General features: G+C 49.7%; 1 long non-coding RNA gene across 4 annotated transcripts; it reads left to right on the top strand.

The window, feature by feature from the left end:
* The first annotated feature begins 6,047 nt into the window (after window positions 1-6,047).
* On the top strand, window positions 6,048-30,699 carry LOC107400156 (uncharacterized). Of its 4 annotated transcripts, XR_013050595.1 has the most exons (4): window positions 8,254-12,260; window positions 12,356-13,732; window positions 15,275-18,009; window positions 28,553-30,699. It is a non-coding gene; the product is annotated as an uncharacterized LOC107400156 (long non-coding RNA). The 4 variants fall into 4 exon arrangements; XR_006071264.2 differs by lacking the exons at window positions 8,254-12,260; window positions 12,356-13,732 and adding an exon at window positions 6,048-7,394; XR_013050594.1 differs by lacking the exon at window positions 28,553-30,699 and having other exon boundaries at window positions 8,241-12,260; window positions 15,275-19,009.
* Window positions 30,700-71,575: the final 40,876 nt, after the last annotated feature.

Here is a 71,575-nt window from a genome sequence, read left to right on the forward strand (position 1 = left end):
CTGCCAGGAAGGACTGTGTGACTCCAAGGACGTAGGGAAGTAAGGAGGAGCTTATCCATTTGATGTGTACCCATTATACAGGTGAGGAAATGTGTTGCCACCAGTAGCTCTCTGATGCCCTGGTTATGGTAATTTGAGGTCTGTAGGCTTCCTTGAAGAAGTGAGAATGTCATTCTCCTGGAATCTGGGCTCCTGAGGAGTCCATTAAGGATTCAGAGATTGGAATATGAGCACTCTGCCATTGAGGTTCTAAATGTGTTCAATGATAGACTCTCTTTAAGGGTAATATTTGCTCAAAACAGAAGAGGAGGGCAGAAAAGGTCATGTAGGCATCTTTTAGAACCATGAGCATAAAAGCTTGGAGGAGGCGGCATGCCTGCAGAGAACCAAACATAGGGAATAGAAGGGAGAAGCCCAAACAGTACAGGACCCAGATTACTGAGGGTCTCATGAGTCAGATCACTGTGACTTGGAGCAAGATGGAAGCCACTATGATGATTTCTAACAAACAGGTTGGAAGATGCAAAGAATGGTTCCCACTCAGAGCCCAGTGAGGAAGCAATACCACAGTCCCTACAGGCGATCTAGCTTGGATCAGTGGCAGCAGTAGGTATGGGGATAACTGGTGAGAGTCAAGATTTCCAGGTGCCTGTAGGTGTGAGAAAAAGGAAGGACTTCCAGGTAACTGTGGGTATATTGGTCTGTACAACCAGAAGGACAAAGCTGTGTTGGGCTGAGCTGAAGAAAGCTCTGAGTGGAGCTGAATGATGGGGAAAGGCCAAGAATTGAATTTGAGACCTGTTGAGGTTGAGATGCCAGTTAAGAAGAGATGGTAGTTAGATGGGTCAATATTGAGTTTGGAGGCTGGAGCAAGGAAGGCCTGAGCTGCCCATATAAACTTGAGAATTGTTGTCAGCACAGAGACAATATTTCAAGCTGTGAGAATGGATAGAGTCACAGTGGGAATGAATGCAGATAAAGAACAGGTTCAATGGTTAACTTTTGCAAAGGACACCTCAACTATTATGAAGAGGGCCCTAACAGAGGAGGCTGAAGATTGTGACCAGCAAGGTGTGAAGAAAGCCAGGAAGTGCGGTACCTTGGGGACCCAGTGGAAAGTAATTTCATAGAAAGGTGAGGTCAAATATGCCAAATTTGCTGCTAGACCAAGTTAGGAGAGCATTAAGGAGTGATTCTTTGTGTTCTTGAGGTCATTGGTTGTTATGTAGCAATTTCCTCGCTATTGAAACATTCTATCCTGAAAGGAAGCTTGTAAAGACTCAGGAAGTTCTAAAGGAAATTCATTAAGACTCAGGAAGTAAACAACTCACAAATTTCAGGTAGTCCCTGAACCCAACCAGATGCACAAGGCCCTTTGCTCTCCACGGTTATTTAAGCAATAAGGACTGCTGGGGAGACTCAGACCAACTGAGCTGCTTGGAAGAGACTCTCTGACACGTGGAGCTGCCTGTAAGTCATGCAGAGAGTCCTAGGGTTCCAGCAAGAGTTGCTACTCATTTGGACAATGAAGCTGTCTTTGACTTGCCATGATTCTGGAAGTAACCCCAATAAACAGGTTCTAAGCAAGTACTAAGTTGTACTTTGGTGGTATCTCACTTTGGTCTGTCTTCTGTTTCTTATCTGGTGTGAATACACATTAGTGTTGTGTGTTCCCCAGGAAAGTGACATATCACATTGGTGTCCTTAGCAAGAGCAGGTTCTGTGGAGTGGTGGATGCAAGCTAGTTGGATGGAACCAAAAGAAAGAGATAAAAGAACTGGCAGACAGCCCCAGATACAGCCCTGGGACTCCCTGATAGAGAATGTCCTGGCAGGTGTTTGGTTGGAAAAGAGCTGAAAAACTAGGAAAGGTCTTAAAGACACGGTAGGGTCCAGAAACATCCTATCACTTTCTTCAAAGGAGAAACGACGGCATGTGTATTGGTGGGAATGATGCAGTAGAAAAGGAAATTGCACACACAAGTCTCAGCCATCCTCCTGTCTCCACACCCCCATAGCACTGAGATTACAGATGCCAGTGACCATGCTTTTCACATGGGTTCTAGGGATTTGAACTCAGGTCCTCGTGCTGGGAACTCAGGTGCACTATCATTGGCTGTGTTGTCTTCCCAGTCCCGAATTCCCTTTACTTTTCAAGGAAACCAAGATGAGGACTTGAGCTGAGGGTGGAGGAGGAAGAGCTGGAGTCTGAGGTGAGAGAAGGGAGATGTTGGAGGTGCCCAGGAAAATGCACTAGAAAAAATAAACAGAGAACTGGCTGAAGAGTCATGAACTTGGACTGGATTTGAAGAGCTCAAGATGTTATCTCAGTAAGGACAAGGAGTCTCTTTCTTTCTCTTTGGGTTGTCCTTAGCTGTCCCTTACCCCCAGCAAAGACACCAGCAGTTAGCACACTGGATGACTGAGTGAATGCATTAAATGGGGCATGCAGCAGGAAGCGGTTGTCCCTGGAGCCTGAGGGTGCTTCTCTTGGGGCACTATAATCTCCACCAGGAGAACTGAATGAGCCCCCCAGCTGTGGTCACCCTGGAGCTGGCCACAGGGCTGAAAGTTAATTAACTTGGAGGTGTTTTTCCTTTTCTTCTCAGCTGTAGAAAGCCAGACTTCATTCTTAAGGACCTCAATTAAGTGCTTCTCCGGCGCTCCCATCCCGCTTGAGAAGGCTTTAGTTTAGCTGGCCAGGTTCTGAGCCGGGAGCCTGGTTGGGCCTCCACCTCCTGCCTTCTAAGGCCTAATAGTTGCTTTATGCACTGGGTGTGCTCAGAAGTAGTAGCGAGGGACATAACTAGCCTTCCCCAACTACCTACCCGTCCTGACCAGAGGTCCTGATAGTGGGGGCTGACCCTAAGCACCGTCCTGAGCCCAGGCGGGGTTCTGCTCCTCTCCACTCCTGCTAAAGTCCCTCCCCTAGGCTCCTCTCCAAGCCAAGTGGTCCTGAGGGGCTTCTGCATCATTAACCCTTGTGCCTTACTTCCTGTTCTGTCCCGTCAGGGAGACTTGACCTCCAGGAGAGGCCTGGGAGTGGAGCCCATCATTATAGTTTTTAAAGTCCCCTGACTGTAAAGCAGCCAAGGCTGACATCCACTCTGTTCTCCATAAAACCAAATGGATCTTCCCTTGCTCGCTCTAGATTAAGCAGCAGAGCTGAGTAGCCAGCATTGCCAAGCAGCTATGCTCAGAGCTGAGGTTCTTCTCCCATCTCTACAGCAACTCCATCACAGCTCCCCATCATAGGTAGGGAAGCGAACTTGAGGAGACATAGCCCTGGGCACTTGGTAAAAAATGAATAAGGTGAGGGCTTGACACCTGGTACACCTCATGGACCTTGCCTCGTAGGGACAGTTTACAAACACAAACAATGCTGGCTGTTACTTGGCGGGAAGGGTGAAGAGGGCTTTTTTTGACAGGACTATGGCTGCAGTGGAGGAGGTCAGAGCCTTGTATTCTAATCTCTTCTGCCTAGAGGGTGCTGGAGGATTTGTGACCCCCGGAGGGCAATTTGGGAGGCACCCCTTGACCTTCCAGGGAGAACTAATGTCACCAAAGCTTGGAGGAAGCAGACAGACCAGTCAGGAGTCAATCACATTAATCCAGTCAAAGCAGGAAGCAGGGAACACATGGGGGACCGGCTGTGACCAGGCCCGCACAGGCAGCCATGCACCATGCACCAGCTCCCCTTTGCTGGAAACCTGGGCTGCTACCCGAGGCTGCTGGAAGCACTGTGGGGCCATCTCTCTCATGGCAGCAGAGACATTTCATTATAATTTAAATCGTTCTTGGGTTTCATCAGAGGCTATGAAGCGTCTTGAAAGAGAGAAGTGCTCAGTCCTCAGGTGAGGGGAAAACATGCCAGAACTTTCTTTTCTAATATAAATGAGACGAAGAGATGCAGCGGAACCTGGCAGAGCCTGCCGGAGCACGCTAATAGACTAGATGAAAAGAGAATTATAGAAGGAGACAGGTCCAGAGGGTGGTGGGGCAAGGAGAGAAAAAGGCTTCCCCCGCCAGCCCCAGGTGGCTAACAGGGGCCTTGTCCCCCTCAGCAGAAGCATCCCCAGGGGCTGGGTGGGCTGGGATCATCACCTGGCAGGAAGCGTCTCAGCCTGGAGCGCAGAGAACTAAGACCCCTGCCCGCCTCCAGCATGTTTCCCTCCCAGGCGTTCTCCTACAGCGTCCAGTGATCCCATTAATTATGGAAGGCTGGGGACTGGGATGGAATCCACAGCATTTCCTGCATGGGAGCTCTTAGTGGGGGAGGGCACAGTGACCTAGAAAGAAGAGGGTGAGGTAGGGGGTGGAGGGCAAAGGAACAACCCCCACAGATTCACGCTCCTCCCAGGGCTGGCAAGGGTTAGGGGCTGTCCTGTGCATATGCAGGGTTTAAAATATTATCTTAGCAGTTAGAGGTCCTGAGGATCACTCACTTGGCTTCTAACTGGGTGTTTTGCTTTCATAAAATCAGATTATTTTTCTTTTGCCTTTAATAAAAACCAGCGCTGGTTTCTGACTCACAGGCTCAGAACAGCCTTCTCCGGGCTCAGAGGCCTGGATCTGTAGTGGCGCAGGCTGGAACTGCTGGCAAATAGGAAATCAATGGAAGACCAGGAGACAAAGCCGGAGAGGGAAGGGGGAAGGGAGGGGAAGAGCAGAAAAAGCCAGGGCTTCATGGCTGCGCAGTCCCCAGAGGGAGGGAGGCAGGGGCCCTGGTTCCACAGCACCACTGACCCTCCCAAACCCATGCAAGCGCATGCCAGCCTTTTGGGGAAGGCTCCACTGTGGCAGGAGCCCTGAAATCTTAGGCAGATGCCCTGTCACCCTGAGCAAGAAGCTGTCGCCTCCCTCAGGAGGCTGAGATGGCTCAGAGCTGCTAAGGTGTAAGCTGCAGAGGCAGAGCTGGAGGTAGGCAGAGGTGACCCTGGAGAGAGGTCCCTGCTCTGGCTGCGCTGCTCCACCCCCACCCCACCCCCATCTCCCACCTGTCTCTGGCTCATTTTATCTCATTGCTCTCTAGTCCTTTGTCTCCATCCCTCTTTCTCTTAAGAAAAAAATGGCTGAGCTTGTTAGGCTGGAAATCAAACGTCCCCACCAGCTGAACACATCAGAAGGGACCTTTGCTTTCACATCTGGCTCTTTTTATCCTATAACACAGGCTTCCTACAGAGAGGAAGGGCCAGGAGGGGAGCCGGTGGGTGTGGGTGATAAAAATCAATGCAAGCCCTGTCGTTATCTGGCCTGGTAAGGGGACTGGAGGGGTGACTAGGGCAACGACAGGGACACGAGGGTGCTCTGATGAGGGTCAGGCAGGGCCCTCCCAACAGGCACCACCGCGCAGGAGGCGAACCTTCTGTTAAAAGCCAGGTGTCCGGAGATGGGGGCGGGAATGGAGTCTGCCGACGACGGGGGATGCTTTCCTGTGGTCAGGAAGGGGCGCCAAGCCTCTGGGGCGTGAAGGATGGGCATAGACCCAAACTAGACTCGTGCCGTTTCACCCGGTTCTCCAGCAGCCCCCAGAGGGTGTCGCCCCTCTGATAACTAACTTAGGAGGTTCCCCACAGTCATGCAGGCCAGCACTGGCTACACCGTGCTGAAAAGAGCTAGGCTGCCCTGCCCTGCTCTCTCTGGTGTCTTCCAGAGTCGGGGAAGTCGGCTTGTGAGTCGGAGATAAGATGACCATAGTCTGTGAGGGTGCAGCCTGGTCAGACCCAGAATGGGAACCCTATGGGGAGGGGAGCAGGGGGCGTGGGCCCATTGAAGGACCCCACCTCCCCAGCGGGCCTTTCCCGTGCTGTGTGCACAAGGAGGGAGACAAGGCAGAGTGCTGGTGAACCTGGGTCTCCCCTCCCCTGCCAGACACTCCCTCTGCACTCCCGCCTCTGCATGCTGCCTGCGGGTGGCAAGGGAAGAGGCCAAGACACGGGCATCTTCCGAGCTTTCCCGAGTGCGCATGCCAGGTGAGCCCCATGAACTCTCTGCTACGTAACAGAACAACCCATCCCCACTCACAGGCTCTCAGAGGCAACTGCCGAGGATCATGTAGCTCAGAAGTCTCGGAGCAGCCTGGTCCCTTTCACAGAGCCCCCAGGAGCTAACTCATTAGTTCTCTCCCTTCCCGCCCGCCCTCTCTCACCTCTCTTCCTCATGCCCCCCTTCCAGGGTGAGAGGGTTCATCACCCACCCACTCACCCACTCAGCTCTAAGAATGACTGGGAGCAGCTAAGAGTGAGTCAGAGCTCTGCTGGGCACTGCTGCGGAGGGAGGCAACAGATGGCAGCGGGGGGCCATATTGCTGCCCAAGCCACCCCCTCAGCACCCCACAGCCCCCAGAGGTGGCATTTGTGATGTTAGCAGCGGGTCCGTTTCGGGGCCCCTCTGCCAGTCTCAGGCTTGCGGACAGCATCAGGCTCAGGCAGCAAGCTGTGAATGGGGAAGGTGGGGCAGTCTGAGCACGGGGTAAACCAGGAGTTCAGGTCTTCGGGACAAATGCTGACCTCCCAGTCTTCCAGCAGGCAGCGGCCAGCAGGGCGCCCCACCCCATGACCTCTGCCCCTGTCACTTCTCTAATTCCCACTGCCCACCTGAAAGCTCTGAAAACCTTGGGAATTGGAGATCCGGGTCTGGCATGGACCTGTGCCCCCTGGCTGTTTTCATTCCATCTGTATGGAGAGTTTGGACCACCGTCCAGCTCAGAGGTAGGCAGAGGCCTGCTCCAAGTGGGGGAGCCTCATCCAGGAGCACTGTCGCTACTCATCTGAGGATGATAGATAACATGTCTCTAAGAGACTTTCAGAGTGGGCACAGAGCAGGCCAGGGTGACAAATGGAATCCCCAGCTCCTGAACTCAAGGGAAACCTCCCCACTGTCCATCATGCTCAGGGAGTCAGGTCAGGTCCCTCTGGGGTTAGGGCTGGGGGGAGGAGAGGTACTAGCTGACCTGCCACAGTGGTTGCCATGGGAACCACTTCCCAGTTCTTGCTCCATGTGACTGGCTATTGTGATGAGCCAGGCCTGAGTGAGAACCGAGAAGGGGCTGAGGCGGTCTTTTGCCCTAAGAAAGATGATACCCAGGAAAGAGATGGGAAAAGACATTTTCAGACTCTGCATCCTGGCTGCCTTGCAAATTCAAGGTCAGGGAGGGTCGGTCCCGCCCTAGCACTGAGAACTCAGCACTCCACTTAGGATGGAATTGGGAGGGTCCTGTGGAGAATGTGACTTTAAACGTGTCAGTCAGAAGAGGGAGGTCAGGGAAGGGGTGCTGGCACTATGGGAGACAGAAGCAAAGGGCAAGGATGGGGTTGCCTGTGGCTACATGAAAGGAGCATTCAAAAGTGGCTTCTCTGAGGGGCGTTCGTTTGCTTGGCGGTGTCTTGTTCTCAGGTAAGCTCGGTGGATTGGGTGGGCTGAACAGATTTCCCTACAGGATTTCACAGTTCTCTCTGCGTGCATGTGTGCATGTATGTGTATAGTGTACAACCTCATGGGTCATCTTGAAGGTGCTCTTTTAATTTTAATTAATTATTTATTTATTGGTTTTTCAAGACAGGGTTTCTCTGTGTAGTTTTGGAGCCTGTCCTGGATCTCGCTCTGTAGACCAGGCTGGCCTCAAACTCACAAAGATCCACCTGGCTCTGCCTCTCAAGTACTGGGATTAAAGGCGTGTCCCACCGCCACCTGGCTTAATTTATTCTTTAATTAATGAATGAATGATTTTTTTCTGACAGGTCTGTTCACTGGCCTGAGACTCATCAAGGGAGCTAGGCTGGCTAAGCCCTGGGGATCTCTTTACACCTTTTTCGACACTTGGATTATAGGTGCTCCACCATGGCCTGCGCTTTTTAACAAGAAAGTTTATTTTATTTTTAGCTCTGTGTGTGTGTGTGTGTGTGTGTGTGTGTGTGTGTGTGTGTATAGGTGCCATGGAGCTCAGAAGAGGGCAGATCCCCTGGAGTTGGAGTTACAGGTGACGTGAGCTGTCTGGTGTCAGTGCCGGGAGCAGGACGCGTCTTAACCCCCGGAGTCATCTCTCCAGCCCCTACACTTTTTAAAATGTGGATCCTGGGATTGGACGCAAGTCCTTACACTTACAGGGTGAACACTTAACTGACCGGGCCATCTTCCCAGTTCTTTCGAACCCTTTGTTAACAGCCATGTGGGTTTCCAAGGAGGTAGAGAGTACTCAGACACGACACAGACGTTCTCCCCAGGCTATCACTCCTGTTTTTTTTTTTTGTTTTTTTTTTTTTTTTTTTTTTGTCGTCACTGGAGGAGCGCCTGTTGGGTTGAGGATGATGTGATGATCCAGAGCCAGTGACGGAGGCCATGCCAGGTCCTTCCAGAAGGCAGTGGCTTGGCTCTGCAGTCAATGGATCTCTAGGTAGAAGGGGACATTGTTGCTTTACTGGCACTTGGAAAGATCAGGGGGCGACAGGAGCTGATGGCAGGAAGAGCCAGAAGGGTCAGCCCTGGCAAGTGAGAGAAGGTGTGGAGGGGGCAGAGAAAGAGATGTGAATGATCGCCAGGCCCTGCTGGCTTTTGTCACCGAGGACAGTGATGGGAGGTGCCTTTGCCAGCAGTGTGGAGGCAGCCCACCTGTGTGAGAAAGCTGTCTTTCCTGAGTGGCAATGGTCCCTGTTCTCCATAGGTGCTCAAGACCAACATATGACCCCCCCTCCCCCTCCCCCGCCAAGCCCTCCCCCTCCCCCAAGTAGAGTGCTCTTTGTCTACTGTGCCTCCCCTTCCGATGGGGGGAGATATGAGCCTGGGATGTGGAGACCACAACAGAAGCGTGACTCAGGTGCAGCCTACTCTGGAGGCTCTGTTAGGAAGGAAGGTTCCAGATGCAGGTAGAATGAGGCCAGATCCTGGCTGTGCTGTGGCCTCAGCCAAGTCAGACATAGTCTTGGAACCACAGCTTCCTCATCTGTCTGTGGGGCTGCTGGAGTATTGGGAAATCAGCTCCTGACCGCGACCACAGAAGTGCTCGATAAATATTAGCTGTCATTCATTTTAATACGAGTAAGATTTTTATCCTCTTTGTAATAAAAGTCCAATTAAAGTTAACTTCAGATCACAGCTTTTTTTTTTTCCTTTTAAACACACTTTTATTACTTTCAAGAACACACAGTGACACCTATTGGGTGATTCCAGTACTGACCAGAACTTTGGGATGCCTGTGACAGTCACAGGATGACAATGATTTATCCTTGAAGGCTTCTTTCTTCATCTTCAAAGGCGCTTCTCAAGTACTGGGCAGAGTTTGTCTGGCTACCCAGTTGCTATGAGGCACTGAGACTTCACTGCTGGGGCTCTGAACTGAGCTCCAGTGGTCATGTCTGGATCTGATTATCACTGACAGAACAGGGAAGAGAGGTCTGAGAGGAGGCCCGGCGGCACAGGCCTGGTCAGAGAACAGGGAGACGGAGGTCCAGCACTATCCTCCCTAGTACCTGGCAGCAGAGAATTAGCCCATGGCTCATGGCCTGGATGATGAAAGCCTGGGGGTTCTGGAGTCACCCCTCCCAAGCCCTGTGTTACCTGCCCCTCCTAGGGGACACAACAGAGGGTTCCTCCATGTCCACTGAATTCCATGCTTACCTGCCCCACTGGGAAGTGCAGTTGCCAGTGGACACCTGGCTGCCCAGACGGACCACACTTCCCAGCCTTGTTTATAGCAGGTGAGATTCTCAGCAATGGGACTTGAGCAGAAGGCATGTGTGCCCCCTCCAAGCCAGCACCTCTAGGGCAGCCAGCCTGCTTCTGCTTTGATCTGTTTTCCCCTCCCCCTGCCTATAGCCCAAACATGGCTGAGACCCGAGACTTAACCTGTGGAGACCCTGGCAACCTCCTAGGGGATGGTGAAGGATCCTGAGTCTCCAGATGACTATGGGAGGCAGGGCTCTCCATCCCAAGCTGCAACATGAAGGAAGAAAATTTTATCTTTAAGGCGCTGGGTCTAGTGAGTGGATCTCTGTCTCAGCACCTGAACTCCATAAGCAGAGAGAGAAGTGCTGAGGCGGCTCCCGCGTGTAGGTGCCCCAGCTTCCCCTCTACAAAGCAAGGTAGCATCCCAGACTATGCGTTTATAGCTAGTGTTTCTGTGGAACGTCCCCCTCATGCCCAGGACCAAGAGAGAGGCAGGGGATTCAAAGACATAGAGTCGACAGGAGCATGGCCCATGTTCACCTGTCGATACACAATCTCTCGGGGAACTCAGTCCATCTCATATAAGTCTGTGTTCCAGCTGTCCCAAGTTTCACTCTCCAAACGCAGAGCAGACTTGCATGTCCCTCACAGGAGGGCCCAACTGGGACATAACATATCATCTACTGCACAACTGAGTTACCAAAAAAAGAAGTCTTGTACTGTTTTAAATAAGTTTACAGACCTTCATAGCTATCGCTGCTGTTTGGGGCTGCATGTGGCTTGTGGGGTGCAGGTTGGACACACCTAGGCTTTAACACGCTGGCACTCACCGTCGGTGCTTCTTCTTCCTTCTCTGTCACTGTCAAAAGCCTTCTCCTCCTAGACTCTCTGGTAGAAAGACTCTACTTCCTGCTCCATATTTCTAGAAAGGTACGTGTCCCCTGTTGCCCAGTTCCAGACACAAGACCTAGCTAGGAACAAGGACTCAGACATCACCATTCATACAGCAAACAGCAATCAGTCCCACAGAGGACAAGAGGCAAAACAGACAGTGAGGTGCACAGCTTGGCCCTTCAGCATCAACAGTCCAGTGGAGAGGGTGGCCATCACAGAGACACAGGAGCAGATATCTAACTAGCTAGTGTGGCGACTGAGTTAAGGGATGGATAAGGCATAGTGACAGAGTCCCTGAGATGAATGGCCTCTTGAGGACAGCAGAATGCTTGGGGAAATACCATTTTAATGTTGGGACTTCAAGGAAGTTGGAGTTAGGAAGGTAAAGCAGGGCATCTGAGTCTGGATGGTACCCCGGGCAGAAGGTATAGAAGAGATAACATGAAAGCTTGCTGGGAGGTTATAGAGTAACAAGTGGGCAGAGCATGATGGGAGTGGGACAGGGCAGGAATGGGGATTCGAGAGTTCTCTCCTGTGTGGACCTTGTCTGGTGTTCCATTATAAGAAAGAAAGCTCCTGCAATGGTCCAAGTCATGGTGAACCCTTGGACCCAGGAAGTGGTGATGGAGAAGGAGGACCCAATAGGTGCACACAGGGGTGTTGCAGAACTCAAAATGATGCACTGGGTTTGGGGATGCAGAGGACTGTGAAAGATGGCCCCTGGAGGTTTCTGTAACTGGAAGGAGAGATGAAAGAAACTTACTTGGAAATGAGCTAGAGCTGAAGCAGATGCTGCATTGGGGAGATGGATGGATGACAGATGCAGAGGCTGCCGGGTAACATCAATTGCCCCTTCAGATAAGCTCTGCTGGTCATGGGCCACGCAAGATGAGGACTTGTAGATGACTGCCTCTGTGAAACAGAATAACCTGGCCAGGCAGTGGTGGCGCACACCTTTGATCCCAGCACTCAGAAGGCAGAGGCAGGTGAATCTCTGTGAGTTCAAGGTCAGCCTGATCTACAAAGTGAATTTCAGGACAGCCAAAGCTGTTACACAGAGAACTATCTTGAAAATAAAAAAAAGGAAATTAAAAAAAAAAAGAATAATCTGTATGTCCATTGAGAGAGGACCAACTAAATAAAGCGAGTCCTTTGATGACAGGCACCAGGTAACTGTGATGCTCTGCAAGTTAGTGGGAACCCACCTCCAAAACACAGCACAAAGCAAAGAAGCATGGTGCAGGATGGCAGGCACTAGCTGCAGCCATGGCATGCAAGTGGAGGAAATACACAGAGATCGAGCTTAAAGGTTTTTATACACACAAACACAAAGCATAAATATTTTCCCTCCAGTGTAAACACACTATCTCTGGAAGAACACACAAGGAATGGTAGCCCTGGCTGCCTCCAGGAAGGGGAACTGGGAGAGAGGGTGACTTTTAACTCTGGATCCTTTTGGTGCCTTTTGGATTTTTCAGCGGCAAGGGTGCATTAGCTGTTCGGCAATGAATAATTGTCGTTAATAACAACTTCCAACTGAGAGACGAAGAAGCTACGGTCTAGAATGCAGAGCCGAGGGCAGCTGTCAGGGGCAACCTGTACTGATGGAGCCTCTTCACGCTTCCCCTCCCTGCAGCCCCATCTCTCCCCACCCCCGGTGCTCGGTGCTGACTCCAGCTCTCTGCCCTCCTGACCTGAAACCCTGAGGTAAAGCCAAGCTAGGCCAGTTGAATGGTTTTCATTGTTGCTATTAACATGGATTTTTTTCCTTGAAGGTAACTAATAGACATAAATATGATCAGTTCCACAGAAGCTGATGGCCTCAGTCAACTCACAGGAAGGTCGGGATCCCAAGCCTGGACATGTGTCCTGAACATGGCTGTACCTGTCATTTGTCACCCCCTCCATGGTGCCTTTGGGTAAACAAGCTACCACTAGCAGAGGCCTAGGCAGAGCCAGAAGGGGAGTCTGCATACACTATCTGAGTGACCCCAGAGAGCTGTTCTTGGGGCCCTGTGTGCAGACCCAGCCTCTGAGGAATAGACAGGAGACAAGCACGGGGCCTGGGACTCTGAGGGCTTCAACCTCCTGATGGGGGAGCACCCCAGGGAGGGGGATGAGGCACAGGTGTCCCACTGAGAACAGAGACACTGGGTGAGGGCTGTGGACAAGCAGATGTTAAGCTTAGAGGAGGCCCAGAGGGGAAAGGAATGGGCATCACTGCCTCCTGCCCCTGGCCTCCGTGGCTACTGAGTCTAAGAGATTCAAGGAGATAGCCACGGTCACAGGCAGCCCAGATTTGAGCCAGGTTAAGCCTGTGCTTCTCACACACGGCATACCCTAATAAGAGCGAGTAGCAGTGTGTCTCCCTCCAAGCCAGGTGTGGATCTCAGGGGGACCCATGCAATCATTTCGAGTGCAGGCAGGCATGCCTGGCAGGTCATTGCTGTTTTATAAGAAGGAGATAACATGGGGAAGGTCGGGTACCCTCCAGGTCGCACAGCTATGGCGGAAGTATGACCCAAATCTAAGCATTGTGGCCTCTGAAGTCTGCTCCTCATTGTGTTCTCCCAAGTGGGTTGGGTTCCGTGTTGGATGGGCTGCCTGTGAGGTGTGTTCAGATGGTCAAAACCAGCTCAGCCAGAGTTGATGAGTTAAGCTTGGGGACAGAGAAAGAAGGGGTAGAAAGGTGTGTGTGTGTGTGTGTGTGTGTGTGTGTGTGTGTGTGTGTACATGTGTATGTACAGGTGTGTATTAGTATACATGTGTGCAGGTGTGTATCTACATGTGTACAGGTATGTGTGTGTGTAAGTATACATGTGTGCAGGTGTGTATTAGTATATACATGTGCAGGTGTGTATAAGCATACATGTGTACAGGTGTGTAAGTGTGCTCATATGCAGGGGTGTGTGTGTGTGTGTGTAAGTATACATGTGTGAAGGGGTGTGTGAAGGTCATACAGTAACCTCAGATGTTCTTCCTCAGCTGCCTTCCACTTGTCTGAGACAGAGCGCTGTAGAACACGATCCTCTAGGAGAAAACCAACACCTTTTCTTCAGATTAGCTGTGTCTGCTTGCAAGAGTCCATTTCCACAGGGCTTGCTGACTGCTGACACCCCCTCCCAGAAGATGGGGGTCGGGAGGGGCTGTTGGACCCGAACTCGAGACTCCAGCCATTTGTATGTAATTCCACCCTGGTTAGCAGAAGGGGCTCCACCTTTGTGGCTATGGCAGAGCCATCGGTTATGCTGGGGGAAGGCTTTTCCATGTGGCTGCTTTGGGGGCCCCATGCTCTTATAAGGAGCCCTTCACCCATGCGCTGTGATCCAGCTAAATAAACTCCTGGTTCACAGGGTGAACTTGGGCGGAACGGGACTTTGGTTTGTTGTTTGGACCTTATAAGGAGGGGACAGATGTTGTTTATGTCTCCCGGGGGAAGGAATTCTGGAAACACAGTGTCTCTCATTGGCTTGGCCAGCGAGCTCCAGGGATCCGCTAGTCTGTTTCACATCTTGACATCTCTGGGATTGCAGATTACAAGTGTGAGCCCATACACCAAGCTTTCTCATGAGGGTGTTGGGGTTCGAACTCAGGCCCTCCTGTTTGTGAGACGAGTGCTTTACTGGCTGAGCCATCTTCCAGGGCCCAGAAAGTTCTTTATGTGATCAGTTTCTAGGCTGGTCGGGACAACCTGGAAGTCACTGCTGCAGGTCTCTGTGAGACATGCTTCTGAGGGCTCCGAGTGTGGGTCCTACACACTCCAGCTATTTGTGGGAACAGGAGTATCTCCATCTTTGTTGACCTCAGGCAGATGGGATAGGAAGAAAATACTGGAGAATGCTCAGAGGCATCTAGCATTTCTCACATGAGGACAAACAATGTCAGCAACAGAAAAAGCTCTCCAGCCTGGTGCTCCTCACATGAAATCATTGTGATGTGGACACCTGAGCCCTCCCAGGCCCCCACTGCCTGTGTGTCCCTGCTTGGTGGGAGTGGAAGCTGGCAGGCTAGGCTATAGAACAGACTCACAGCAGCACACTTCAATGGGTGACCAGTCCATCAGCCAGAGGCGTGACCATTAGGCTGGCTTTACCCCTGGCTTTCTCTGCTTCCCATGTGTTGGTACCGTGTGCCTTGAGCACACAGCTACACCTTATCTTCTAAAACATGAGTTTTAGACCTAAGCCTGTTATTATTTTCATTCTGTTGACAGGGGGGGATTGAAGCTCCATGCATAGTGAATACCTTGTCCAAGAACACCCAGGTAGCAAAGCCAGAGCTGGGCTCCAAAGCCCGAGTCAACCACAAATGTATTCTACCATATGGCATCACCTGTACCAGTTTCCATTTCTAACTTAGACAATAAAGACCCCATTGCTACGACGCCACACAGGCTTGAGTTACTGCTGATACCTTGCCCTCGAGGAGTTCCTAGTACAGCAGCTGACTCATAATAAATGCCCAAGAAACAAGCTTCATGAAGGAGGCAGCCCTTCCAGAAGGCAGTTCTGAGCCTCATGGAGCTTCAGTGCCTGCAAGGACCTCCATATCCAGTATAAACTAGCTCTAGAAGGTTGTATGATTTTATTTTATCTCTGATTTTGGCCCTTCAAGATTCAGCCTACAAATGGATGTAAATGAGATGCAAATCAAGTTGTCCCTGCATTAAACAGGAAACCGAATATGTCTGGTTAACCATCCTCTCCTCTCTCCCCCGGCAGGTCAAGGAGACCCACACACTCTGAAGACCATCCAAGTCTCATGACTGTCTTCTTATTGGTCAGCACCGAGTCAGCCAGAGATAAGGCCGTGTCCTTCCTGGGACCCTTTCCTCTCTGTTCTCTTTAAAGAGTTAAGTCTCCCAGGCCTTGATCTTCAGGTCGGAAGCTAGGATGAAATCTGTCTACAGTGGCCCCGCCCGCCATGAGCATCTGCAGGACCACACAATTGCGACTGGGATGTTGTAATCTGATGAGAAATAGGAATTGTGTCTTTGGCTCCTGAGACTGTTGCCATTTCCCGTGCAGCTTCAGAGCTGGGGGCATCTTTTGTCCTGGTGGTGGCTTTCCACTTCCAGCTCTGCACACGGGATTCTGATCCCCTCCCCCGAGTTCCCTGGATAATGGAAGTTAAGAAGTGACTCGTGGTGGGCTCCTGTACAGCTTCAGTAGAAGCTGGTTACCAGCAGGACCGAGCCATGTTTGGAAGCTTGGGACTTTTCCAGAAAAGGGAGTAGCCAGACATGAAGTTAGCGGTCCCTCTTGCCCGTGTGGAACAGCTTCTAGACAGATTCTTGGGCAGCAGGGCTTGAAAGCTCCTGGACTGATGAATACATAGAGGGCCTAGAAAGGGGGTACATGGGGGGGTTCATGCCCTTCTTCGCCATGCCCTGAGTATCCTTTCCATCAGCTTCTTCATCTACAACTTTTCAAATGTGTGCACTATACCAGTGGGCACAGGGGCAATGATTCCCCTGGGAGCAATCTAACAAATGAATTCAACTCGAGGTGAGTCCTTTGATGACCTCAAGTAAAGCCACTGGGCCAGGAGCACAGGGAAGGGCCAGGGGCTTCCTGGGGGGGGGCACCTGAGTCTGGGGGAGGCAGCCTTGGGAGGCTGAGCCCTTAACTTTCAAGAGCAAGCCCTTTCTTTAGAGAGATGTGTCAGAAATGGACTGGGTTAAAGACACACCCTTGGTGGTGTGGTTGGAATACAACTGGCAGTCATTGACTTGAGTGCTAAATGTTTGGTCCCATCTGGTAGTGCTGTTTGGAGAAGTTGTGGAAACTTCAGGAGGTAAGACCTGCCCAGAGGAATGAGCTTTCCTCCCTCTCTTCTGTTTGTCCACTGTGAGGTGAGAACCCTCTCTCTACATGCTCCTCCTACCACGACGACCTGGCCAAGTGAACAGAGCCAAGCAGCCACTGTGGACTATGAGCCTGGAACTTTGAGCCAAGATGGATCTCTTCGTATGTTGTTTCTGTCCAGGATTTGCTCTCAAAGATGCAAAAGTGATAAAGTTGGCGTCTCTTGGAGTCCTGGCTGTTACTGCGAAGAAGGATCTACGGTTAGCTCTGCCAGTGAAGAGCAAAAGCTATTGGTCTTTCTGTCTCTTACAACAGTCATTGCAGAGATGAAGACATGCCGGAGTACAAGTGGCTGGGTACCTGAGGGTGCTTTGTACAACCGGACCAGGGTGTGAAAGCAAATCCCCTAGAACAGCCCAAGGTGGCAGAGTGGCATTGGACCCTCAGTGTGATGTTTAGTGTTCATTGTCAATGTGACAGGACCTAAAACCACCTGGGACCTGGGCCTCTGGGCACGCCTGTGGCAGGTTGTCTCGACTATGTTGACTGACGTGGGAGTCCCATCTTAACCGTGGGCAGGTCCTGGCTGGGGACCTGGACTGTAGGATGGGGAAAGGCAGCCTGTGTTTATCTCGCTCCTCCCTGGGCGGATAGGATGGGACTGGCTTTCAAGCTCCTGCTGCCTCGATTTCCCTGTCTTGATGGACTGTACCCTGAACTACGATCTAAAAGAAATGATTTCTCCCTTAATGCTTTTGCCGGGGTGTTTAATGACAGCAGCAAGAAAAGACACAAAGACACTGGGTGTCTGGGGTCACAAAGCACCTAAGGGCTGCAGGCCCGGAAGTCTGAAATTTCAAGAGAAGCTAAGCATCTTGACTTTGGACGTGACACTGGTTTTCTGAGACAGGGTCTGTTTCCAAGCCTGGCTCAAATGCACTCTATATTCAGGATAGCCTTTAATGTCTGATCTTCCTGCCTTCCCCTCCTAAGAGCTGGGACCATAGGTGTGTGCCATCGTACCCACTTTATGCAGTGTTGGGGGTGGAACCCAGGGCTTACGCATGTCAAGCAAGTTTTCTCCCACATGTGCAGCCTGTGTGTGAGACACGCCCTTGGTTTCTGCCTCTAATGCCGGTGAGCTTAATGAAAGTCTGAGGTTTCTGGCCCACAGGCCTCCTGTTTACACAACCTATAATATAAATTAAATGAGCCTGTAATATAATATAAATGAAAAGTTCTCAGACTGCCCTGGAGCCATGGATGCTTTGAAAATGCAATGAAGGCATCCACGAAGTGTGAGAAGATATTCGCAATTCATAGAATTGTGGACAATTGATTTCTAGAACATACTTTTGAGAAACAACAACAAAAACACAATATGAATCAACAAACTTTAAAAACCACCCAACAACTTGGCAGAATAGCAAGTAGTTGACTTGTCCCTCTACAGAAAGGAGGCCCCCTAGGCCAAGAAACAGACAAAGGGCTCTGTCTCACTAGTCACAGAAAACAGGCAGAGTGACGATGCCATTGCTGATCCTCATCACATCACAGTGGCCAAAAGGAAGACCCCTAACCAGAGTGACGCAGCTGAGAGGATGTGGGCACTCCCCAGTTCTCGTGCTGTCCTGGGGTTCTGCACATAGGTAAGAACATTCTGGGGAAAAATGGTTTGATTGTTAATAGTATCTTTACTATTTAAGCCTTAAGGGATAACGAGTTGGCATGGAGGCACTAAAACTTTGTTGTTTACGTTTATCTGGTAAAACTGGGTGTGCACGTGCCCTGTGATCTCAGGACCCAGGCTGGATGTGCATGTGTTCTATGATCTCAGGACGCAGGCTGGATGTGCATGTGCCCTGTGATCTCAGGACCCAGGCTGGATGTGTATGTGCCCTGTGATCTGAGGTCCCAGGCTGAATGTGCATGTGTCCTATGATCTCAGGACCCAGGCTGGATGTGCATGTGTCCTATGATCTCAGGACCCAGGCTGGATGTGCATGTGCCCTGTGATCTCAGGACCCAGGCTGGATGTGCATGTGCCCTGTGATCTCAGGACCCAGGCTGGATGAGCATGTGCTCTGTGATCGCAGGTCCCACACTCAGTCATCTTCCTTAGAGAACTCTTGTTCGGACAGCCAAGCAGTGTGAATGCACAGAGGCCAGGCGCTATGGCTGTATAAACTTTATACGTATAGTTATAGTTATATATAGCCTCATGATGGAAGGCTTGTGAGCCAAGAAAAAGAAGAGCCCCAGGCTCCGCTGTCTCCCCCGAAGGAGCTGTGTTTGGAGTGCAAAGCCACGGGGTGGGGAGAGGGCAGGGTGGTTCAGAAGCAAGTGAGACTGAGCAGTGTGTTGTTTTGGAAGAGATTGATAGGTGGGAGAATCATCTAGAAAGCAATAAAGGAGCTAGAAGGGTTGGCTCAGCTGCTAAAGGCACTTGCTCTTCCAGGAGACCAGAGTTAAGTTCCCAGCACCATGTTGGGAGGCTCACTATAGCCTGTAACTCCAGCTCTAGGGACTCCTGTGTTCTTCTGGTCTCCATGGGCACCCACATGCTCGTGACCTTTAAGGCATATCTTTCACTCCTCAGCTGTTAGCCACCCACCTTGTCTTTTGAGACGCTGGCCTGTAAATTACCAACTCAGCTTGACTGTCTAGCCAGAAAGCCTTATGGATCTCCCACCTCCATCTCCCAGCACTGGATTGCATGCCACCACATCCAGCTTTTTAATGTATGCTCTGTGGATGGAACTCAGGTCTTCATGCATGCCAGGTAAATATTTCATAGATGAGCCAATCCTCCATTCCATTTCATTATTCTTTACACAACCCACAGGCCTTAGGTATGAGCCTCTGTCTGTATTTACAACAAAGGAAACACAAAACAATCTAATCCCAGGCTGGAGAGATGGCTCTGAGGGGAAGAGCACTGGCTGCTCTTCCAGACAACCTAGTAGTTTAATAGTGGCTGACCTTTTCTAACTCCGTCTCCAGTTCCAGGGGATCTGAAGCCCTCTTCTGGCCTCTTTGGGTACTTCATGCATGTGCAGACAAAACATCTACACACAAGATTAAAAAAAAGAAAAATAAAATCAAAAAGCAAACTATTTTTCCTTTGATCGTTAGAAAAATATGATGAAATCTATAGACTTCACTTCTAGAACAATTAAAAACTTCCTAGACATTGGAATGTAGAAGGTTCACAGACCCTTCAAAGATCCTCTCTGGGTCCATGGCGTGTATGTTGTCAATTTACTCATAGCTATAGAGATTCAGATAACCTTAAGCTGCCAAGCAAGCTCCAGTGAAGAGTAACTCTCCAAAATGGTACAAACACCAATACCACCCTCAGCCTGCATCCCCTCCCTACTGCAGTATTCCCAGCTGGTAAATCCCCAGCATCCTCTCCTGCCCCAGCTGTGGCCACAACCTCCTGTGGTCCAGATCTCTCCTTTCTAACACAAAGCAGAGCCTGATGGGAAAAGGAAAGTCAGGGAATTTCAGAAAGTAGCTAACTACTTATGTTTCAGATAGTAATCTTGTCTTGAAACCTTGGGAAGATAATGATCTGGTTTTGGTATTTTAAATCTTAATTGTTTAAGTGGAGAATGAAGCCAGCTCCCAGCAGGTGGAGCCTAGAAACATAGCCAGTGCCCCTAGGGAGCAACATGGAGAGGTAGCAGGCAGACAGACAGACATGTGCCTCTGGGGAACCACTTCTCTACAAGCCTTGGTGGCACATCTGGTCAATAAGTTGTCATTCCAGATGTCCAAATGAGCTTTAGTCCTCACTTCCATGGTGTGTATATGTGTGGGAGGTCATCTCATCTGGGATTCCTCCCCACACAGACTCAGGGGACACTTGTCCCCTTGGACATTTGTTCACAGTCCTGGGTCACTGAGTGGAGCTACAGAGTCCACTGTATTTCTCCAAGATCTTCAGGAATCTGGGTGTCTGCTACTTACAAGTGGGGTGTCCCCATGAGCTCGTGTTTAATGGAAGGTGTTGTGAATTGAGAATGTACCAAGCCACCTCGTATACAGAAATCCCCCTTGTGGTGGCTCCAGGATTCACTTGAAATAATTTATAATTAGTTTTAATTTATAATTATTATAATTGCACATCAGTTCTGCTTCTGGATGATTCTATCTCCAGAAAAGGAAACTGTGGTACAGACGGTCAGAGGTGGGGAACAAATCACATGGGGCTTCATATCTGGGGCAGGTGGAGGTGGGTCTAGAACTCTCTTCTGCTGAGTCACTGCATTAATATGTTTAATCAATATGTTTAATACTGCATTAATAGAGATGCTGGGGTCAGCAATGGTGGAATGTGCCATTCAGAAGGGCTTCTAGACCTATAAGGCCTAGATGTCCTCAAAGGAACCCTTACTGCCACCTGCTTCCCCTCAAGCTGGAACACAGAGGCAGTCAGGACCTGCCTTCCTCTACCCCCTCAGTCATGATGCTTAAAAGCCATGTCAAACATAGAAGAATGCAAATAAATCCATATCTATCACCTTGCACAAAACTCAAGTCCAAATGGATCAAAGACCTTAACATAAATCCAGTTGTATTGAACCTGATAGAAGAGAGAGTAAAAAGTAGCCTTGAACGCTTTGGCACAGGAGACCACTTCCTGAATGTAACAGCAGTAGCACAGACACTGAGATCGACAATTAAAAGTGGGACCTCCTGAAACTGGAAAGCCTCTGTAAGGCCAAGGACATGGTCAATAAGACAAAATGGCAGCCTACAGGATGGAAAAAAGATTTTCACCAACCCCACAACTGTCAGAGGGCTGATATCCAGAACATATAAAGAACTCAAGAAACTAGAGATCAAAATAGCAAATAATCTAATTAAAAAACGGGGTATAGATCTAAACAGAGAATTCTCAACAGAATGGCTGAAAGACATTTAAGGAATTGCTCAACATCCTTATTCATCAGGGAAATGCAAATCAAAACAACTCTGAGATTCCATCTTACACCTGTCAGAATGGAAAAGATCAAAAACACTGATGACAGCTTATGTTGGAGAGGATGTGGAGTAAGCGAAACATTCCTCCACTGCTGGTAGGAGTGCAAACTTGTACAGCCATGTTGGAAATCAGTTTGGCAGTTTCTCAAAAATTGGGAATCAATCTACCTCAAGACCCAGAAATACCACTCTTGGGCATATACCCAAAGGAATGCTCAATCCAAGGATGCTTGCTCAACTATGTTCATAGCAGCTTTATTCATAGTAGCAAGAACCTGGAAACAACCTAGATGCCCCTCAACTGAAGAATAGATAAAGAAAATGTGGTACACTTACATAATCAAGTATTACTCAGCAGTTAAAAAAAAAAACCAAGACATTGAAGACAAATGGATGGAACTAGAAAAAATCATCCTGAGTGAGGTAACCCAGGTCCAGAAAGACAAACCAGTGTGTACTCACTCATAAGTGGATATTAGATATAAAGCTAAGGATAATCAGGCCCAGAGAAGCTAGGTAACAAGGAGGACCCTAAGAAGAATGCATGGATCATTCTGGGAAGAGGAAATATGAGATATCCTGGATAAACTGGGGCCAGAAAGGGAAGGGGAGAGAATGGGGGATGGAGGGGAACATGAGGGATCCAGATGGCCAAGTTGGAGGAGGGACGGAGAGGGAGAGCAGTGAAAGAGATACCTTGATAGAGAGAGTCATTATGGGGTTGGGGAGAAACATGGTACCAGGGAAACTCCCAGGAATGCACAAGGATGACCCTAACTAAGACTCCTAACAGTAGTGGAGAGGGTACCTGAACCGGCCTTCTCCTGTAATCAGATTGGTGACTGCCCTAATTGTCATCAAAGAACCTTCATCCAGTAACTGATGGAAGCAGATGCAGAGAGCCACAGCCAAGCACTGGGCTGAGCTCCTTGAGTCAAGGTGAAGACAGGGAGTGGGGATTGTATGAGCAAGGGAGGCAGCTTAAGATCATGACAGGAAACCCATAGAGACTACTGACCTGGGTTGTGAGAGTTCACGCACTCTATATCGACAGCTAGGGAACCTGCATGGGACCGACCTAAGCCCTCTGCATGTGGGTGATAGTTGTATAGCTTGGTCTGCTTGTGGCCCCTAGCAGTGGGACCAAGATCTGTCCCTGGTGCATGAGCAGGCATTTTAGAACCTACTGTCCACGAAGGGATGCCTCTCTCAGCCTTGATGCAGGGCAAGGAGCTTGGTCTTGCCTCAACTTAGTACGCCATGCTTTGTTGACTCCCTTGGGAGGTCTTACACTTTCTGAGTAGTGAATGGGAGGTTGGGGTAGAAAGGAGGTGGGGGAGGGAACAGAAGGAGAGGAGGGAGGGGAAAATGTGGTTGGTATGTAAAATAAAATTTTTTAAAAAAGCCCTGTCAAGCCTGTCCCTAGAAACGTCCACATCAAACCTTTCCTCTGCCCTCTGTCCCCTTGGCCAGGGTATTGGGTCAGATCCTGTGTCTTTTCCCTCATCATGGCTACCACAAAGCCTCCTGTAGCCGAACCTATTGCACTGGAGAGGATGTTTCTAGAACATCCACTTTATTCTCATACTCTCCTTTCCTGTAATCTGTGTCTGCCTCCACATTAGCTGTGGGAAAAACAAAAACAAAAAATGAAAACAAACAAAATCTCAGGCGTTGGACCTTCTTCAGCTGACCTCTGCTGACCTCCCCGCGGCCTCATCCTCACAGCTGCAGGTTGCTGTTGAGCATGGCAATCGCCATGTTACTTCCCGCCTCAGGGCCTTTGCATGGACTCCTCTGTCCCTGGACTGCCGTTCTGAGTCCCAACACCCTGACATTGCCTACCTTTCTTCCAACATCAAGCCCAAGTATAGGAAGGTCTCCATAGGCCCCTTCCAGCCATCTCCCTGCCCCAATACACAAGGTCAACCTCCTGTGGTTGGTCCCCCCCACCCCATAATCTTTGCTCTTGCCTTGGCATGACATTTTTCCCTGTAGCATCTCAAATCCCACAGGGAATGAACCAGAACGAGTGGAGAAGTCTCCATGGCTGCTCTTACCCGATGTCATAACGGCATGTTATGTTCTCTCGGCTTGCCATCCTGTGAGTATCTGAAAGGATGAGGTATATCCTCATGGCTAGGCATGGTCCCCAGAAAGTCTCATACTATCTTCCCCTAGAATGAATGCCCCCCCCCCACACACACAGATGTAAGGAATCTGCTCAGGTCTGCCATGAAGCTGTGGTCAAGCCACTCAAGGAAGGAGAAGTGAGCACAGGCTGGAGATCTGCCCCTTGCTCATAAATGTTTAGCCATCTCTTTTCCTTTCCCTCAGAACCTAGGCCTCTCTCCAGTTCTCCATCACTTGGTTTCTGTTCATTGTGAGCCTGTCAACCACCCTTTAGATTTGCCCATGTCCTTCTGCTGCTGACTGGCTGGCCCAGAGTGAGTTGGATCTCAGAGGCATGGCTGAGTCCCCAGAGCATGCTCTTGGGAGCTCCCAGGCATGCACGATGGGCCGTGGGAACTCACTGTGAGGCAACCTGGCCGAGGGCTCTGGAGCCCAGCTGGGGTGTGGGCAGTAATCCACCCTGTCATAGAAACATCTGCTTTTCCTTGTGGCCCCCACCTATCTCCCTCAGCCTCCTGACACATGCTCCCTCCTCCCTGGGGTGGAAGCCATCAGAGCAGAGCTCTACAACAGGCCGGGTGCATGGAGGACGCCCCCTCGGGGGAGACCTGGCCTCCCTGGTGGCCTCCTTACTTCCAGCTTTCCCACACTCCCCCTCCCAGTCACAGATTCCAGTGAGCCAGGATACCACCCACTCTCAATAAGGACACTCGGGATTTAAGATGATGATTACAAGTTTTTTTTCCTTCACTTTTCCTTTTCTTTTCTGCAAAACATCTGATTTAACTAGAGAAACACATTCACAGGAACCACAGACTGTAAAAATGCAATCCCAGGAAAAAATGCTACTAATGGCCTCTTAGAAACACTGCAAATGGGTCTCTGGGGTCACTTCCTGGGACCTGGACAGAGAGAGGCCCGGGCTCATTAACAGACCAAGAAAGTGACCCCCAAAGTCTGCCTCCACCTTCTAATAAAAAATTGTCCTAAAGACAATTTTTACTCATGCTGATCTCTAGTGCCTTCGGGACCTATTGGGCCCCTATACCAATGCCAAGGCCAGCAGCTTTGTGCCAGGCTCATGGGGGCAGAGACCCCCCCCACAGAGACTGACAGAGCCCCAAGGTCCTCTGGGCACTCACTACTTCTGCTTTCTACCACAGGGTCCACAGTCTGACACAAAAGTGTCCCTACACACGTTGACTTCCTAGAGTCACCTCTGGCGATGGAGTTCCACCAGGAAGAGTGAGTCCTGAGTGCAGGCACTTGCCGTGAGACCCTGGGCCAGTCCTTTCCCTCTGCAGCTTTCCTCTTCCCTAAACGAAGGGATCTGGGTGATATGGTTGTCTTAGTCAGCAGGCCAGCAGCGTGGTGCCTGTGTCTTCTCCACCTACCAAGTAAAAGCTTCCAAAGGGCAGATTCCAGTTCCTACCATGCTCCCCGCCCTTAGAGAGTCCCAGCCACCTGGAATTGCTCCAAAAATATCTAATGCCTGAATTCGGCAAATCTGTCAACTGATGGTGGCCTGCAGGGACACGACTCTGAGGAGCCTGCCTGGACTCCTGCTTCCCTGCAACCGCAAGCAGGCTCATCCCTGCTCTTGTGACAGGAGGTATCTGCAGCTGTCTCCGTCCTGACCATAAGGACAGGAGTCCAGGATCCCACCTCCCTCATGCTGCCGAGAGAAGCAAATTCAGCCCATAGGTCAGGATCTTGAGTCTTAGGAGCGGCCTTGCTTTCTCTGCCATGATAGGGTGGGCTCTAAAGCTCCTGGGAGCTGTGGCCTCCAGCCAGGGAAGCTCAGTCCTCAGGCTCAGGGCCTGGTTGCTCAAGCTCACATCTGGATGGACCACTTTAAGCTCTGCCTACCCCAGGAAGCAGAAAAGCAAACAGACCATTTCCAAACACTAAATATTTTGCCTTTGATGGGTGGGAGGGAGGGATGGGTAAACAGCGCATATCTCTGGCTGGGAGGCTGAGAGGTGAGGGTCTGGGACTTCTGCACTGGGTGATGAGTTTCAGCATCCAGCAGGAGCCACCTGAAGGGGACTCAGGCTGTACTCCAGCCCCACTGTCTGGTCTTCCCCTCTTGAAACCAGGTCCTTCCCATCACTACTACTGCCAAGGTTTGCAGGGTCAGAGCTGGCTCTCCGGTCTCCCCTTCTGCCTGCCAGCCTGTGCCTCCTGTGCCTGCCTCCCTGCTGCATGAGGGAAATTCAAAGCACCGTCTCCACTCAGACCCATTCTTCGTGGGCTCAGGACTCGAGCATGGGGGTCCTCACAAGCTCTTTTCCCCTCCCTCACTTTCTGCTCTGTGGATTCTGTCTCCTCAGCAGCCCAGGCTGTCCCCTCTCTCCCTCTCCAGCACACCTTTCTCCTCCCCCAGACATATCATCTCCCTCCTGAGTACTGCCCAGGGCTCCTCAAGGGTCACCTCATCTAGTCTGGTTCTCCTGGTGAGGATGGCAGAGGGTCCGCACTCTGCAGACAGCCTGTTTGGGCTGGGGACTGAAATGGGTGCAGAAGCCACAGAACTGGGGGGAGGGCAGTACCCAGAAGGGCACACGGCAGGACTAGGTTAAAGCCGGAGGAGAGGAGCTGGAGGATGCAGGTGGAACCCGCGGAGGTGTGTCCTGGCAGGAGTGCCCATCCAGTCCAAGTTGCCCTGGAGTGACTCAGCTGTACCCCACCCCCACCCCAGCAGCTTCTGCTTAGCAGCATATTTACTCTTGGAGGGAGCAACCATCCGAGCCCACAGGCGCTGTGGGCCGGCGCTGTGGGCCGACTCTGTGAAGTGATGGGCCCCAGAGCAGCTGCACATCCAGCCAATGTGAGATCCACAGTAGGAGGCAGAGGTGGGATGCAGAGATGGGGATGTCTCTCATTCATACCATTCTGTGCTTGTTTCTTCAGCTTCAAAGTCGAGGCCATGATGGTAATTCCACTGTCTCAAGGCAGTAATGAGGCTCCAGTGAGGTGACAGATGTGTAAGTCAGGGTCAAGGCCAAAAGCAAACAGGCAGTGTGGGACCTGGGACTTTAACATGACACCAGGCTTCCCCTCTCACCTCCTCCCTGACCACCACTGTCCCCACCTTTCATGCAAACACTGTGGGAGGAAAAGGGAGGGGTCTAGGAATAGGCTTGCTTCCCTCAAGGCCCTTATGGTCCAGTGAAGAGACATCTCAGAAATAAAAACAGGGACCTACACAGACCCTGCACACAGCACAAGGAAAGAGTCCTCACAGGGGCCTTTGCAGCAAGGGGGCAGGGCACACAAGGCCCTGGCTGAGCCTCTCTGCATCTGGGGCCCCTTTTGGAACATCTGCACCCTCCACTGCCCTCACATAGGGAGCCGGGAGGCCACTAGGGGCCAGCAAGCCAGTGTGCAGCTTCTCAGACCACAGAGCAAGAAAGACATCATCTCACCAGGACGGTTCATTCCAGGAAACAATCTGGTCCTTGTAGTAACCGTGTTTTCCATGACTGCCTGAGAGGACCAAGACACACACCATCAATGAGTTTGCTGCAATAGGGCAGGGACCTATGAGGGGACAATGAGGGGACAGACAGGCAGGAAAATAACCCATTATTATAACATCTATTATTAGTCTGCCTGCTGTGGAGAGAACCAGCCAGATGAAAGCTGTTTACAGAGTAGCTCTTTCCCATAATGCTCTTTAATATTGTTGCACTATGGTGTGTGTGTGTGTGTGTGTGTGTGTGTGTGTGTGTGTGTGTGTGTGTGTGTGTGTACGTGTGGAAGCCAGAAGTCAATGTGGAGTCTTCCTCAATCGATAATCATTTTGCTTGTTTAGACAGGGTCTCTCACTGACCTGGAACTGGCCAAATAGACGAAGCTAGGTAGCTTCTGATCCTCCTGTCTTACCCAGCAGGCTCTGGGATTGTAATCATGCACCACCTCACTTGGAGGTTCACGTGCGTGCTGGGGATCCGAACTCGGGTCCTCATGCAGGCACAGAAAGCACCAGGCACCCCCTAGCCCCAGCTTTGCTTTGGGAGCTGTGTTTTGGACCTTCGGAATGCCACAACAGCCTTCCAGCCTCCTCTGCAAACGACCAGCTGCTTCCAGGAGGATGAAGTGAAGAGGTTCGGAGTTCACTGAGCTGGCCTGCAGTGCAGAAGTGGGTAGCGACGGAATGAATATGTTCATAAACGCAGAGACTCTCACTGGCTCGCACCTTGCAGGCTGTGGAGGAGGTGGGGGTTCTGAAGGACAGGGTCAGCAGCCTGAGATCTGATGACCTCACTCTTGTAGGTCAGAGGCTCTCTCTGAGCTTCAGAGCCATCCTCTAAAATGGGGCTATGAGTGCCAACCCTACCCCCTTCTCAAAATCCCTCTGAGCCTCTTAGATGGGAGCGTGGACAAGGGCATGCTGGGGGAGCTCAGCCAGGTATTTTCAGGAGGGCTTGTTGCTGTGCCGCTGGCAGGCTTGACTCGCTCCCCAAATCCCAGCGTACAGGAAGTCTGCACCAGTCAAAATCAGCAGCTTTGTGTCCTTTGGCGGCCTGTGTCCCTGTTGTGGGCTAGGCCTGCTATTGTGTAAGCTGAGGGTCATCAACAACTGGCACAAATAAACAGCGGTAAAATGTGTCACCGGAGCCAATTCTCCTGTGTCCTTTACAGCCACTGTCATTTCCAACCTCACTACAGCCCTGTGGTACAACAGTAACCTTTTGCAGATGGGAACACTGAGGCACAGAGTAGTGATTCCTTAAAAGCCACACAGATGAAATGGGATTCCAGGACTGACTCTGCAGGTTACGCTCCCTACCATGGGGCCAGTCGCTCTGCTTGGCCAGCAGTCCTGGTGCCCACTAGGAAAAGATACTAGGGTTACTTTTTCTCTTCATTGAGAACACTCAATTCAGGCAGACTGTAAGGGGAACATACATACTGCATCAGTCGGCTGTTGCTGTGAAACAAACCATCCTCCATGAGATTCCAACAAGGTTGATGGGCTGGTACTCAAGTGAGGTGTGTGGGGTATGACTCCTCTGATCTTGGCTGTAGACCAGTCTAAGATGCCTTTACTTTTCTCCACAGGCTCTGGAGTTCTGGCAAGTTAGTCATGTTTCATGACCAACACAGAGGAACAAGGACAGGAAAACCTTCAAGTGCTTTCTCAAGCTCTGTTTGCATCTTGTTGGTTGCTGCCCCAGTGGCCGGATCCAGACCAGAGTCAGTGGGAGAAGGGCAGAGGCACAGGGAGCTGTGAAAATCCAGGCCCGTCACTACATTGAGAAGCCTCAGCCTTGTCCTGAAAACCTGTCAATAGTGGCTAAAGGATGACCTCCAGAGGAATGTGCCTTGTGCAGGGTACCCCTCAGGAGAGAGGGAGCCCGTGTCCTGACATGTCCTTTGCATGAGCCTGAGAGGCTGGTGTAGGAGAAGCTTGTAGTCAGAGCTGGTCTAAGCTAGAGTGGAGAGTTCACTCAACCAGGCTGTGGCTGCCCGTCTGCTGTAGTTTCTGGCCTCCCTAGGCCCTTGTCCCTGAGTGCTGTCCTCCCACGCTACTTCCAACCTGGACCTGCTCCAGCCAATGAAGATCAGGAAACAGGAAACATAAGATCAGTGCTCATGGGGAAGCAGGCAGTGCCAGGTGCTGAGGCCATAGGAAAGACTGATTCTCACTCTAGCTCATGTGCTCCTCTTTGGGGACCCGTACCCATTTGTGAAAACCTTCCAATTTGATCAACGTTGAACCCTTTCCAAAGCTCTTCCTGTCCCCTCTGACAATTCCGTTCCCTGGGAGGTGGGCATGATGGGGGTTATCTCTAGCCTTGAATGTATAAGGACCCAGTACCAAGATGGGTCAATCAACACACTTGCTTGGGATCACACAGAAAATATATTAGTCTTGTCTAAAACCCCCATCTTCTGAAACCCACAAGGGGCCCTTCTAGAACACCTACCACCTGACTCGTCTCATGAAACAGGTGACAGGTTCTGTCTATCCCCAAGATCTTCAAGAAGATACCGTCTCCCCAACCTCCTCACAGGCTTCTCAGACTCACCCCCTCTTCTGTGCCCTGCTGCTCTCTACCACTTCTCTGTCCTCTCCCTGGCTGGTTCTTGCTCTGCTGGTGAGGGGAGCTTGGCACCAAACAGTTAAAGTTCCTAGAATCACTTATAAATATTTCATGAAAAAATCTGCTGTGATAATGCCAGCCTGTTGATGTCAACATTACCACACCTGTACATTTTAATTGGCCCAAGCGAGCCGGCCCATAATTGGTGCCTGGAAATTCGAACAAAGCTGGCTTGGCAATTAAACAGACAAATGGAGAGTGGGATATTATTTTAGCTCTGCCATGTCTCAGGGATCAGAGAGAGTGGGCACAGTACAGAAAGGGGAGAGGGACATGAGCTACCCACATGTGGGGCATCCTGAGCTTATAAGGCTGCCTGGATCAGGAGGCGTTATAGAGGCTTCCAGAGGCTCAGCTTCTGGGAGCAGGGGAGCCTTGTAGGCAGGATGTAGGCTTGAGAGGTGGGGCCCTTGATGTTTTCTGCCCTGTGAGCCCTGTGGCCTCTTGGTAGATGCCATGGATTCATTCCCATAACATTGTTTAAAATACATTAAAGTGAGCGCAGTTAATTCAGAAACCTGTAACTGGTCCAAGTGCTGAGAATAAGTGGCAATGGATGCTCAGCCCTAAGTAGGACAGCTGTGTCAACCCCCGCTCTCTAAGGCACAGAGAGCATTGCTAAAGAAGAGGCAGAGGAGCGTAAGAGCCCAATGCCGAGGAAGAACACTATGAAACGGCAGCCTCTGGATATGACATGTCTGTTGCGCTCCTGAGCTCTCGGCAGCTGTGTTTGCCTGCACAGGACCTGCCCAAGATCAAGCCAACTGAATTTCCAGAATGGATCAGGGAGGGGCCTAAGAAGTCCCATCTATGAGGAGCTATTGGCAGTTGATGGCTGCTGGGGGAGGTGTGACCACCGGTAGATCGGCCATGCTCCAGTAGATGACCCTGCAGCCATGCCCACACCATCAGCTCTAATTGGTGGGATGCTCAAAAACATAAAAAGAGGACTTGAAGCTGGAAGGTGGGTATGTCAGAGGCATGGGGGGTTTGAAAGGTACAAGGGCTGGAGAGGGAAGGAGAAGGTGAATATGATCATAATACATTGTCACATGAACGGAATTCTCAAAGAATAAATTGTAAAATGTTTTAAAAACAAAATAAAACACACCAAGTATGTGTGACTAAAGCTGGTCACAATGGTCCGTGCCTATAATTCCAACACTCTAAGACTGAGGTGGGAGGATCATGAGTCTGGGACCAGACTGAGTTACCTATCAAGTAGGAGGCAAACCTGGGCTGCAGAATGAGACTCCATATCAAAAGAGTGGAGGGGGAAGAGGACACTGGAGAGATGCTCGGTGCTATCTCTAAAGCACTTGTTACGTAAGCCTGAGGATTAAAGGTCCAGTTTCCCGAACCTGTGTAAAGGCGGACACAGCAGCGCAGCATCACATGGCGAGATGGGAGATGATGGCAGGAGATCTTTGGGGGCCCGTGGGTTAGCTCATCTGTAGTGCTCAGCAGCAAACAACAGAAGAGATCCTGTTCAAGTAAGGTGGAAGGTGAGGATGGATAGCCAAGGTCAGCCTCTGACTTCCACATGCACATAGTGGCATGTACACACACACACACACACACACACACACACACACACACACACACACACACAGCCAAACATGGGCTAGGTGGCACCTGGCACATCTCCACCACGAGCAGAAATGGCGCCTTGAAGTTTATAAACAAGTTTCCAGCTCTCACTCAGGTGTGCAGAGGTACCGCCTCCCCTCCCACCGTTTATGTCTGTTAAGGGCCTGGTGTGCAGGCTCCAGAGGACTCAGAGGGTGAGTGGAGGGCTGGGACAGACCCAGGGCAATCCTCAAAAGCAACAGTATAGTCAAGAAGCTAAGCTGGAACCTGCCTTGGTCCTGATGCTCAGGAAAGGTTGCCATGGCTACTTCCTCTTTGACTTCCCATCTTCCCAGATCAACCTGTCCTGGGTGGGTCTGAGCTACCAACAGGGCAGCAGAAGCCACTAACATCCTCTGCCCAGTGACCCCTGTGGAAGACAGAAGCTACCCAATCCTAATGGAGGCCCTCTACTTCCTAGGAGAAGACTCTTTGTCTAGGCCTTGGGGGTGGGCATCATTTCACCCCTTCATCCCAGAGGTGTGCAAAGCCCATTAGTGACAAAGTGAGCAGAGATAGGAGCCAGGCTGGGGGGGTGAGGGAGGGGCTGGTGTGAAAGGAGATGGGAACCTCAGGGAGCAAGTGCCAGAGGTTCCGGTTGGGTTACTACAGGAGGAGGGGCTGAGGGCAGCGGGGAAAGGATGCCACCCTGCCCCAGGCCTTTAGACCTTCACAGACCCTGGCCCTGCTCCTCAGAGCCCCTCAGGAGGGAGAGGAGGAGCCAGCACCCTGGATGCCTACTCCTGTAGTCACTGTTGCCTAATGTATGGATAGCTCCTTATAGCTTGACCTATGGAGTGAAATCCAGAGCTTTCCCTTTTATTTTATCTTAGTTGTTTGTTTGTTTTTACTTCTTGAGACAGGGTCTTAGGTATCCCAGGCTGGTCTTGAACTTGCTATGTAGCTGAGAATGACCTTTAATGACCTTTCATGATGCTACTGCCTCCACCTCCCAAATGCAGGGATTTCAGATACGCAGCACCACACCTGCTTTATACAGTGCTGAGGGTTGAGCCGAGGGCTTCCTGCATGTTAGGCAAGCCTTCTGGCAACTGAGTTACATTTCTGGCCTCAGAGGCCTTGGTGCTAAGGTAGCATGCAGGAGGTGAAGGAGTGAGCAGGTGAGCAAGAAAGTGGCTATCTTTATTAAGGATACCACTGCTGTGATGAAACACCATGACCAAAGCAACTTGGAGAGGAAAGGGTTTATTCCATTCAAGCGTCCACATCACAGCTCATCACCGAAGGACGTCAGAACAGGAACTCAAACAGGACAGGAACCTGGCGGCAGGAGCTGATGCAGAGGCCATGGAGGAGTGCTGCTTACTGGCTTGCTCCTCATAGTTTGCTCAGCCCGCTTTCTTATAGAACCCAGGACCGCCAGCCCAGGGATGGCACCACCCATAATGGGCTGGGCCCTCCCCCATCCATCACTAATTACTAAATTGTCCTACAGGCTTGCCTATAGCCTGATTTTATGGGGACATCTTCTCAATTGGGATTCCCTCCTCTCTAAGGACTCTAGCTCGTGTCAAATTGACATAAAACTAGTCAGTACGGTGGCACGTCACACATATTGTAGGAGCTGAACAAGTGCTTGTGAGAGAATGGGCCTGAACAGGACCTATCTGGTAGCCGTTAACAACGGCCTCACTTAGCAGCACGTCCCGCGTGCCAGGGGCCCTGTTGGCACATCAGGAACTTTCCTCCAGTTCTTTTCTCTTCCCTCACAGTGGGTGTGGATGAGACCTTCCACACTGTGGGTTATGGACTTCCACGCTGGCTCCTCCCAGAGGACAGCTGCGATCTGCTTCTTCTGAAGTTGCTGACTCTTCTGCAAGAGAGGAAGCCAAGGGCGACTGGTGCAGGGTGGGCCAGACAGTCTGGGGGTGTGTGTGGCTTTGATGTTGGGGGGTAATCAAGGGATTGGGCCTCCAGCACTAAAAGGAAACTCTGTGGCCGAGGCCCTCCCGAACCTGCTCATGACACTGCTGACCGCTGTTTGCTGAGCGAGGGCATCTTGGGGGTAAACGCCCAGAAAGAGCAAGGGTGGTCAGTTTGCAACAGTGTCTGCACAGCCTGCTTGCCCAGGAAATCCTGCTAGGGCGGCAAAAGTAAATCGGGTGTGTCTACAATTAGAAACAGATTTATTGTAAAAGGTTATAATTTCCTACTAATTTGCTGCTTGGTGAATACTGAGTTTATTATTATGATGATTTCTCTAAACTGCAGCTCAGGAAAAACAAATCCAGGTCTGGGCATGAGCAGGGGTGCAGAAGATGCTGAGAGATGGCTGTTTTCTTCCAAACCTCACCGAGAGGCCCTGAGGAGTCCTGGTCAGCTAAGCCCATTCGGTGAGTTCCAGGTTCCCTGAGAGGCCCTGAGAGGTTGGAAAGCTCCTAAAAAATGTCACCCAACGTTGACCTCTGGCCTCTCCACACCATATACCTGAACTCATACAACACACAGAATACACCTGGGCTGGGGGGTCTCTAGAGAAACCATGTGATGACTGATGGAAGCCGAGGATGGACTGAGGCAATTCAAGCTAGGGACCAACAAGGAGGCCGAGGTGTCACCAGAGGATGCTGGGAGTCCAGTGGCTCTCCAGGAGCATCTCCTGCCACCTTCTCCACTGATCTCGCGGTCCAGACTGAGAGGGAGCAGACTACTGTTGTGCTAGCCCCCAGGTCAGGGTGCACTCTTACAGCAGCCCTGGGAGAGAACACGGTACGCAGGCCCTTGATCTCTCTTCAGAGCGCTCGCTCCCTCCCTGCTTCGGCTGGGCCCAGCACAAACGATGCCTGACAAACATTTACTTGTGAGTGAATGTTGGCCTGATAGCTCGTCCTTGGAGAAAAGGAAGCATGGCTGTCTGTGCTGCCATATTGTCCCCAAGGACCAGGGCACTGTCCCCACTTGCCTCCTTTGGCTCCCATCCTAGACCCCCACAGCAGGTTCCCAGTGGGTCTCCCTGCCTCCACCACCATCTCCCAGTCACATTCTCCAGCTCTGTTAACTCAGTCACTCAGAATGTCTGAGCTGCAGCCCTGGCCTATCACATCCCTCCCTGCGGCCCCCCTCCCTTCTCTCTGCTCCCCCACATTGTCCTGCAGAGACCACACGGTGCTCTGGATTATGATAATCTCTGGTCTTGCCCGAGGGCTCTCCCAGCTGTTGGTATTCTGAGATGAGGCCCTTCATTTCCTTCCCTAGGTTGAGTGAGGCACCCCTGGGTGACTGAGGCACAAAGGAAGAGCTGAGGGGAGGAGGGATGTCCCGGTCTCATCTCAGGGAGCTTGGAAGGTGGTTTCATACCTACCTCAGTCCCTTCCAGGGCCCAGGGTCCCTAAGGCCTAGGAGGAGGTCCCTACAAAGATGAGAGAAGCCGAGCTTATAGGAACACTGGGGTGATTTCTGACCCGTCCTTCTCCCATCAGAGTTGAGGACCCATGTCAGAGGAAAGAGGTCATGCGGCCTGTGGGGACATGCTCTCCCAGGGCCCTGAGATTTTGCCAGAGCCTCGATACATTTGCTGCAGACAGCTCTTCAGCATTAGGGGCTGGGCTTGGGTGGTCTGATGGGAAAGAAGGTGGGAGCAATGTTCCAGTTTCCCACTCGGGGAGACGAGGACCCAGTCTTATAGTACACCTGCTATGCACAGGCTCATGTGGTGGGTACCTGTTTTCTGGATGGTGATGCTATTTGGGGGTGATAGAAACTTTCTGAAGTGAGGCCTAGCTAGAGGGGGTAGTTAGTCACTGGGTCCTGTCCTTTGGACATATCTTGCCCTGATGTCTTCCTCTGTTGTTCCAGGAAGTGAGCAGTCCCTACCACACCACGCACTCCCATCCAGGATGTTCTGTCCAAATTCCTGGGGCCAGGCAACTGTGGAATGAACCCCTGACACTAGGAAGCAGCATAAAATCTTTCCCTCCTTAGATTCTTCCCATCAGGTCTTTGGTCACAGCCGTGATAAGTGAATACATGCTGTGACATTTGAAACAGAGACTCAGCTCAGCCCTGAGACAGGGTACTATGGGCAGATGAAAGCCCTGAAGCTCAGTTGCCCCAAGATCCATGGGTAGAGATGGGATTTGAACCCAACTCTGCCTTGCTCAGAGACTCTGGGCTATCCATGCATTAAAGAGGGTCTGCCTGGGAAGAGCAGCAGAGTCCAGGTTGGATGTAACAGGATCTGGCCTCAGAGGCAGCTGGTCCAAAGCAGCACCAACTTGTACGATTTCTCAGTGCCAAAGGAACCCTGTAGCCAGTTTCTTACCTGGAGCAGTAGTGCTCCCGTGGTACATAGAAGGCCCCCAGTTCGATCCCTGGCACTGCACTATGTAAATGATCAAGTGAGGCTGGGGAGATGCTCGGTGACCAAATCCTTTGCCTTACACACAGGAGGACCTGAGTCTGAATTCCAGGAACCTACACAAAAGCCAGATGAGTTAGCATAAGTTTGTAATCACGGTGATCCTACAGGGAGAGGGGATGCGGAGAATTACACACAAATAAGAGCTCCTGTCTCAGCAAATATGGAAGGAGAGGCCTAACATCTGAGGTAGTAGTCCTCTGACCTCCACACACACAACACAGCATTCACACACACACACACACACACACACACACACACAGAGAGAGAGAGAGAGAGAGAGAGAGAGAGAGAGAGAGAGAGAGAGAGAGAGAGAGAGACATGAAAAGAAGAGGTGAGGTTAACATGAAGCAAATTCCCCTCTCCTCCGGTGAAGCCTAAGGCAAGGTTGAGGGGGATGAGACTCCAGGCTACAGCTCTGTCCTAGGGGCTCCATTTCCAGAAAGTTCTTGCTAAGACAAGAGGCTGTGTGACCTTTGGCCAAATTAATGGGAGTGTAATGCCCAGATGGAAGGAGGTGATTCCTTTGCCAGGCCTCGCAGGAGGCACACAAACTGAGCAAGTCCACCTTGGGGCTCCTCACTCAGAGAGATGCATTGCCTCATGTGGGGGTTGGGAAGCTTTACCCGGGGAAGCCAGGCAGGAAATGAAGACTGTCATCAGTCTCTCAAGGGCTCTTCCGTGGATGAGCAATTACACAGACTCCTCCTCTTCGAAGAGCTCGGTGAGGACCAACAGCCAGAGGATGCAGTGGGATGGGCCTCCCATGGCCCTTCTGAAACACCAGGGGCTGCCTCTGAGGGAGCAAGGCTTCTGTCCCAGGAGGGGACTCACCTGGGGCCCTGCTTTACCCTGGTGGTGCTCTCAGACATTGCTACTCCTAGCCTAGATTTTTCTATGGTGATGCGTTAGTTGCTTCCTGAAACCACAATGCATTTATTTTCCAATATTGGGAATTTCTCCTGGTAGCAGGGTCTGGGGATCTGAATTTCAAAATGATTCTGGTGTGCGTCCTAGGTTCGAAGACCACCCTCTATAAGATCGTAGACAGCCTTCTCTGCCCTCGTGCTCACACAGGACCCATTAGAGACACGTGCAGTGTCCCACTGTCAATCCCTCAGTCCCTCATTTCCCAGTCATTAGCTTGTCAACCCTCAGCTCCTCAGCCCTTCAGGCTCCCTGACCTCTCAGCCTTCGACCCCCAACCTTATAGCCTTCAGGCTCTCAGCCCTCAGCCCCAGGCCCCTGGAATGCCATGTTGCTGTTGGCCAAGAGGCCTTGACCTGCAGCAAAACCCACCCCCACCCCCTGCCAGTTACCCTTCTCCTTCCTGATCAGGATGGCCTGGAACTCAGGTGTGGGGCAGGGTCCCTGTGGCCTGGCCCAGCCCTCTGGCATGCTTGCTATTAATGGTGCAATGGTTAATGTTTTGTGTTCATTTGGCCAAGCTACGGTGCCCAGATCGCCCGACAAACACTGTTTTAGATGTCTTTGTGCATTGTTGTTGTTTTAGGTGGTCTCACTATGCAGCCCAAGCAGGCCTCGAACTCTCAGTAGTAATCCTCCTGCTTCAGCCTCTAATGCTGGGATTACAGGCATGTTTGGTTTGTGAGGATATTTTTGGGTGAAATTAATTCTCAAATCAGTGGGCTTTGAAGAAAGCAGGTTGCCCTCCTGCCATAGGTAGACTTTATCCAGCCCATTGAAGGCCTCCACAGAGCAAAACCTGGCCTTGCGGAGCAGGTGGGGAATTTGCAGCTGGCAGCTTTTGGACTTGAACTGCATCCCAGCTGTGGCCCTAGGTCTGCAGGCTGCCAGCCCACCCTGCAGATAGGATGCCTGGCAGCCTCCAGGACTATGTGAGTCACTCTCTTAAAATAAACCCGTTTCTATACATGCAGAATGCATTGGCTCCATCTCTCTGGAGAACTCCCACCAGTGCACAGGGAGACAGACTGAGCCATGAATAGAGGGAGTGCAAAAGGCAAGTGGCTGCACACAGAAGCCTGCCAGGCAGAAAGGAAACTCAGAGGACACCAGCACTCACTCTGCCGAGGCCCCTTCCCTCTGCTCTAAAGCCGGCTTCAGAAACCCCGGGCACCCAGGTGGGGAGGCAGCACATTCCTGGGAGATAATCAGCAAAGCTTTGGGGTGGGCTGGAGCAGCTGACTGTAAGGGAATGCTCCAACCTGTGGGATCCAGGAGATACAAAGGTCACAGGGTACAGGGACAGGCCTGCAGAGACCCGGAGGAGCTAAAGAGGACGGAGATCCTCAGACCACAGCCCCCAGGCAGACATAGAACATTTAAGGGAAAATTCTTAAGCCTTCCTGGCTCCAACAGACCTGGGTAACACAGCCCTGTCTTCTCTTCCAAACTGGACACCGTGTCCTGGCCAGAGTATTCACAGAGAGAGTTGGTGAGGGGCCGAGGGAGGTGAGGGGAGAGAGGAAAGAGGATTTAGAGGGGAACAAAGGAAAGGAAGAGAGAGGGAACCTGGGTGAACACATCCTTATCAGCTTTTTGAGCACATCCTCCTGGCCGCCAGGTGTTGAGCTAAGAGCCTCCAAGATTCATTTGCATGTCTGTTGACCACACACTACAGTGTAAGAAGGAGGCATCACTACCATCCCCACCTTACAGACAGGATTCAAGGGTGCCAGTGAAGGTCCTTACAGTGGGAGAAGGTGCAGGGGGATGCAGCCCACACTCTTGCTCTCTTCTGTTCTGGATCCTCCTGAAGTCCTCCTACCCCCAAAGGAACAGCATATCCGTGCCACAGGTGAAAGGATTGGTGACCAAGATCCTTCCCACACGGGATGGCAGAGCAATGGGTTTGAGGTTCCAAAACCAATTCTGCGTTGAACCCTGAGTGACTTTGCTTAAGTGACTTTCCCCATCTTAAAGATGAAGGAGCTGAGCATGTGTTTGTGCTCACATGCCTGTGCAGGCATGTGCATATGTGCATATTTGTGTGTGTGCATTCACACTCACATGCAAGCACACACATACACATGTATACATACCTGTTCATGCAGGTATGTAAGTGAGACAGTCTGGGTAACTGCAGGTGATGGTCCCTGTACCTTCCAACTTTTGTTTGAGACAGGGTCTCTCATTGTCCTGGAACTTCACCACATAGACCAGCCTAGCTGGCCAGAGAGCTTCCAAAAATCCTCCTCATCTGGAAGCTGGAGTTACAGGCATGTGCCACTGCACCCAACAGTTTTTACATGGATTCTGGGGATACGCACTCAGCTCCTCACACTTGTGAGGCAAATGCTTTGCAAGCTAAACCCTCTTCCCAGCACTTCTAAAGGCATCTTATTTTTATTTAATAAGTACTTGGTTTATTTAGGGTTTGTTTGTTTGTTTGTTTGTTTGTTTAAACCAGATCTTACTCTGCAGCCCAGGCAGGCCTGGAACGCATAACAACCTTCCTCTCTCAGCCTCCCGACTTCTACGATTCCAGTCCTGAGCCACCACACTTATCTGAGAATTTTAGAATTCTTAGCGTCTTGCTGGAACACCTCATCTATGAAGAAGAAAAAGTGACTGTCTCGCTCAGTTGATTTTAATGAACACGTCCATTCTCTGAGTGGCCCTGGGTCACTAGCGAGTCCCTTAAGGACGCATCACTGATTTTGTATGTTTTGAGCCATGCTGGGGGAGTGAGGAGAGAGCTCACCCAGGCCCTAACTTACCGTATCTGCAAAGAACTCCCTCCATCCTCCTGACGGCCGGTGACAAGGGGCTGATGGTGATGCCACTTTACAGAGGAGGGAGCAGACCCAGAGAGGGCAGGCCTTAGCGGGAAACTCACCTCCAAACCTAGGCTGCATGTCAGATGATGAGCAAACATCAGACAAAGCCAGCTCCTCTTTTTTATTTTTTTCCTTTTAAAGCATCTTGTTTTTCAAAGGCCACACTTCTAATATTCCCTGCTCAGGGGCAAAGTGGGAACTAAGATCTGGTTTGTATACTGCAGCACCAAGCCGCAGCTGTCTTGGAAGAAGACTGTCTCATCCGGGCCTAGAAGGCTCAGATCTGAATAGCTAATGAGCATGGCATGGCTGCTTGATTTCTTCTGAAGTCCAGGTGGAGCCCCAAGGCACCGAGAGAACCTCTCGCTGGTGACTCAGAAGCCACTCTGTCCTCTGTCCTTCTTGTCCTCTCCAGTTTCCTCCTTTGCAGGTGAGTTACCAGACATTCCAGCACCAATAGGGTCCTCCATGTGGCCAGAGAGGAAAGGACTCCCACAGGAAGCAGGGTACTTGCTGCATTCAGGGTGGGGTCAGGGATGTGTAGGTTCTGGGGTCCGAATGCCTGTCTTCTTGGTCTGGCTCTACCACCCCTGACTGGTCCTGTGATCCTGGCCTCCCCATTGACCTGAACTTGATGTCTGAATCCGAGGCTACTACTTCCTGTAGGACTCACGTCCAGATTCAGTGGGCACAGTGCTGCCCTGGCAGTCTTCACAGAAGCTCTTGAGGGCTGTGGGAGAAGAAGGCTCAGAGTTTGGAAGGGCCAGGGCTCCTCTGGCGCCTGTGTCATGTGACCAGATTTGCTTAAGATACTGCCTGGAGGACAGGACACGTTCAATGGAGAGCATGCTCCTGCTCCCACTACTCTGGGAGTGAGTGCTGGTGTCCAGCGAGCATTTATCCAATGCTGGCACTTCTGCGCCCCTCCCCATCCTGCGGCTTGCTCTTCTCCTGGATTTTCCACCAGATAGCTCAGCTGAAAACCAAACCCCAGCAGGAGTGTGGTGGGCCAGAGAAATACCAAGTGAGTCACCGCAGGGGTCGAGCACAGGGGTGCAGGCCAGTTGCCTCTGTTGTTCCAGCCTGCTGAGAACTGGGGGCGTAGGAACCCCACCTTCATTTACAACAGGCTCCTCCCCTTTCCCCTCCCCCATCTTCCCCCCTTTTACCCCCTCTTCCTTCTCCTTTTCCTCCTATTCTCCTTCCCTCCCACTTCTCCCCCCCCCCTTTGCTCTCCTCCTCCCTGCCTTCTCCCCACCTCCCATCTTCTCCATCCCATCCTCGAGCTCCTTCTCTTTTCCTCTTGCCCTAAAGGGGAGGCCCCAGAGGGGAATAGCTCTGAAAAAGGAGAGGGTTGAGAAGGTAGGAGATACGAAAGGACTGACCTGGCTTTATAGCAAATCATCTAATTCTGCAGGACTGAGTATGCCAAGGACTAGGCCCTGCCAGGATTCTCACAGAAACTGGGAAACACACACACACACACACACACACACACACACACACACACACACACACACACACACACACACACACACACCACACCACACCACACCACACAAACACACACCACCACCACGCCAAAAACAGCTCAGCGATTGGAGCTACAGCGCCACCTTCAGGCACACTTCTGCTCTGCAGTTTCCCTCCCAAACACCACTTCAGGGCTGCAGACGATTTGCCGGTGCTGGGCACTCCAGGTAAACAGGCCAGATCTGTGAATGCTGTGCACCAACAAAGGGGAGAAAGGTCATTGCTCACAAGTGTAGCGCAGTCAGAGTGCTAGAGCCTTACACCAAGCAGAAAACCGGCAGAAATGAAAGCCAACTTTCTACTCTAAACATGGGGAAACTGAGGCTCAGAGACCTGACCACAGTTAAAGGAAGCCATAGGCAGAGCTAGGATCTGAACCCAGGCCTGTGAAGTAGCCACGCTTCTCAGCTTGTCTGGCTGATCACATTAACTGCACTGTGCCAGAAGCCACAACTGTTAGCCTGGCTGCAGTGTGCATACAAAGTCATGGGTCCTTTTCACACAGCTGTGAGGAGATAGGGCAACTCAGAGACCACAGCTGCAGAGGAGCATTGGGCCTCGTCTCCCATGGGAGGAGAGGCCTCTGCCCTCACTGGGAATGGGAAAAGGTTGTATATACAGGCTCATCTACCTTCCTACACACTCTCACCCCCTCCATATGGATAACTCGTGCTCACCCTTCACAACTCACTCATTTCTATCTTGGAAGGCTTTCTCTGACCTCTGTACCTTTGAGATATTCATTACTGGGTGTGCTATGATGATTTGTCTATATGGAGAACTCTGGCCTGAAATCAGAATTTTTCCCCCCGTCTTGATGTCTCCAAAACCCAGGCCAGAGCCAGGCACAAAGACAGTGCTTGAAAACAGTGAGTAGACTGATGGGTGGATAGATAGATGGACAATAGTAAATGATTCATGGATGGGTTGACAGGGCTGGATAGGTGGACAGATGGGTTCATGGTAAGTAGGTGAGCAGTGTATGTATTTATGAATAGATGGATGGATAGGTGAGTAGATGGATGATGGATGGGTAGATAGGTGGATGGATGGGGAGATGGATGACAGGTGGATGGGTGAGCAGTTAGATGATGGACAGCTGACAGGTAGATGTAGGATAGGTAGAGACTCACTCTGTCCTAGGACAGGAGTCACAGCTGTTTCTAAGGAGACACGTCTAAGAATGTCTGTTCCCAAACCAGAATTGGAAATCATGGTCAAGGGTGTAGAACCCAAGGAGAGTTGTATGGCCACCACACTCCTCCTCACTACTACCTCATCCTGTCCCCTCAGAGAGCCTGTTACAGAGCAGACAGGAGTTCTCAGGGGTTCGTTCTCTGGGTTCCTACATAGAACATCTGGAAAGATCACAAGCTGGCTTCCTGGCTGGGGCTGGAACATCTCAGTTCTTTCACTCAGTACTACTCCAATGAGTCTGGTGGGTGGGGGACTTGGACAGCCATTCACTGAGGAGCAGCATATGGGGTAATGCTCACCTTGTCTTTGCCGAATGGCCCTCCAGAGACACTGAAGAACTGACTCAGTCTCGATGTTACTGTGTGGCAAAAGTACCCGTGGAGTCCTCCACCACCTACAGTCCCATGGGAGGCAGAGGCTTCCAACTCCACACACACAGCCCAAGTAGAAAGAAGGCCTGACTCTCCTCCACACCACCCTGTGACTCTCACCCAGGGGCTCAGGCTGCAAGACTGACTCCTCATCTAGCCAGGCTTTGCAGCCGCTGAAGAGCCAGCAGGTCCTTTCTGTACCTGTTTCTGCCGGACACAGGTACCATTTCCAAATATGGGCTCTGTTAACAATGCCAGACCTGGAGCCCAGCCCCCACCGTGTGGGAGTGGAAGGAGCTCAAGGGTGATACGGTGGCCTGAAAATACTTCTGGACTGGGCCAGCAGCCCTCCTAGGCTCCTGGGAGGAGGGGGAATGATCCACAGGTGTGTGTGTGTGTGTGTGTGTGTGTGTGTGTGTGTGTGTGTGTGTTCCTGTGACTGCTCCTGCATTCGGGTGCAGTAGGACAAGCTTGGGTGTCGTTCCTCAGGGAATGTCCACCTCGATTTAGTGTACCATCATCTGTGTGGGTGTGAACGTGCGCGCGTACACTTTCCCGAGCATGTGCACGTGGACGTAAGACGACAACTTCTTGGAGTCTGTTCTCTCCCTCCCTTGCGTGGGTCCTGCCTGGAGGCGGAGCTCAGGTCAGCAGGCTTTCAGAACAAGCACTTTTATTCTGTGAGCCCTTGTGTGGTTGCTGTGTGTGTTTGCTTGTTTTCTCAAACAGGATATCCCCCTGGGACCTGGAATCTGTGCTCACAGCTTAGGCTAGACTGGCTGCCTAACCAGCCCCAGGGGATCGCCTTCCTCCACTTCCCCAGGAGGGGGTGATGAATTATGTTGCGACCCTTGGCTTTTTAAAAAAGATTTATTTATTTTTATTTCATGTGTTTTGCTTGTATATTCACTCACACGAGCGCACAGGCATGCAGATGCCAAGTGTGTGTAATACCCACAGAGGCCAGAAGAGGGCATGGGAGCCCCTGGAACTGGAGTTACAGATGGTTGTAAGCTGCCGTGTGGGTGCTGGGAATGGAACCCTGGTCCTCTGGAAGAGCGGTAACATTCTCATCTCTGGACCCTCCCCAGCCTCCATGCTTGTCTTTTTACACAGGTCTTAGATATTAAAGCCAGTTCCTCATGCTTGTGAGGCAATTTACTGACCCAGCCGTTTCCCCAGCTGGACACTGTATCTTACAAACACAAACACAAACAAACAAAAACCAGCCTCTCTATGTAGCCCTGGCTGTTCTGGAACTCACTCTGTAGACCAGGCTGGGCCTCTGACTCCCAGAGATCCACCTGCTTCTGCCTCCTGAGTGTTGGGACAAAAGGTGTGCGCCACCACTCTGAGCTGAACACTGTATATTTTGTTGCACACCTACTATGTGCCAGCCTCTGTATTTGGTGTCTTCCTGTTTTGGTTAAACCTCACACGTACCTTTTAAATTTGCGCGCCCTAACAACCCCAGCAGACAAGTGGCGTCAACTATGGCTGTGGCCCACCTAAGGAAGGTACAGAGAGGTGTCACCCAGACCCTGCTTAGACCACACATGGTTTGGGCTTTTGCTTAGTGCTTGTGTTTGAGATGCTGAAGATAGACCTCGACCATGGAGATCCACCCCTTGCCCATTTTTTAACTTTTTATTTTGAGACAAGGTCTTGCTCTGCGGTCTAGGCTGGCCTTGAACCTTCAATACTTCTGCCTCATCCTCCCGAGTAGCTGAGATCACTGGCTGTCCTCCAGCCCCGCTGTTCCCTCCATCCCGAACACCCTGCATCAGTAGCTGCAAGCCTAGTCCCTCGTTAGGCCCAAGTTACAGGCCGCTTCTCCACCAAACCTTCAAGTCCCATCCCCCATCCAATGTCGTTCCCCACTGTGTTTCCATGGTGCATTGCGTAGACAGTATTCAGCCTCATTTCTCTCTACCTCACAGGTTTTGACTCCATAACACTCCCAAATCTCAATCCCTAACCCCAACCTCCATGGCTGCTGCCCCCAAGACTATCCCTCGCAGCTTTATCCCTGTACCACTCCAGTCTTCTCCCTCGGAGGACTCTCAGGCTGTGCTTTGGTGAACCACACAGGTCCTGCATCTCTGATAAACCAGCCAGCAGCTGCTCACCACCCTGAGGGTGACATGGCTTGTTGGGCTGATGGTAGGAGCCCTGACTCTATGCTACAAGGCCCAATTTTGAGATTCAGTTCTGAAATTAAGTCATGTGAGGCAACACCCTGGAGGCTGTCTGACCCTCAGGCTGTGTGTATGGAATGGGTGAGAAGGTGAGGGAGCCATGTTTCATGGCTCTGTCACACCCTCAGTAGGTACTGAAGGGGTACCTGCAGACAGCTGTCTTTCTCAAGGGTGTGGGCCCTCAGACGGGCTGAGAGGTTCCTGCCTGAGGGAGACAGAAGAATGTCAGCTGTTTAGGGGATCAGACTGTGTCTGGTAGGCAGACACAGCTCAGGGCCTCAGATGCCACGAAAAGAAAGGACAGTTAAGTGGCACCTAATGGGAAGGACAGGAGACAGGTAGTTACTCCCGTCATGCTGCTATGGAAGGGATGGCCCACAGGACAGGGCTGTGGGAGGCCCTCAAGGGCTAAGGAGCAGGGCGTTTACTGTGCCTTGTGAACACTGAAGACCGTGATAACGCTCCGTCCTCCAAGAACTTGCATTCTACAGTATGGTCAGCAGCTAAATGGACTGATTCCCTGCCGTATGCCTTGTCCATACTCTTACAGCTCTGCCACAAGGATGATCAGAGAAACAGGGACCTACCTGAGTGCTGCCAGATGGCAGTCACCATCCTTCGGCACTTCCTAAGTACCTAGTATGTCTGGGCATGGAGTGGACTACAGCAGGACAAAAACCCGTTGAGCGATTCCTTCTGTGGGTGGTGACAGACAGAGACCTAACACCTCCCAGGCTGACTCTGAGAGCTAGGCCCTAGGTGACATTTCAAGCGGGGATACATTGTTCGTGGTGAGCCCTACACCACCCGCCAGCCTTTTATCCAATGTGGCTGGGTGCTATTCTTCAGCTTGGAACTGTATGCGGGAGCCACAAAGCAGTTAATTACCAGACTAGAGCCCCTTCTTCACAGAAGCCGATGGAGGCCTCAGATGATAAGATTTATGCCTCTTTCAATTCCTTTCTTCTCTCATCAGCATAGATTCATATTTCAGTTTCCCGAATTGGAAACAAAAAAGGAAACTCACTCAGCCCTCTGCTGCCTGAGAGAGATAAATGAGCTCTACACAAAGAACTCGTCCTGTAAACTCAATCTCCTTCTCTTCCTTTCATGTCTGTGATCATAAACACAGCCAAGGGCAGTTGAAATATATCCCTTCACCTGTCTGTCTGCCTTGTCCAGCTCAAAGAGGAGACCGTCGGGACAATAGCAAGCTGTGGGGTGCCAGCCCGAGAAGATAGGCTCTCCACAGCCCCAGGACGCTGGCCTGGAGGGAGGATCAGATGGGAAGACCTCGCGCCATCCTCCCTCACGAAATCTTTTCCAGAGACCACAGGGAGAAGCTGGGCACCCTGCCACGGCCAATGCTTTCATTTTCTAGATGGCAATGTGCAAACTATTTGCTCAAAAGAAAGGGCCTTCAAGCTGGTGAGCTGGGCAGTACGCACAGGCCAGGCCCCCAGCTGGTTTCAGTAGTGCCTGGACAGAGGTCACCAGTGAACTAGACCACAGAACAAGGCTGCTTTCACCAGCCCAAGGGCCAGATTCCAGGCTCTGGGGAGAGGAAGGGATGCTCTCTCTGTCTGTGGGCAGTCCCTGGTGGAGGGGCACTGGCCTGCCCTCCCCGGGGGCAGTAGGGTGTTTCTTTTTTGTGTGAGAATTATTGCAGTCCAGCTACAATAATGATGGATGGAATTTAGGGATTCCTAGAGTTACTGTCAAGAGTGGCCTCTGGGGATCAGGGGCCCTGGAAATGAACCATGGAGCCAGCGTGTTTGAGGCTGACGAGGGAACAATGGAAGTCCCAACAGTAACGGTTGACTGGAGCATGACAACTAAGAAATGAATGGGGCCTAGGCCGGGAGATGGCTCAGTCATCAAAGGGCTTGCTCACAGGGACGAGGATCTCCAGGGCTTGCTGGCCAGCCAGTCTGGCCATATTGGTGAGTGCTGGACTTGGTGAGAGACCCTGTCTAAATCAATAAGGTGGAGAAGAATTAAGACCCTGATATAATCCCCCCACCCATCAACCCCTGAGGCAGGTGGGAGAACTGGCCCTGAGGTCACAAGAGCAAGGGGCAGGGGAGGGGAGTTGTCTCTGCCCTTCACCAGCTGCAACACTTGGGAGAGCAGGCCCTGCACCTCACCTGGGCCACACAACAGAGCCAACCCTATTGGAGGAGGTGTGGGCGAGCCAGTCCCGAAGTTTTGAGCAATGGAGAACTGTCCCCATTACTCATCTGACATGTAGTGGCATCGGGGTAGAAGAGATATCCCCAACCCCCCACCCATCAACACCTGAGGCAGGTGGAGGAGCTGGCTCTGAGATCATAAGAGCGGGAGAGCTGTCCCTGCCCCTCACCAGCTGCAGCACTCAGAGAAAGTGGCCCCTGCACCTGTCCTGGGCAACACAGCAGAGCTGGCCCTGATGGTGTAGGTGGGGGATCTGATCCTGAGGGAGTGAAATCAGTAGAACTGGCCCTACCTTTCGCTCTTTGCTGCAAAGGTAAATTAGCTGGACAATGCTGGAGAGCTCATCCTGGAAGTGAGGACAGAGGAAAACTGGCAGGCTGACCAACCCCACAGCTGCCCAGACCCTGAACCAGGGTTATGACTTGGCCTGCCCCAACATCCACCCCATCCATGATTTGCTGGAGCACATGAAGGGGCCTGACTCACAGACCCAAAGCTGTAGGATTTCCACGACACAAGGCAACAACAGGATATCCAGGAGGAGTCCCAGTGAGGGCCCAGCATTGATAGTGTAACACAAAAACCAGAGGTCTCGAACCAGACCACTGACTCTTTGCAATGAACACTTGCAAGTAAAGATATATGGAGAAAGGGGTTTACTGTGTGTCTCACTGTGTCACACTGCAGCTTCCATGACAAGATTTTTAGTTTTCTCCTTTTTTCCCTCTTAAATTGTGTTTTATTGGTGGGAGGTTGCAGGGGCAGAGGCCAGATGTGAAGGGATGGGAATGGGATCAAGATGTTTGATGTGAAAGACACATTGAATAAATAAAAAGAAAGGGGTGAAAAGACCCTGATGTTGACATCTAGCCTACACACACACACACACACACACACACACACTTGTATATGCATGCACCCATAGTCAACATACACACATGCATACATATCCCTCATACATATGCACACCAAGAGATGGACGGTGCCATCCATTCCTAAATGGAGGATTACAGAAACGGGACCAGCCTCGAGGCCCTGGGTCAGACACACATACCACTACTGTCTCTCGATGCCCCTCTCTGGTATCTTGTCTACCTTAAAGGCTTTCTGAAAACTTGTGGCTATGGGGAAAGGAAAAATCTAATATTTAGAGCATAACGAGAAAAGAAGAGAGAGAGGAAGAAGGTAAGAGAAGTATCCCAATACGAAGCCAAATGTAAGAGTCAGGTCAGCCGGGTAATAAAATGTCATCCCACAAGATGTAGGACAACAGTCTCTAATAGACTTTGAGATTCAATTATGCCTTCCTATTAGCAGCAGGCTCACCCTTGTCTAAATCATCCATTCATCATAAACACACCCTAATTCACAAACGGACCAAAAACAAATCATTTTGACACTGGGCAGCCTCAGAGCCTTCCCTCCTCAGAGACCCGTACCTCAGCCCTCTCTCCCAAGGGAAGGTTAATGGAAGCCCTGGGCACTGCCTCTAGTTCAAGGCCTGATGTTTGTGTACCAAGTGCACACTGGTACTGATGCCCAAGCAATCCTTTATAGCTGGAGACTTTTAAAGTGTGTTCCAAAATTCTGCCCTCGTGGCCATGTTCCTCCAAGCTCTTGAAGAACAGAGCTCATTTAATGATTCCTACTTCCCAAAGACTTTCCAAGGGTAGTATGTCAGGTGCAGGTCTGTCCCCAGAATTCTGTCCCCAGAATTGTTAGGGTCAGAGTCTGGGCTTCAGCAGCCCTAACAAGCTATGCTCAGCTACCAGTTCTCAATAGGACAATAAAGTGACTGGGAAAAGCAGAGGAGAGAAAATTATTGAATGTGAACTCACTGGGAAGAGGAACACAGAGGTCTAGTGCCCCCTCCCAGTCCATCTTTGGGTTCCTTACATGAGGTCCAGGTTTAAATGAGGAGAGAGAGGTAAGTGAAATCAAACAGTCCTGGTTCAGGTGTGGTCATCATTTTTTGAACTCTTGTCTTTCCCACAAGGTATTCTGACAACTTCTTGGAACCAACAATGAAGTCTCTTTCCTGGAGACACCAGGCTTCAGCTTTTTCCTTCTCCCAGGGTGAGACTCCTGGGAAAACTTCTAATTCTCTGGGGGCCATTGAGTCTGTAGTCTCCATTCCTGCCAGGATGGTTACAGGTCAACGCAGGAGTCTCCAGCAGTTTGGAGTGGCATGCGGAGTTAGAGAACCAAACAGGCTAGGCAGTCACACTCTCATGCAGCCTATGTTCCAGGCCCCTCAAGTGAGGTACTCACCCTACGCAGACCCTACCTGAGAGCCAGCTCCTTGTCCTCACTCTTCCCCACCCCCACCCCGTTCCTTTCCTGCTTTCTTCCTCTGCTCAAGTTGTGAAAGGAATGCGTTCGTTGGAACCCACTATTCAACTGAGTTACGGGAGGCAAACAGACCCTTGCTCCCCGCCCTTCCAGAGCTCTGTGATTCCCCCATGCTTCTTCCATTCATAGAAAAACCCAAAGTTCTCTTAAATTTAAGCTTTATCTCTTCAACAAATACGGCATCAAACTGTCTGAGTTTCTTTACAACTCGCTATTAGCCGGGCGGTGGTGGCACACGGCTTTAATCCCAGCACTCGGGAGGCAGAGCCAGGCAGATCTCTGTGAGTTCGAGGCCAGCCTGAGCTACCAAGTGAGTTCCAGGAAAGGCGCAAAGCTACACAGAGAAACCCTGTCTCGAAAAACCAAAAAACAAACAAACAAACAAACAAAAAACTCGCTATTCAGAACTGACGTCTTTTCAGGACACATAGAGACATTGACATCCTTCCTAACACTTTATCAAACAATGCGATGACGCTCTTCCAAGCCACCCTGCATCCCCCAGTCTTTCCAGATGCCAGCAGGTCCAATGTCTTCTACGACAGGTCATTATGGGTTCCTCCATTTATAAACTGACCATCTTCAGCAAGGTCCTCTCCAGGCTGGCCAGCCGTGCCAAGGGACACCATTCCCATGTGATGCTCTCAAGAGTGAACCCTGCAAGGTGGTCCTGGTCCTTTGGACGAGACTAAGGCAGATTTGACAGTACAGGTTCTATAAAAGCAAAGTCTAGATCCCCTTTAAAATCTTTTAAAATGATTTGTGTGTATTCATGTGTGGTGTGTGTGTGTGTGTGTGTGTGTGTGTGTGTGTGTGTGTGTACATGTGCCCACGTTTTGCTTTGCTTTGATTTTGCGTGTGTGTATGTGTATGAGTCCTCTTGCATTACCCGCACACGAGTATACAGGCATGTATGTCTGTGTGTGTGCACATGGAGGCCAGAGCTCTGTGTTGGGTGTCATCCTCCATTACTCTGCTTACTGCCTTGACGCTCACCTTTCCAGACCAACAAGCTCTCGGGATCCACCTGTCCTTGTCCCCCAGTGGGGCCTGCGGTCACACCCACACATGCCCAGCTTTTTACATACGTGCTGGGGATTGGAACTCAGGGCCTCATGCTTCCAGAGCAAGCTCTTTTACTTTCTGAGTCATCTCTCCAGGCTGAGCAATGAAAGAAAGAAAAAAAACAAACAAACAAAAACCATAAAGCAGAACTAAACCTTTAAGACACCCTAAACAGGCGTGCAAAAATACAATGCACACTTCTCAGCATAAACCCGGTATCTGCCAGAAAGACTTAGGAAAACAATCCTTGAGAACAGGAAAAGTCGTTGTTTACCAGAGAAAGATTTTACAGTGCTGTTGCTGCATTTTATTAGCAAGAGAAGAGGCCTGAAGAGGAGACAGGCTGGAATCTGCTCACTTAAACTGGGTGCTAAAACACTGTGGGTCTGAATGTCTCAAAACTGGAAGTAAATTCTTCCAGGCAATCTGCTTTGCTGGAGCTCTTTTATGGAAGTCACATTCGAGCAGTTTTAGAAATCAAAATGAAATCTCACAAACGCATTAAGAGTCCGTATCCCTTAGAACTAGTTATTGCGTGGCGGGGCTCTCTCCTGAGAAAGCGTCAGCAATGGCAGCCGAGATGAGGACAGGAGGGAGCTGAGTGCTGTGTTACTCACGGTCTTAAAAGAGAAAGGCGTTAACGGGCCCACAACAGGGAGATGAGATGAGACGGCATGCGGCTATTAAAAAAGGTGTTCACTGAGCTGTGAACAGCCAGCAGAGGTGCTTATATTACGATATTAAGTTTTAAAAAGAGGGCTATAAAATTCTGTGTTAAAACCTCATGAAAATACACAAAAAACTCCAGGAGGCCGGTACCCCGGCACGCTGACAGTATCTCTGGGTGGTAAAAACAGTTCTTTTTCTTCTCCTCCTTTGCCTTGTTTGTAATTTAAGGTTTTCCTAAAACAAACAAGCCCGCATTGATTTTTATAGTAGATTAAATTAAACCAAGTCCAAAGAGAATTGATTCTATTCTTTTCAGAGCCACAGCATGGTGGGTATAAGAGAGGTGGGGGTGTATGGGGGAGGTGTGGATATGAGAGGGTATGGGTATAAGAGGGTGGGGGTGTGAGGGGGTGGGGGTATGAGAGGGTGGAGGTATGAGAGAGTGGGGGTTATGAGGGGGTGGGGAGTATGAGGGGGGTATGAGAGGGTGGGGGTGTGAGGGGGTGGGGTATGAGGGGGTGGGGGTATGAGGGGGTGGGGTATGAGGGGGTGGGGGTATGAGGGGGTGGGGTATGAGGGGGTGGGGGTATGAGGGGGTGGGGTATGAGGGGGTGGGGGTATGAGGGGGTGGGGTATGTGGGGGGTAGGGGTATGAGGGGGTGGGGGTATGAGGGGGTGGGGGTGTGAGAGGGTGGGGGTATGAGGGGGTGGGTAGAGTAAGGAGAGGGTGATATTGGGGAAGTGGATTCTGAGTCTCCTTAATAAAAGATTTTAAGAACGGGCTCAAATGGGAGCCCGAGGACAATTTTACTAGAGTTTATAAGAAAAACCTCCCAGGGCAGGCAAGTTACAAATCTCTAGATCTGCCTGGAGAATGGAGAAGAGAATCGGGGGTGGAGAACCATGCCATTTAAGCTGGCACCTAGGTTAGACACGTGGCCCCCATACATCCATGGAGGGAGGCTTTAGAGCAAGAGTAGGGGGACTGAGAGAGGGGGAAATCCCACATGTTAAGGAAAGTGGAGAGAGAGAGGGAGGGAGGGAGGGAGGGAGGGAGAGAGAGAGAGAGAGAGAGAGAGAGAGAGAGAGAGAGAGAGAGAGAGAGAGAGAGAGAGAGTTATGCCATCCTACCTCAGACTTACAGCTTCGTGATTGTGCCTTGTGAGCTCTGTAGGGCCATGGATTCTGGAGGAAAAGTACAGAGTCCCATTAAAGGGCCAAGCATCCTTCCTACCTCCTTAGCACGACTTAAGGTGAGCCCTCCTCCCTGGGAATGGTCACTCCGCCAGGTGACTGACACCACCAACGAGTATTAGGTCTCCACCAGGCTGGAACCTATTCTCTGGACTGGAAGTTCTTTCTACTGTAACAAGTGTTTTCTGAGTTGAGAAGCAGAGATGAGACAATGTCCTCTGGTATCCTGAGTGTGGACCATTTCACGAGATGTCTACAGAACAGTAAGTGCACACAAAAGTTTCATCGCTTCAAATAGACTACACTGTCGAAACATTCAGTATTCATTGTGTACTCACTGTATGCCAGGCAGCAGGCAAAATGATCAACCTGGTCTTCTAGTTCATTTAAAGATAAAACAAAACAAAACAGAACACCAAACCCATTTGTCCCCGTCATTATATATGGCACGTGGTACACAAATTGTCCCAATGTCCCTTCTATTGCTCTCAGAACGATAAATAGAAGGGAAAATGGACAGGCTAGTCTCTGCCCTGATGTCAAGGAAGAGCACGTGGGAAGTAGCCCTGGGATTGTTAGCTCCCCTGGGAGTCCCTTCTCCTCCCTGGACAGGTATCAAACTGAGGTCTGTGGTTTCTCCTGTCTGTGTGGAAAGGTCTCGGCTGATGGGTGCTTTCTTTGGGGCCAGGAAACAGTTCTAAGTCCATTATTCAGTCACTACCTCCTGCGTATTGCCCTCTTCCAGGAGCTGGGGGTGATGCAGGGATTCAGACAGGGTCCTCTCACTGGTGGAGCTTGTATTCCAGAGCAGGAAGCAGGCCCCATACAGAGAAAAATAGAAACTAGGTCATTGTTATGGGAGAAAAATAATAGCGGATCCAAGGAAGAGGAGGCTCTTTTTCAGACCGAGTACTGAGAATCCCTTCTTAAGAAGGTGAAAACTGAGCAGAGAACTGAGTAAATGAGCTGAGTGATGTTACTATCTGAGGCGAAGGTTGAAAGCACAGGTGCAAAGGCCTTGGGGCCATAGCACGGCAAGGTACAATCCACTATAGCCCCGAAAGCAAAGGGAAGGGCAGGGGGAGCTGAGGTCAGAGAGGACAGATGGCAGCCAGAGGGCCCTTCAGGGCACAAAAAGGTCTTCGGATTTTATCCTCAGGGTGGCAAGACACCACTCCATACTCCTGAGCTAAGGAATAAAGTGATCTGACTCAGGGTTATAAAGATGGCTGTGGCCGCCATCTCGAGGGAAAAACTACGAGGGGAATTGGGGTCAGGAAGCTGTGCCAAAATCAGTGAAAGATGATGTTGGGGGTGAGGTGTGAATAGAAGCAGCAGGAATCAAGACACAGTTTGGGCCCTGTGCATGTCTGGAAGCCCAGCCCTTGAGACAGCAGGAGCATCCTGAGTTCGAGGCCAGCCTTGGCTGCACAGGAGTCCCTGCTTCAAACAGGCAAACAAACGCTGAGGCTGTAAAGATGGAGTCTGAAGGGAGGATGGATTTACAGCCAGACAGCAGAGGAAGCTGCAGGAAGGTCCCAAGGCCACTGGTAGGAAAAAGGGCAAACAATGGTGGGAGGAGCGTGGGGTGGTGTTTCCTTTCACCTGGAAAGGGAAGCTGTCAGTTCCCAGCCCTGCCCTGAGGCCCCAGCACCTCAGAGCACCCTGTGTGCCTTTTCTGCCATCACCGGAAGTCTGCCCAAAGCTTTCTTCACAGCCTTGTTCTGTGAGCGACTGTCCACCACTACACGCAGAAACTGGTGTACAGACATGTCAGCTCCCTTCCAGGACGGCAGTGGAGAGACATCAGGTAATGAACTTGACCTGTCTCTTGTACCATCAGGTCCCAGAGCTAGCCGGCAAGCTTCCCAGCAAGCGCCTTTACCCTCTGAGCCAAGTGAAGTAATTTGAACAGACCAGACAGCCCATTGCCCATTCCATTGGGCCGATAACTGCCTTCCTTGTCTATTCTGCCATTGATGCAGCTACGCCTCCTTGCTTCCATATCTTCCAGCCATGAAGAACAGAAAGAATGATGGTCAGGGACCGTTAAAGGAGAAGAGGCAGGAGACTCATGGCCCGTCTCTGTTCTGTCTTCAGGAGACTGGCTCTGCAAGGGGCTGGAGCCTCACATCCAAAGCTGGAGGCCAAAGAGACCCGTTGCCCTGGATGCCCCCTTCACTCAGGAAAGCACGCCCGTTTACATGGTCACAGTTTGTGCGACACAGACCATTCCGAGACATCGATTTCTAAGTCCTTCCTGTTAGTGTGGATTGCCTGGGGTAGGGAGGGTGTGAATTACAAGCCCCGAGGAGTTCCTTTGGCTTAGGGGAAAAGCACATGGTACCAATGAACTGCTCACGGAAATGCCACCAGTCCTTCTACCAAGGCCGCAGTCACACAGGATGGGGAAAAGGCTCAGGCAGCCATGCCTCTGTTACGCCAAAGAGCACAGGCTTTGACTCCCCTCAGTTCTGGCCTGGGGTGTGCTGTTGGGTCTCTCTGAACCTCAACTTCTCCGGGAGCTTGATGGAGTTAACTTGCCCCTGGAGAGGCTGAGATCCACAGCATCTGGCAACCAGCAGAGCAGATGGCCGGCTAGCTCCAACCCCAGTCTGTAGCTACGCCCCCTGTCTGTAGCTATGGCAACCTGGCAGGGTACCCTGGCTCAGAGAGTCTCAGGGTACAAGAACCGTCACTAAGAAAGAGGGTGGCACTTGTGATAAAGGGTCTTTCCCCGGCCATCTAGCGTACAGTCTTCTTAAGCACCTGTCTCGTTAGTACCGCTGGGCACACCGTAGGGAAACAGGGTTATGCTGTGGAGGAAGCCCACACTGTGCGGTAGATGTGTCGGTAGTCAAGCCCCAGGTCTGCCACTTAAGTTTCAGGAACTCATGTCTTCATTGGTTAAAGGACTAATAATATCGACATTAGCACTGGGCATGACAACTTATGCCTGCAAAACCAGCCCTCAGGAGGCTGGGGCAGGAGGATTGCTATAAGTTCCAGACACTGCAAGACTCTGTCTTAAAAACTAAAATAGCCCCCTCTCCCCACCCCCACCCCCCAAAAAAACCTACTTTAGGGTGTCCTGAGCGTTAACTAACAGAAATGCAACAGTCTTTCTAAGGACAGAGGGTTTCAGGGACATGGTCACATAGACTCTCAAAAATGGTGAGCCTTTGTGCTGCACACTGGCTGGTGACTCACAGGTAAAAGCACTCTGTCTAGTCCACACACTCACATCCAGGGCGAAAGCCTGTCACATCCAGTTTTCCCTTACGTATATCAAGAAGGGCATGGTGGCATATGCCTTTAATCCTAGCACTCAGGAGGCAGAAGCAGATGAATCTTTGAGTTCTAGGCTAGCCTAATCTACAGTTCCAGGATAGTCAGGGCTACACAGAGAAACCCTGTCTCAAAAAACACAAAACACACACACACACACACACACACACATTTAAAAAAATCCTCAAAAACAACAAAAAGAGGTAGCCCCAGCTAAGCAAGGAGAGGATGACAGCTCTCCAGAGGCCAAGGCAGGGTCACAGGTACCATGCCACCCTGTGCTACACAGTAAAACCCTGACACACAACAGAAGAAGTAAACACCCCCAGTCAGTTCTTACACTGACAAGCATCTCTTCTAGCTCTCTGCACTTGGACTGCACAGTGTGAACAAGTCCCCACCCTGCCCCCACCTTCTCCCCAGCTCGGGCAAAAGGAAGTACTGAAGGACTCTTCAATCACCCACCCTCAAAGAAATATCAATAGAAGTAACATTCTCGAGCCAGCAAAGTGGCTTGCTGGGTACAGGTGCTTGCAGGTAGACCCAATGGCCTGAGCTCAAGCTCTGGGACCCAAATGGTCGAAAGAGAGAACTGACTTCCGTAAGTTGTCCTCAGACTTCCGCACAAGTGCCAGTGCATACATAACAAAACCAGAAAGCCATATTGACATCATACAGCCTGTCCTGGAGCATCAAAAAGGGTGTGGCACCTCTGTGGTGTTCTTCCCAAACACTCAAAGACCCAGTCCAACCCTGAGATAAGATCACAGATACCCAAGCTGAGGGACAGTCCCCAAATCACTGTCTAGCCTCAAATTCAAGGTTGTAGAAATCATGGGAATTCTGAGAAGTGTCACAGACTAGAAGAGATACGGACCCTGACTTGGACTTGAATGGAGTCTGCAGTTCAATTGGAAGAAATTCCAAGGGTGGTCACAAGGGAGCAGAAGATTCATAAACGTCCAAGTGAATGGTGTGCAGATATCAGGGTGCTGATTGATTAACAAGCTAAGGAAAACTTATAAAAAGGTAAGTTTAGGTTACAGACACAGCACTTATCACATTTAGGGCAGACATCAGTAGCAAAGCTGACCTTCTTGGGCTGCCTTGTGGCCCTTAGTGTTTTCATGAGTGGAGAACAAAGTTGATCGAGCTGACCATAGTCATAGCATTCCAAAGGGGCAGGGTACAGCTCATGGGTCAGCTGGCTCAGGTTGGCTGTGTGGCACCGAAGGTCCTTAAGGATGAGCACGGATATGTCATTGTCATAGAAAGTGACCTTGGTGAGCTGGGAGCACCGGCTGAGGACAGGCAGAAGGGCACTGAAGGGGGAGTCCTCTGGCCCACCATCTTCTGATTCAAGGGTCTGCAGAGTGGCTGTAACATTCTCTAGGAGAACTCGGGTGGGCTTAAAACATAAATTATATAATGGGGTAGCCCTCAGGCTCAGGTGTTTGAGCTGCCAGAGGCTCTGACATTGGGACAAGTGGCTCATGTCTGACTGTGAGAACCGGCAGAGCGTGGACAGGGTCTCCAAGGGGCTCTTCAGGCACCAGACCAAATGCTTCGTCTGACCAGTGAGAAAGTAGACCTGATTCATGTAAAGATGCTGGAGACAGTTGAGTTTGGAGAACTGAGAAATAAACTTGTTGACATACTTCATCTCTGGAACAGACCTTTCAATACAGTTTGTATTCTCATAGACTCCTGCAATAAGGAATTTTCGAAGACTTCTCATCTGGCTCAGGTAAGGTCTATAACCTGGACACCAGACTATGTTCCTGTTGGCAGTCTGATTGAAAAAAAAGTTACTCCTGAGCACTGAGAAATGAAATCCAGGGGTTGGTTGTGTTATCAAGGAGGCACAGAAAAGTAGGCTTCAGGCACTGTTTAATTTCTTTGAAAGAAAAATAAGACTGGGAATTTTTATTAGAAGTAGTCATGTTATAAGTTAGACACGGTGACACACACCCTGAATCCCAGTACCTGGGAGGCAGAAGCAGGTGGATCTCTGTGAGTTCCAGGGCAGCCAAGGCTATATAGTGAGGAAAAAAAGAAGGAAAGAGAAAAAGAGGTCATGACACAGAGAACAGTGGTCCTATGGACATTGTTTTATAATTTTTTTAGGACAGCCACCATGTTGTTTGACCAATGAGACTGAAACCCAAGACTCCTTAGCATCAAAGTGTACAATCAGTCTGTCATATCATTCTTGTCCTGCTCAGTGCATCATGTACAGACTTGCAAACTGGGAGCCAGGCAGACTTACCATCCAACGGACCAGTATGGAGGAGCAGCAGGAGCTGGCTGTCCAGTATACCTAGGCTGTGAGGGACCATCCGTTGTGACGGTAAAGCTTGCTAACTTGCCAAGACTTAGAATCATCAGGAGTCAGATTTCAGTTTGTACTATGAGACTGTTTCTGGAGAAATATAGCTGAGGAGGAAAGACTCACCCTCGTGTGAGTAGTACCATCCTATAGGTTGTGATCCTGGAGTCAATTAAAAACAGAAAAGTGAGTAGAACACTCAACATTCATATCTCTCTGTTTCCTGACTGGACACTATATCCAGCTGCCCCAGACTCTTGATACTATGCCTTTCTATGAACTGTATCCTCTTCAACTGGAACCCAAATAAACTCACACATCAAAGAGGTCTGGGGGAAAAGATTTAAAAAAGGTTAAGTTTACTTCCTCTGCCTCTTGCTGTCCTGAGTGAGCACCAATGGAATCTTCCTCTCTCATCCCCGATTCTAGAGTGAGGATGAGTCTGCACAAAGGTCCCACTGTAGAATCACCCATCATCTACATGACTATTAAAGTACATAATATTAGGGGGGTTGGGATGGGGAGATGACTCAGTGGATAAAAACACTCACCACACAAGCATGGAGACCAATGTCCGTGTCCACAGAACCCACATAATTAGAGGTGGTTCTATATTCCCAGTACACAGGAGCCAAAAACCAGGGAGAGTATTGTAGGTGACCAAGGGAAGGATGCTGCTGCTGCTGGACCAGGATGGAAGTGACAGGAACATCAGACAGATTCAGAATGTGTGTGGGCAGGGAAGCTGGCAGATTTGGTGGATGTGGTACAGAGAATGAGATAAAGAAGAAATCAAGATCAGTCCTGGGTTTTTGCCTTGAGGCCACTGTTGCATAGTGGTCCATGTGGTTGACCTAAGGAATCCTGGGCATGAGGAGGCTGGAGAGAAGAATGGGGAGATCTATTCCACACATGGGAAGCTTAAATTGTTGCTACTCAATAATGGACTATGCGATCCCAGATGTTACCGTCCCCTTTTGTTCCTCCTTAAGCAGATGGACAATGGAACACAATGTTTAAGCTCACAGGCTTGGTAGGGGAGCCACATGTTTCTAGGCAGGCATAAGCAGCTGATCAGTCAGCGAGTCAATTGTTCAGGAGACAGACTAATTAAAAATTTAATCCTATGATTTTCATCTTAATCTCTTTTTCCCATTAGTTTTGATCAATGCCTACAAATATAATTTAGCTGAACTCTTCATTTAGATAAACGACTGAGTAGGGCACCTGGTGAGCTTGCTTGTTATGAACCAATTGATAACTAAAATTTATATGCTAATTACTTAAAAGTACAGACTAATTTCTAAAGCACATTATTATCACAAAGCCATGCCCCTGTTACCAAACAAAATCCCTTCTTCTTTTCGGCAGGACAATGGTTTGAGTCAGTTTCTCTTGACCGTCAGGGGTCAAGTCTCACGGTGTGCTGTGCAGGTAAGCAGTGCTTGGGAGACGCCCTCACCTGCTTGCTGGCATCTAACAGCAGGAATGGCAGCTGAACCAAGTGAGAAGATTCCACGAACTCCTCGGGGATCTGGAACTTTCTAGCTCTTGACCTCCCTACTCCACCTCAAAAACAAATAACAAATAAACAAAAAACAAGCTCTAACCATATACAACAATTACTCAGAACTGAGTATGGAAATTTTTCTGAGGAAAATTTTCTTCTATTAAAGGAGGTTAGCCCCACAAGGGCCAATGGTCCAAAACTAATGGCCCCAGCGCTGTGAAACTCTTCTGCACGTTCCTGTTTGCCCAACCCCTGAACAATTCCAAGACTTGCTACTATAGCATCCCCACTGTTCATGAATTACGAATTAGCCAATCCTGTCAGATTGTGAGCTCAAGCTTCCACCAATAGGATGAGATACAGTCACTGAGGATAAAGACTAATGACCTCCCCACCACGCTGTGCTTACTCACCTGGCAAGTGTGTGACACACCCTTTTTACAAAACGGATCTGCTTTGTCAGGTTGCTTTCACTTTGTGTGTTTCTTTGTGCAATACCTAGAATATTCCTTTCCAGCAGGACTAAGTTTTGCTGCTTAGTCCAATGCTAAGGTGGAAGACACTGAGGTTTTGCTGATTATGTCCGTAAGGCTATTTCTTTGGTGATGGTCTTGTGTGTGTGTGTGTGTGTGTGCACATGTGCCCACATGTTTTGTTTTGCTTTGCTTTTTGTGTGTGTATATGTGTATGAGTCCTCTTGCATGTATAAGCATGCACATGGAAGCCCAAGGCTCGTATCAGGAATTGTTCTTCTACCTTCATCACTGAAGCAGGATTTCTCAATCTCAGTCAAACCCAGAGCTCACTGATACAAGTGTCTTAGTCAATGTTCTATTGCCATGAACAGACATCATGACCACAGCAGCTCATATGAAAGAAAGCATTTGATTGGGACTTGCTTACAGTCTCAGAGGTTTAGTCCATAGTCATCATGGCAGGGAGCATTCAGGCAGACGTGGTTCTGGAGAAGGATCTGAGACTTCTACATCCAGATCTGCAGGCAGCAGGAAGAGAAAGGTACTGGGCCTGGCTTTGACTTTTGAAATCTCAAAACTAACCTCCAGTGACACACTTCCTCCAACAGGTCACACCCACTCCAACAAGGCCACACCTACTCCAACAAGGCCACACCTCCTAATCCCTGTCAAGTAGTGCCACTTCCTGATGAATAAGCATTAAAATATCTAAGCTTATGGAGGCCATTCTTATTCAAACCACCACATTCCACTCCCCATACCCCATTGGCTTGTAGCCATATCATAATGCAAAAGTGTACTCAGTCCAACTTCAAAAGTCCTCATAGTTCTGTCACAGTCTCAACAGTGTTTGAAAGTCCAAAGTTCAAAGTCTCTTCTGAGATCCATAGTGGTCTCTTTTCTGTAATTCCCTATAAAATCAAAAAGCAGATCACATACTTCCAACATACAACGGCACAGGAAATGCATTACCATTCCAAAAGGGAGGAAAAGGAGCATAGTGAGGAAATACTGGACCAAAACTAGACCTAAAACCAGCAGGGCAAACTCCAAACTCTGTCTTCACGTTTGATGTCAAAGCGTTCTTCAGATCTCCAACTCCTTTCAGCTTCCATGGCTGCAACACCTTGTCTCTGCCTTCTCAGACGGGATAACAGCAGGTCCCTGTCTCCAGCTGCCATTCGTTCTGGGTTTCTAGGGATCTGAACTTCATTCCTCACACTGTCACAGAAAGTGCTTTAACCACTGAGCCATAGTCCCTTATCTCCCTAGTCCCTGGTAATGGGCTTATCCGCTAAGGCATAGTTCTTATTGCTTTCAGTTCCCACAGGCCTATGTCAATGTCAACATCCTTAAGTTCTTTCGAGGAAGTTTCTAAGATTTTCATTTTAAAAGTAAACACCAGTGTCTCTGGCCTCTGGTAGACTCCTTGCCAGGTTAACAGTGCTGTTTGTACTTTGCATTTGCATTACCATTTCAATAAAGGGTGAGAAGAGTGAGCACCTTGATAGGCATAATCCAGTTCTTTCTTAGATGTAGGACCAGATACAGGAAGTTTGCCAGAGAGCGAGGAGGCTGGGTCTAGTTCAACTATACCTAAAAGCAGATGAAAGCAGCTCTGTAGATGTCAAGGCCCTGTATGACCATGATGGCCCCCCATAGTCATGACTGTCTCTGCACACCCATTGCACCTGTGACCAGCATGGTTCCCATCACAAGCTGGGGAGGGGGGGCTCCTCTAGACTCCTTCCTCTTTGTTTCCCTCTGCTACCTCACCACCAGCCCCTCACTCAGTCTACACTTCCCACGAGGTAAGAATGAAGAGATAAACGGGGCAGAGATCTCCAGCTCTTAACTTCTGGAGGGCATTAGGGCAACCCAAGACGCTAGAGGAGCTCTGTGCCGGAACCAAAAGCCATCCTGGGCTACCATGCTGTGAGTGGTGAGTAAGATTTCAACCTTCAAGTTCTGCACTGTAGCAAAGGGGATGGGCTAATTCACTCCCTCCTGCACTTTCCTTACCCGTCACCCCTCCTCTTCCTGGGCACAGAGTGTTTACCGGCACCCCACTATGTGCTCTGCACCAGAAATCAGGGAGCAAGATGGACCAACCATTAAGCTTCCTGGCAGTGGACACTACAGGAGAAGCCATGGAATAAGAGTTAACAGTTTGCAGCAGGAAGCATTGGGAAGGCTGAGTGTGGAACCTAGCTGATGCGGTACATCTAAGGGAGGCTTGTCTGGCTTTGGTTATGTCAAGGAGAAACATAGCCCTCACCATTCTTGAGCCAAATAATGAGTGTCTGTGGCCCAGGAACATGAATGGATTCAGGTTGCCCCACAAGCCATGCTCCATTATGGAAGTGGTCATCTGAGAGTGTATTCATTACAAAACAAAGAAAGCCACAGATCAGGAAAGCTGGGGAAACTGCTGGGTTTCAGATGCTATCTAATGACCTTCTCAGCCTTTGGATTGTGGAAGTTAGTGGGCTGCTAAGAATACAAGTTTTGACAGTCCCAGGGATGTCAGTTCAGACAGGGATGATCAATGAATGGCCTGTGAGGGGATGAAAAAGAGCCCAGCATAATTCGGTTCTGGTCTGCAGCATTTGCATTCTCCATAACCATGAAGTTCGGACTTTAGGACCAGCAGAATCTTCAACGTAAGTGTGCCCTTCCCTCCTGAGAACTTCAGTTTATAGTTAACCTGAAACGGGGTCACACTGGAGACTAGGAGAGGAAGGGATGGAGAAATGGTTGGAAGGAGGGTTGTAGCAGAGTTGATTTGTGGAATGTGAGGAGTGGGGGTAACTGCCAAGGTTCTAGGTCGATAGTTCTGTGAATGCTGGGGTGCCATATGCCACAAAGGGACACAGATGTCAATTTGCAGGAATGGTTTGGTTTTAGATACACCCAGCCTGAGGGGCCAGCTGGTGGAGAGACTCGTCAGGCCAATGGGATGGATGCCTTGCAGCTTTTAGTGAGAGGCTTGAGTTAGAAGTCTGTCTTAGATGTAAGCACAAAGATGGAGTGGGGCAAGGAAGAAAGTAGTCTTTGGAAAACAGGCCCAGGACTGAACATCAAGAGCTCCCCCACTTAAAAGGAGAGGAAGAAGAGGGCTGGCGAGGTGGCTCAGTGATTAAGAGCACTTGCCGTCCTAGCAGAAGACCAGGGTTCCATTTCCAGCCCCCGCATGGCATTTCACAACCATTTGGAACTCCAGTTCCAGAGATCCAGGGATCTGACACTCTCTTCTGACCTCAGCAGGCACCAGCTGTATACGTGGTACACAGACATGCAGGCAGGCAGGCAAAACACCCACACACACGAGATCAAAAAGATAATCAATCTAAAAGAAAGGAAAGAGCAGGCCGCCTTAGGGGCAAACCCGGGAGAAAACGGTACTGCATGACTAAGAGAAGAAAGTTCCAAGGAAAAGCAGGCACCTGGGCCAGTCTGCTGAGAAATTATGTAGATGAAGAGTAGGAAATGCCACGGATACACAGGTATAGATACATCAGCCAGAGCTTTGCTCACTGCAGCTAGGAAGAGGAGCTGCCCTGGGCATGCTGAGCAAGGAGGAAGGGTAGGAAAATGAGGACAAATGAGCTTGTAAACGTCTTCCAAGAAATTGCCAACGAGTGAGAGTCGTGGTGAAGGAAGATGCTAATGTCTTCTTAAATGAAAATCCTGTGGGGCTAACAACAGAGATGGTTCTGAGAAACATGCCCTTGGAAATCCCTGCGGGAGCTAAAACCATCGGCTTTCCTATTATCTCATTTTCTAGAGACGTTTCTGGTAAACTGAGCTAGGTCTTTGCTGCCAGTGTAGTGTCTAAGTGGGGAGATCGGGATGGTCCAAATGTGCTAATCTTCCAATGCAAACCTTTCACTTTTTAAGGGCCTGTTTCACAGGGTAACGTCTTTTGTGAAAGGGGAGCCAGAGGCTTGCCTTTAGATGTTCATTGGGGAGGGGGTGGGGGTGGAGTATAATTTAACAGTGCAGCAGGTGCTCGGCATGTGTGAGGCTCGGGGTTCCATCTCCAGCGTGTCCCACACCAAGAACACAGCAGGCTGTCTGTCTGCTGCCAGGGGAATGAAGCAAATGTGCTCTCTTCTTCCCCAACAAGAAAGATGAAAAAAGAAAGAACTGGACAAATTATTTTTGAATAAAAGAAACCATACTCCTGTATGAATGCGGACATGCAAACCCTCAAAAAAACGTTGGCAAATGGAATCCAGCAACATTGAAGAATTGTAAGCCATAACCAGGGTTGGGGGCTTGTCCCAGGGAATCAAATCCAGTTCTGAATAGTAAAATCAACATGCACCATATGTAGCAGGCTAACAAAGCATCACATGATCCTATCGATCCTTGCAGAGAACGTGGTAAGATTCAACATTCATTCATGATACTTAAAACGTGTGGAAAAACAGGAATAGAGGGGAACTTCTTCAGCCTGGAAAGAACATTTACAAAAACACATAGTAACACACTTCTTTACACATAGTAACATACTTCTTTTGATCTTCAGAATGACTTTTATTGTTTTCTAGTTTACGGCTACAATATAAATGGAAGTAATGTTTGTGTGTGGTGCCGATAGAGTTCACTTTTCCAGGCCACTAGCTAGCTGATGGAGTAGCATTTATTTAGCTAGGGCGCCCTTGATCCATCTTCCAGAGTGTTCCTTTCTAAAGACAATCCAGTGGCTTGTGATCTCATAGTAACACATTTTATCATTTTAATGTATTTATTTACTCGTGTGTGTGTGTGTGTGTGTGTGTGTGTGTGTGTGTGTGTGTCTGTCTGTCTGTCTGTCTGTCTGTCTGTCTGTGTGGGGAGGTACATGCCAGAAGAGGGTGTCAGGTGTCCTCCTCTGCCATTCTGTGTATTCTTTTGAAGTAGAGTCTCTCCCTGAATTTGGGGGCTCCAGTTCTCTTAGCTAGGCCAGCATCCAGTAAGCCCAAGCCATTTTCCTGCCTCTGTGTCCCTTGGAGCTGGGGTTTTCCCGCACTTGCAAGACCCCCAGCTGGTCATCTCAGTGCTGACTCTCTCCCTCGGGATTGCAGTTTAACTGCTAAGCCGTCTCTCCAGCCCCTGCAATAACATCCTTAACGATATAAGAGCGACTGTTTTCTCCCTAAGCTCGGAGCGTGTAAAAGATGTCCGTTCTCACTACTCTTATGCAACATGATTCTAGAACTTTATACAAAGCAATAAAGTAAGAAAGGGAAATAAAAAAGCCATGAAGATAAAAAACAAAACAAAACAAAACAAAAAACCTGTCTCTGTTTTCACATCAATACCTGCACTGAAAAATCTCAAGAAACTTGGGGGAGGAGTGTGTGGAATACACTGAATATGTGTGTCTAACACACAAAATGCTCAGGTAGAACTCCAATAAATTTGGGGGGTTCCTATGTTGGAAACTACAAAATATTGAGATATATATATCTATACACATATGTATGTGTGTATGTACATATATTTGTATATATGTGTGTATATATTAATAAACTTCTTACCCAAATCCTGGAAGTATTTTTGTAGACATCAATAAGATTATTTTAAAATGTGCATAGCAAGATGAAAAAACTAGAGAAGCAAATATAATTTTGAGAAAGGAGAACAACATGGGAAAAGTCAGTGAACTTGATCTTGAGTTACACTATCAAAGTTGTATGGTATTGGGAGGAAGACAGACTCAGGATCAGCGGAAGAAAATAGAGTGTCTGGAAGCAGAGTCACAGGGACAGCTGTCCCTGCTGATTGTGAGCAAGACACACAAGCAAAGGCAGTCCTGTCCCAAAGGCAGTCCTTTCATACTAGAATGAGCATGGTTTTCATAGGCAGGAAGAAAAGAGAAGGAACGGGAGGAAGGAAGGAAGGAAGGAAGGAAGGAAGGAAGGAAAGAAGGAAGGAAGGAAGGAAGGAAGGAAGGAGGAAGGAGGGAGGGAGGGAGGGAGGAAGGAAAAGAAAGAAAGAAAGAAAGAAAGAAAGAAAGAAAGAAAGAAAGAAAGAAAGAAAGAAAGAAAGAAAGAAAGAAAGAAAGAAAGAGGTTCTTAACACTTAAAAAATTAAGCAAAAATTCCTTAAGGGGCTGGAGGGATGGCTCTGCAGTTAAGAACACTGACTGCTCTCACAGAGGACCTGGGTTTGGTTCCTAGCACACATGCCAGGTTACCTTCTGGCTTCCAAGGGCATCTTCACATATGTGGTACATATAAACTCACGCAGGTACATACACATACACATAAATTAAAATTTAAAAAAAAATTGAAGAGACTCAGTTCTCACAGTCACTTAAGAATGAATTTGAAATAAATCATAAATGTAAACATAGAACAGAAAGCTACTAAACACTAGGGAAGGCTGGCAGATGACTCAGTTTGGGAAGTCCTTACTGCGCAAGATAAGAATCTGCATTTGATACTCCAAACCCCATAAAGATGCCAAGTGTGGTAATGCACTGGTAATCCCAGCCCTGGTGAGGCAGAGATGGGAGAATGGGTCCCTGGGGTTCACTGGCCAGCCAGTTTAGCTGAATCAGTGAGCCCCCGGGAAATGGGGAACTGAGTTTGACCTCCAGCCTCTGCACAGGCATGGGCACATGTGCGCAAACACACACATGCACACGAGCGCACACACTATTTACAAAAAAAGGACAAAATCGTCGGGACCCAGGCTTAGGCAAAGAGGGCATAGCAGCTAGCCCTGGAGGGAGACAGAGAAAGCCGATCCAGGGTTTCCTGTTTTATGTTAACAGTCACCCCTGAGTTTCCCTAATCAGAAGCAGAGCTTCACACACATCCTGATTTATAGAGAAACTTCAAAAACAGACTAGAATAGCGCTTATCTTTTAGATTTAGGGCAGAGCAGAAAATCAAAGGCCCAAGCAAAGCTTTGCAAATTTCCATTTCCCCATGATCTAGTCTATGCCTCAGGAGCGTTTGTTACAGACCCACTTTTTTTCCCCAAAGAAAATTGTTTCATGCCTTAGTGTGAAAGCAATCCCTAGCTAACTGCAGCCCATTTTTTGCAAACACCCCTGCAGGGCTCTCTGCTTCCAAAGGATCACCCTACGGCTTGCAAGGAAGCCACTGGTCTGCTTACAAAAGGTCAGTCGCTGTTTTTGTTATCTTTGAAGCTTACCTGTTCTCATCCTGTTGTCTCCCTCTGGCTCAATTAACAGCCATCGCTCCTCCTGGGGTGCAGGGCTCAGGGCCCTTTTCTCTATACCTCATTATTTTACCTGTTTTGAAAGGAGGGCTTTAAAGCTAAATTTTCCATCTTTGTTAGTAGGGAGGGAGAAAAGGAGAAAGCTCCAGAACTTTCAGGGAAGGAAATCCATACTTCGTGTGGTGATGCCAATGTGCCTCCCCCAACACCATTGAGGAAATTAGCCACTCCCAATCTCGGCTGCATTTGGGATTTCCTCCAGTCCTTGTAAGTTCATCCATCATATTTTAATTTTCACTTCGTGCTTTTTGGCTATTGGAACATCATCTTTTCTAGAACTAGAGTCCACACTTTTCACATTTGTGTTTTTAAAACAAATCATTGTTATATTTTGGGTGGGGTGCAATACAGCGACGACCCAACTAATGATGAGATGGAGTCATTAGCACATCCTTCTGTGATGCGGACATTAGCATATCCATCTGTGTTCATTGTCAATTTGACTAGACCTGGGAGATGGGGCCCTGGGAAGGCCTAAGAGGATTATCTTGTGTTGTTAGTTGATGTGGGAAGACCCATCTAATTCCCTAAGCAGGGAATCCTGGCCTGGGTAAAGTGGAGAGATGGAGCAGAACACTAGAACGCATTCGTCACTCTCTGCTTCTTGATTGTGGGTGCAACAGGACCAGCTGCTTCCAGAAGCTACTGCCGCCTTGACATTCCGTTCCCCACCATGATGGACTGTCCCTTGATCATGAACTAAATAAACGCTTTCTACCTTTAATTCCTTCTGTCAAGAGTGTTTTATTACTGCAACAGGGAAAGAAACCAAGACATCATGGCTCCATCCCTAGGCCATGTCTTTGTGGGGACAGCATCACCTCCCCCAGCTCTTTTTGGGTATGTGACCCCCTGTCAGCTCCAGTCACCCTGCTGCTCACGTGCAGGAGCACTCACCCCTCTCTCTGGGTGTCACTACTTGGTGACTATTCTTTCACAGACTTTTGGGTTATTCGCCCCTTTATTCTTGACTTTCAGAATTTTAAAAGATCTATCCTAAATACCAGACCCTTGTTGTATAAATTGTGATTATCTCTTTTTTAAATCTGTGTCCTAATTTGCTTCCTGTTGCTGTGATAACTGCCGTGACCAAAGCAGCTTGGGGGAGAAAACAGCTTATTTTCATATACACTCTACATCAGTTAGGGAAGTCAGGGCAGGAACTCAGGGCGGAAACCTGGAGGCAGGAACTGGAACAATGACCACGGAGGGATGCTGCTCACTGACTTGCTCCCCTCAGCTTATTCAGCCTACTTTCTTCTACCATCCAGGACCATCTGCCCAAGGGTGGCACCACTATCTTCATGGGAAGTACCGTATCACATCAATCAATGAAGAAAATGCCCCACAGACTTGTCTACAGACAATCTGATGGAGAAAATCCCTCAATTACGGCCACTCTTCACAAGTGAGTATAGTTTGTGTCAAGTTAACAAAAGCTAACATCTGCCCTGTACCTTTCCCCTCACTTAATAGTATCCTTGATGAACAAAGATCTCATCTTCAGGCTTGGTGGTTAAGAGCATTTGAGGCTCTTGCAGAGGACCCGCATTGGGTGACTCACAGTCACCTGTAACTCCAACTCCAAAAGACATCCTCTTCTGGTCTCTGAGGTACCTGTGTGCAGGTGGTGCACATCACACACACACACACACACACACACACACACACACACAGAGAGAGAGAGAGAGTTAAAAAATTATGACAGCAACCTGAGCCCCAAACACCACCCATCTCATCTCCCAACCAGTCCACAGCTCATTCTCAGCCCCTCTCGACTGTTTCCTGCCCTTTGAAAAACTGTTCAACTTCTATCAACCATCTCAACTTTTCCAATGGTGAATTTAGCTCGATCGCAGCACCAGCCTGCGAGGGGCGTGGTAAGGACTCTTTTACTAATACAAAGCACTTCTTGTGTGGTAAGCATTCATTAAAAGAGGTTGTCATTTGATGTTTCCCATCTGAAAACACCCAACACAGCTTATTGCCAGGTTACACTGTAGATGTGGAAGAAATAAAGAAAAAGGACCACTTTTAGAAAGGAATATTATACCTATTGACGGTATTTATTACAGCTATGTTAAAAAAATCAATTTTTGCCATGAACCATGGCAATAAAAATGTAACCTGTGCTTACCTTGAATTAACTATACAGGCCAGGCTAGCCACCAACTCAGGTTCCTCCTGCCTCAGCCTCCCTACTGTTGGGAGGGTAGGTGGGTGCCATCACACACAGCTCAGAAGTGACTACCCTTTATGTGAGTGCCCCTTGTGTGTCCTGCACTGGAGACCAAGCTCACCAGCTCACACTGTCCATACTGAGGTGGGGGTGCTGCCATTTCCGGTTTCAAGACGAGAAGCTGAGGCTGTGGATGAGTCAGAAACTCTCCCGCCTTCTAAATGAAAAACCCAGAGAAATAATTCCCCCACTCCCTTCTTATCAAGCCGCCTGGTTATTTGTTTTCCTGAATAATCCTTTACAAAGCTGCTTGGCAGTGAATTGAAATTAACATCAAGTCCTTGGAGGGAGATTGCCGACTGAACCATTCCTTTTCAAGCCCTCCTCCTTTGTGTCCGTTGCCGGATGCACACATCTGTAATGCTGCTTTGAGACTGTCATAGAATCTTACAATATTTTCTTGCTTTGCAATTTTGTGCAGGTAAATCCTAAAGCAGACTTTTAATATATTGTATATGATTAAAATTGCTCCAAGCCTGTGGGGAGGAAATGAATTGCTAATAGCTAAGAGAACCCTGTGTTCTTTGAAGCTGTTTGTTGTTCAATGAAAACAGACTTCAGCTGTCAATACGTTTCACTTTGCTTGTTTCCCCGTTCCCCATTCTGTGTTCGAATTGCTCTAATCCCCAGATTAATTCTAAGGTATTTCTCTGAGTTATGTTCATAAATGTCAGGCTTTATAGAAAGATGATTTTGTGTGTTTTAATATGTATTTCCCCTTCGTTCCCCTTTCTTTGATGTCAAGGTTGAGTAAAGCCAGTTAAATCTGGCTTTCATTTGTGAAGCTTAATGCAGAAACCATTGTAGGGCTCAACTAAAACCTTCTCTGGTTTTCAGCAATGATCCTGTTCTGTCAAATGAACCAAGCCCTTTAATTCAAGGATTTCAAACAAATAGAACTTTAAAAAAAATAGTTAGGAATCAAAACTCCGGGTGGATTTGAATGGCAGCTGAGTGCACCCTGTATTCACGTCTTCACTCCTGTGAAGCGAGCTCCCTAAGGGGTTCCTGTTGCCTATTGAAGGCAGTGTGACACCCTAGGAGGAACTCAAGCAGATTCCTTGGGGTTCCATAGAACTATGCTTCTGCAGAGTCTTCAACTCTAACAGCATGTCTGCAGGCCGATAGGTCTGTCAGGCATGTGACCTTCCCTGGCCTGGCTGCATGGGACCATGTAAATAGTTTCCAATCTAATTTGTGTTGGAATAACCATGCTTGTAACTGGGCTGTCAGCACCTGTATTTTAGTCTAAGTCTTTAATGGCTCCCTCCTCCCCTTCCCTTTCCTGATCTCTCACCTTCCTCTTACTCATCTGACCCATTCATCAAGTCTTGGAGAAACAGCAGAATAAGGACCGGAACTTCAGACAGCTTGCTTAGGAGAGTCTGGCTTGAGCATGCTCAGATCACAACTGGGTGTGTTCAGTAGGCACCTGTCCCCACAAGGCTCTGGTCTATAGGCAGATCAGCATGTCCCTTTAAAGCACCATCTGGTATCTCTGGGATATAATTCACTACTTTCCCTGAAGTTTGCTACCCCCCCCCCATTTATCAGCTACTTCTGCCTTTAGGTGTATAACCCCAGTCAGTCAATGAGGGTGTGGGTAAATACTTTCAGGGATGGAATTCTTCACAGAGTTGTTTAGGATAATGAGAATTGGAAAGCAGCCTAAAGAGCTAATAGTAGGAACCGATAAATTACTCCCTGTTTGTCCATTTAATGGAATGTTATACAAACATTAATGATTGACAGGAAAGTGTAGTCATGATATAATGCCAAGTGAGAAAAGAAGCTACAGTGGTGTGTGGTACGGGATTCTATTTCTAAAGGTGTATGCATAAATAAACACATTGCAGTTTCAGGGGAAAGGCGGGTGGTATTCAGTGTAAAAGAGTGTCTCTGGGCAGTAGAAATATGTATTTAGCTTAACTTTGTTTTTCTATCATGGTGTGTGTGATATGCGTGTGTGTTCACACATGTGGATGCAGACACTACTGCTGGGGGACACGTGTGGAGGTCAGATGACAACCTTCAGAGCTAGGACCCGCCTTCTGTTGTCTTTGAGACAGGCTTCTTTAGAGATGGGGTCTCTAGTTTGTTGTGGGGAAGCCAGGCTATCCAGCTTCCAGGGACTCCCCTCTCTCTGCCTCATCTCTCTTCGTAGGCCCTACAAGGTAGGGTCTCTGAAATTACAGACCCCATCTTCTGTGTCAGGCTGGAGACACGAGTCCTGGGAATCCAACCTCAGGTCCCCGGACTTGTGTGGCAAGCGCTGTACCCACAGAGCCACCTCTCAGTCCTGCTCTTTAGTTTTGATTCACGATCATAAATGTAATTCTGCAATCTAGCT

The sequence above is a fragment of the Peromyscus maniculatus genome, chromosome 4 (assembly GCF_049852395.1).
Source record: "Peromyscus maniculatus bairdii isolate BWxNUB_F1_BW_parent chromosome 4, HU_Pman_BW_mat_3.1, whole genome shotgun sequence".
NCBI classification, from domain to species: Eukaryota; Metazoa; Chordata; class Mammalia; order Rodentia; family Cricetidae; genus Peromyscus; species Peromyscus maniculatus.